The sequence below is a fragment of the Lonchura striata genome, chromosome 13 (assembly GCF_050655825.1).
Source record: "Lonchura striata isolate lonStrDom1 chromosome 13, ASM5065582v1, whole genome shotgun sequence".
Classification (NCBI taxonomy): Eukaryota; Metazoa; Chordata; class Aves; order Passeriformes; family Estrildidae; genus Lonchura; species Lonchura striata.
The window spans coordinates 8426101-8498189 of record NC_140715.1 but is presented as its reverse complement, the minus strand read 5'-3'; positions in this window follow the sequence as shown (position 1 = coordinate 8498189).

Genomic DNA, 72089 nt, shown 5'->3' with positions numbered 1-72089 from the left:
TGCAGGCTTGTAAATCTGATCTCAGCAGCAGAAAATGCATGGAGAGCAATTATGCACACAGAACATTTAGCTATATGTAATTGCTTAAGGGGAGTCAGCATGGATCCTGAAAAAGAAGATTAGGCAAGATAAATGTGCTTGGCAGCTCTGAGTAGGCAGGACAGCCAGAGTGGATATAATTTATCTGGATTATGGGGAGGGAGGGGAAAATTTCTTAATTCTGCATAAACTGAAAGATGACTCATTGTCCAAATCCATAAACATAGCTCAAGAAAAGAAAGCTGGTGGCCAGGGTTATGGCAGGTAGAGACAACAGGCATAAATATCATGTAATGCTTTTACAAAATTCCCCATCTGATTTTCAGAGGCTGCCTCGTGAATCCCTAAGGCTTTGTGTTTCTCTCAATTGCATTTAAGTAACCCCCAGTGGCTCTAGGACTGTCCTAATATAACCTGAGTCAGGGCCGCAGTTTGTGTGGCAGAGGCTTGAGTCTGTACTCACCTGTGAATATCCACTGCCACAGAAGTTGGGGGACAGGAAGGGGTCCAGCCTGGCATCAAGGACCCTGGCAGTATTTAAGTCACACATTTTAAGATGTAGTGGAACCACTTTTAAAACTACATCTTGCATTAACTCAGGGGTGGAAAGTACAGGATCTAGGACAGCTCTCAGGGCCTCCAACTTCATTTTCATTTCCATCTCCAGCAGCCATTCTTATAATTTTGCTTTTAATCTACATGCAGTGTTTTAGAACTTAGAGCAGAGCAAGGACATTTTCACTTTAGAATATACAGCTGAGCTGGAAACTCTTCACAGATTGGACTCCAGTGTGTTTTTCATGTCTCCAGTTGGAATAGTCATAGACACCCATCCATGGCACATTTATGGCCTTACTGCTGCTGGGCCACCACTTCAGAGCACCTATCCAGTGCTCCTCAGGAATCAAAACCAGCTGGAGCTTCAAAACTCAGGTCACTTCAAAAGCATCTATTTTTGTGAGCAGTGAGTTTCAGAACTCCTCACAGGTGTTTTGCATTAAGGGATCATTTACCCAGACTCAGATCAGGTGAGGTTCAGGTCATTATGATGTCGGTACTCCGGTGAACCTGTGAGGGCTCTTAGTGCTTCAGGTGATGTGCATGAAACTGTGCATGAACTGCCAGGTGAAAGCTTCACCCCGGTTCGGGGGATGTTGGGGCTGTGTTCCCGTTTTTAGGCGGTTTTTCCGCGCCCGCGGTGCCGGCTCGGGGGATGCTGGGGCTGTGTTCCCGTTTTTAGGCGGTTTTTCCGCGCCCGCGGTGCCGGTTCGGGGGATGCTGGGGCTGTGTTCCCGTTTTTAGGCGGTTTTTCCGCGCCCGCGGTGCCGGCTCGGGGGATGCTGGGGCTGTGTTCCCGTTTTTAGGCGGTTTTTCCGCGCCCGCGGTGCCGGCTCCGCTCCGCGCCTCCGCCGCTCCCGGCGCGGGTGCAGTTGCGCAGCGCGGCCGCCAGAGGGCGGCGCTGCCCGCGCGTCTCGCTCTCGGGCAGAGCGAGTTCGCGTTCCAAATTTAAATGTTCTTTATTTTATTATTTCTTCCTGTGTTTACATTGATGCAGGCGGCCAAGCAGGGATTTATCTTCATTTGTCAGTTTGATGGATGCGCGCTAATTGCGTGAGTAGGGCGCTCGTTTCCCCGCCGATGCGCGGTTTGTACAACAGGTGATACTTGGTTGCCAGTGCACATCACTCGCTGGATGCTACCTGCCAACCGTGTCATTAAGATTTCAGGTGTGTTTTTATACGGGCAGAGTAAAATGGCTGGAGGCAATAGGATCCTTTTTTGGAGGGGTGTGTGATAATGAGTTTACTTGCTCCTTTTATGCTGGGTGGCTGAGAAGCAATAACAATGCCCAAAGTCTGAAAGTTTGTGTGCTATCAAGCATGATGTTATACTGTAGTTTTCTCGACTGGTAAGAAAATGCTGAACACAATTGGTTTTGGGAATTTTCTTGGGAAAAACTCTACAAGATATAGTTTTGTTTATATAGCTTAAATATAAACAATCTCATTTTCATAATGTGTGAAATTTCTCTGTTTTAAATGGAGTGTTCATCCTGCTTCGTCTGGGAGTGTCAGTTACTCATACATGATGACAGAAGTGCAATAATAAGGCAGTTGGGAACACAATGCCAGGCCCTTCACGTTCTGTCTCTTGACACCCTGGAAATCCTAGTGTTTAGTTTTCACTTACTACAGCAGATTATAAGTATTGAAAAGAAATGCACCTCATCTTGAAATGCACTTTTGGCCCCTTGTCTTTGACCCTGACACATGTTGACATTGGAAATTAAATTTTGGCAGTTTTGCTGTGTTCAGTAAAGGGAGGTTTGCAGAGGCAGACAGGAAATCTATTCCTACTCTGTGGATTTATCACAAAAATGCCGAAAGCAAGCAACAAAGCAAGTTTGCTTTACTGGAAACAAACTCGCACCTTTGCTCCTTCAAAGATCCTGTTTACAAGTTAAAGCCATGGCTCAGACTGTCTTTCTTCTTAAACTACCAATCCATAGGTGCTGCCTGAAGGCACTTGCAAAGGAAAAGATTAGGAGATATCCTGCTGCTATCGTGGTCTAACAGAAGCACTTGATGTTCTGAATTCTGGATGATTGTGTTTCAGTAGTCTGAGAGCCCCAGGAACTGAAGCTGAAATGGAGGCACAGGTGTGCTGTCACCAGCACAATGATTGCTCTGTGTAGCAAAACTCAGCTGAAGTTACCCAGACCAATACAAATCTTTCTGGCACAAAGTGCATTCCCAATAAGCCTATTAATGGGTTATATTGTAAAAAGATTCTAAAAAGGTCAGTTGAGAGGACTCTTGATGTTACCTTCCAAAAAGCTCTGCCCACACTTGGAACAGAGATGTGCTTGAAAGAGGTCTTGAGGCACAGCTTGAGCTCAGGTCTAGCTGTTCCATTAGCAGCCTGGCAAGAGCTTGGATGAAATGTTAGAAACTATATTTTCTTCTCGGAGGAGGAGGGGAAAGTTTTGAATTTTGTTAGAATTATACAAGGTGCTATAAGCACAAGTAGCTTTTTTTTTTTTTAAAAATATTTTTATTTCCTTAATATGACTCGATTTGTGCTAGACATTTTTCTATGTTACCGGTCATGCATGACACAAAATTCATTCTGGATTGCTTCTAAGACTGTTTTCAGCATGGAATTCCTTCTCACAATAGACCCAATCTGTATTTGGAGAGAATGAAATAAAATCATTATAGATTGTGAAACAGGCCTTGCAATGAAAGTGTTATGAGAAAATGACAAGAAATTTCTCCTGTCACATGGTGGTTGTGAAAGTTAATGCACAGAAAAAAGAAAGTGATGAAGGAGTAAAGGTGTAGATTTGTTATGCTGGCGAGAAAATAAATGCAATAAGTTTGTAGTATACTTGGGAAGAAAACCCAAGTATTTTGGTGCCCAGTTCTGTGCTCTGATTGCTGTCAATGACTAATTTGCATTTTGGCACTCTAACAAAGTGGTACATGGAGGTGACTTGATAGGATTGCTGATAACTTGTCAGGCTTCCACTGGGCACTGTTGGTACAGTTTCTGGTGTGAAACTCTATTTAAAATATAGAAACGGATACGTTAAAAAGAAGTAAAAATTCCTCCTTTTCCTTTCTATCCAGGAAATTGCTCTTAACACTTTTTCCAAACTGTTTCCTCCTTCCAGAAGATGTTTTTACAGTCAGTGAAGTAGTCAGGATACCAAACAGAAGAGAAGCTCTAAACTTTCTATCCATGGAAGTTGCTGGCAGCTGCTTTTTACTTTGCATTACCTCTTGCTGGCTGGTTCTGCATCATCACGCCCTGACGTGGGTGTGTTTATTACATTCTCAGTTAGGACATGGCATTATTTACTGGCAGTGAAAGATCACCTACAAATATCATGGAAACGTAAGGGTATTGTTACAATGCCTCACCTAAACATTTGCTCAAGAACAGGTGCCTTATCTTTGAAATCCTCTTGATGGCACTGAAGCCTTAGATATACATACTCAGAGCCTCTTCTTTCGGGTACCAAATCCTATTATCTAGGTTAGCTCATCTGTATTCAAAAGATCAATGTTGCATTATTACAAAGATCCTTTCAAGTGTAAAAAGGATGGCACTTCATTACAGAAAGTAAAAGAAACTAATCAAACTTTCTTGGTGAAATCATTGACTTTTTATAGTAAAGGGCAAATTTAAGAATTTGAAAGTCCGAAATGTAAGAGTCTTACAGTTGAGGCTCTGTGCTGCTCTAACCTAAATCTTCTGTAGCACAGTCCTTGGATTTGCCTATAATCTGGAGAAGAAAGTGGTGTGATGTAACTCTCCTGATGGCTTCTGGCTAAACCCAGTTGCCATTTGCCCTGCTGCAATCTGATATTCTGTGTTGTTTAGGAAGTGTCCAGCGTGCAAAGAGGGTCTTTATATGAGAGAATCTCTTTACTGAGGAAGTTAGGTTGTGTCTTAGCAGATATTCAGTTAACCTGAAATCATAATGTGTTTGAGACCTTGTCTAAGATGTTTTTTAGCTTCGTGCAACTTGTCAGAACAAATAATCAATCAGCTATTTTTTCCCTTTTGGTAATGTCGAATTTGTGAAAGGACAGCAGAGTTGCACAGTTCCCTGGTTTCTTTCTGATAGCCAGATCTCCTGTCTCATGTCTCTCATAGCTTTCCAAATGCTTTGCTACAGAAATGGTTATTACTGCCTTACATTGCCTGAGGATAGATCCAGGACAGAGCTCAGACCACTGAACTTCCACTCCTCAGTGAGCTGGTGCTGATTAGCAGCTCCTCTGTAAACACCTCACTGTCAGTATTGGTAACCACTTTTTTTTTTAACTTTTGATTATTTCCTTGCCTGATTAGGTGACTTTTGTAGCTCACCAGCCATTGGTAGGCCTTGCCATTGAAAATGTTGCTCAGAATTCCCTTTTGTTGACTGAGTGCTCAGTTCATTTTCATGAATAAATCTCTAGCACCTGATCATCCACAGAAATGAATATAAATGGATTATGAATGCAGCCAAATCAAAATTCAGATTTAGTTTGCATGCATATTCACGAATGTTTCTTCTCAGCACCTCTTTTCTCCCTGACAACAGGCAAGAGTGGAATTGCCAAAGGTCAGTGCAGTGGCAGATCTCATCAACACTTAAAGCAGATCAGTCCAGCCAGCTTGTACCAGTTTGCACTTTGAACTCTATTCCTGCTTCTCCATCACATCTCAAACAGTCTTACCCTTCCTTTGTGCAGGGAATACTGGACTGGCTGTTTTGTGGTAAAGGTGAGGTGTTGGAAACTGCAACCCTGAAATAAATTGCAACTAACATGATATCTGATAATCCAACTACTCTGTCCTCAGTAGTTCAAGTTAACGGTGGCTGCTGGAGGAAACCGAGCAGAAAGTAATATTGACCTCAAGGAGAGAAGGAAACGTATTTCCTTATGTGTTAGGATGGGTTCACCTGGGGATTTCTTGAGGTGAGTTCAGTGGGTTGGAGCCTGGTGTTAATGATGCTGAGATCCTGGGCTAAATCCCTGTGTGGGCCATTCACCTGAGCCGAGCTCGAGGATCCCTCTGGGTCCCTCAAACTGAGGGAATATCCTCAGAATATCCTGGCATCTCCTGTGCTCTGGAAACAGCTGGCATTGTTTGCTATCAGAGATGAGGTGCTGGATTAGATGAGCACTTTGTAGTTGTGGTGTTAGGTTTTTTTTCTCTTTCTGGAAATACTGGCAGCAAATGTACTGCATAGGTTGTGCAAGTCTGTCAAAGGGTAGAAATGTGTATTAGGCTGAGGGCTCACATTATTAATTATGCCATTGGGGAAGATTTATAAGAATATATAGAAAACCTAGTTAGTAATTATTAGGTTATTTCTGGGAAATAATGGAAGACCACAATAAACTAATTTATTTTCTTTAGAGGTGATTGTATTTACAGATTGTACTGTGATTTCTAAATCATGTTAGATGTGCTCTTTTCCCCTACCCTTTTTAAAATTATTATTATTGGGGGGTGTTTATATTTTATCTAGTTTGCTGAGGTCATGTAACAGTTCTGTTACAAGTGTCCTTGGTACTGCTGCCCCAGAACAGAATGTACTAAAAATAAGAAATGGAAATATCTTACTTTGCTCCCCCATGGCCTCTATTTGCCATTTCTGTCGCTTATTTTGCAGGTTTAGAGGATGCAGAACTGAAATCCTCTGCCATTTTACTGTGACTCAGGAAAGCTAAAGTAGACTGCACAAAGCTATCAAGCTGGATCACAAGCTCTTTTATGGGGATGTTTTCCTTACATTTCAGCATTTCATTTGCTCAGCAAATGTTCAGGTGTTGATTTCAAGTGAAACACTGTGCTTGATCTAAAAAAGAACACAAATAAATGTGAATTGCATCTGTCCAGTATCAATCAAAATAGTCTTACTAATCTTCTGCAAGATTTTAGAGGAAAGCAAGTTGTTTGGTTTTTTTTATAACCATATGATATTGTTATCCATTCTTTATAGCATAGGATATGGCCCTATTTAAAAAAGTATGAAAAATATTTTCTGTGTTTTAGACATCATTTTATGACTTAGACAAATGACTTGTACAAAACCTAATGAAGACCAAGATAGGCACAGCTGGCAAGTGAATTAATTTCATTTCATAGTAAATAAAGCTGTGATTTTTTTTTTTTACTATTTGTATTATAATATAAGAAATGAATTTTCTATCTAGATTCATACTTCTTAGGCTTATTGTTGATAACTGAAAGTTTGTCCTGGAACTGCATGACTTTTCTTCCTGTGTCTTGATATTTCTGGAGCTGTATCCCATGTGAATTAGAAGAGCCAACTTCTGGCAGTGGTACATGGCACTAGGGCACTCCATCATCAGAGGATTTGTTTGAAAATAGCAGATTGTTTCTGTATCCCAAATACTTAATATTAGCTTTACTGTTGGGAAGGACTATATTTTAATAAAAAAGTTCAAAAAGGTCACTCCTTGGGTTCAAAAGTCACTGCTTGGAGTATTTGTGGCATTATAAAAACTCTGTGCCTGATTGAAAGCATTAAGAGTATGTGAATAGTTCATTTATATTAGATCTTCATTTTGTTCAGCCATGCCCTTTCCTTGGTGTGCTAGCCCTGTGTCAGGGACCAGCTACCCTGGCACACACAACCAGCACAGGCCAATCCCTAACAGCTCAATTTTCAATTCTGTATTCATTGGTGAGGGAGTTTGAGAAAAGAGTCCCAAAATACCTTTAATTCTGGTTAAGACCTATGTCTGACTACAGTTAATTTTCTTCTTCATTATGATTTTGACTCATGTGGCCCTGAGTGCATCTGGGTTCCCTGTTAATCTGTACCAAAAAAGAGTCACACTGGTGCATCCATATATTCCATTAAGCCTGTCTTCCCATCACTTTATCTCATTAACTGCTTGATCAATGTCAAAAAAAGAATAATCTTTCATTAGCTCTCAACTTCAAAAGACTCAGATTTTCAGATCAAACAGTTTCTCAACAGCTGTATAAAAGTCTATAAATCCAAGAGGTTAACTTCAAAGAACACTTTGTGGGTGTTCTGAAACCAGTTGACAAGTAAACAGTAATTTATGACCTAAAATAAGCTCTAATGAAATGCCTTTAAAACCATGGGTAATCTCCTACTCTTCCCCTTTTTATTCTAGTGGGTGGTTCCTAGACTGGCAGCAGTACAAGTGGATGGCTCAATTAGCCATGGAGCAAGCATATTCCATGACCATACTCCAAAGCACCAATTTTCCTTTGGTGCTCTCAGTCAAGCATTTGGAAAGAGGCAGCACTTGCATATGGGGCAGTCTTGCCATAAGGCCCACGTTCTCTTCCCAGCACAACTTGTCCTGCATGTCCTCCCTCAAACCACTTCTGCACATGGAACAGTTAGACCTCCTGAGTCATGGAGGATCAATGGGAAAAACAAACCAAAGTCTTTCTTCTTTACTCTTTCAGACCTATAATATTCTTGATACTTGACCAAGCAGAAGTAACCCATTGTGCTCCATGGTAGCATAGTAAAAATTATTTCAAGCAGTGGTAAGTCAAATATCCTCATTTGTGGAATGAAGAAGGATGCTTGAGGATGACCATGATGAGCAGGGAAAGGTGATCTTACATAAAGGACCCTGTAACCTTGGGTCCCACCCCTGCTGATGTAGAGGCTCTTAATTGTGTTTACAACTAAATAATTAAGTAAATGGTTAAATCCATTTCTAACATAAACGGAATCCAAACACCTCTTAGCTGAACAGTGCATCAGAGATTGTACCTTCTTCAGATTCATCCCTAGGGTTATGTTGTTTAAACTATGTAAAATAAAGCTCCTGGTCTGTGGCATGTGACAATAAAACAAACATCTGTGTTTACGTTTTTCATAATATTGATTTTGAATTGAGTTGAAGGGGTAGCAGGTGAATTGCCTGTGAATAAATTATAATTCAATGTGTTTGTTTTCTGTTCAGAGAGCTGGGTTTGGCCAAGTTAAAATGTTTTAGTCTGAAAAACAAAACAGATACATCAAAGACATGATTTAGGTGACTAAGTTGGATTATATTTTCATAAAAATATGAAACCATTAAAATATGAAACTGTGGATTATTTATTATTTTTAGCAGTTAATATGTATGGCATAGTGGAGAGGGTTGTGGTTTTTTTCTTGTTTTCTGTTTTTTCCTTCTTAATGATACTAGAACTTAAAGATTTTTGCATGAATGCCTGCCATTTGCAGAGTGACTGGTTTTGCTTTTAGAGGTATTTATGCATTGAGTCTCTTTTCAATAATATGAAAAATAATTATATTATCTATTAAGATTTATAAAATTCCTGGTAGTGTCAATAAATATTAGACCTTTCAAAGATTTCCAGATCACTTATCTCTTCTTTCAGGTGGCCACTTCATTATCTAAAGTATGTTTATCTCTTGGGAAAAATTAAAAAAACCTTCTTACACAGTCTTATTACTCTAGAAGACCTCTCTGGCTATTGAAGAGTTGATGTCAGACTATGGATGCAAAGCAAAAGCTTAATGGTCTTATTATAGCAAAACTTGCCTATGTGAAGTTGTTCTGCTCCTGTGTACTGATCAGCTTCAGAGTGGTTTTTGTAGCAGTTTTGGGGCTATTAGGCTATTTTCAAAGTAGAATTTTGAAGCTTTAGCTGACAAATAAATATCCTCAAGAGTGCTCTAATATTTCTTTCTACACTCTTGCTATCAGCAGAACTACCCATGTGCTTTTTGACTATTGGACTTTCCCTCGTGAGCGCCTTTGTGTTAAAAAGGTGCAGACAGAAGTGCAGTGTGAAATCAGGTTGGGTGTCTTTCCTTTACTGCAGAGCCCTTGAAGTGCCCTTCTGTGTCCTGTAGCCTCACAAACTGGTTTTCTCCTGGTCCCCTTTTGGAGCTGGCCATTTGTGTTTTGTGTCCTTCAATGAAAAGCCAAATCCTTGCCAAGTATTTGGTGATGGACCAGGGTTATTTACACATTGAGTAAAAGAGGCAGTGGGCAGGGAAACAACAACATGTCAAGCTTCTTGATCTGTGGGCCATTAGGCCTCCAGATTGTTTTTAGTTAGCAACATTTTACAGTGTAAATGATGACACTGCTGAGGCAGAGAGGTGGGAGAGAGATAAAGTGTCTGAAGTGATTAATTGCTGTTCTAGTGACCATGCTAATTTTGTGTGGTGTTGGACTCCTATGTACATTTCCTTGTCTGATGCAAACAAACACAGACTTATCCTCCTCCCTCTGCCTTCCTTTAATTATGGTCCATAATAACTAATCCCTTTTCCTAGCCTGAGAGCAGCCTCTTCTGAAAGAGAAGTTCTTCTCACTCTTCTCTTGCTCAGGTGCTTTGTGAAAATTGGTGGCCCTTCAGTTAGGGCATGAAGGCCACACTTGCACTATTTCTTGTTCAGAAAAGCACAAAAGCCTCAAGGCAGACAACTGGAAATGCTGATCAAGTTCTTTCAAGGTGGGTGTCAGCGTTAAGACCACATCAAATTGCTTGTCCTGCTGCTCTTGAGCTGCACAAGAAAGGTACATTCAATTCAAAGCCAGCACTGGATCCACAGCACGCAGAGCTGCTGCCAGCACTCAGCAGAGCTCTCAAACTGCTGGTGTTCAGATGATCAAGCAGGCTCTGCTCCTCGGGAAGTTTCCCATCCATTGGGCCATCCAGGCAGGGTGAGGGGGCAGCATTTGAAGGCTGACACCATCCCTGCCTCTGCTGCAGCTCTCTTTTGGATTGCTGGGGAACTTTCGTATTCCCTTTCTGCCGCCTTTTCCCACCACTTCAAAACCAAAACCCTTTCAGAGTGCACTAGTCTCACAGCTCACATGGTTGGGCAGGTCTAGGACTACCCTGCTGTTCAGTGCAGATGTGATGGCACTGTAAGACAGTGTTGCTCAAATGAAGGAAAAGATCATGTCAGTGAACATAAGGGGAACTTGTAGAAGTGTGGTACCCACAGAAGAAGAGAGGGATGTTAAGGGTAAGCCTGGGCTAAGCATTAGTAAGCAGATATTCCAGAAAAAAAGTACTCAAAGGCAGTTGAGAGAAGAATGAGTCAACAGATGGATAAGTGAAAGATATTCAGAGGTTAATTTTGCAAATGTATTTGTATGAAAGCTTATTCATATTTTTTCATTTTCATGAGGAGTTTTGCCTGAATAGGCAAGATTGAGCCTGCAGATGTTGCATTATTATTAGAATTGTTGTTTGCTCTATGTGAGCTGGACATTCAGATCCCTCAGGCAGCTGGGAAAATGTCAGCCTTACCTATGTAATAAATACCATCCCTATTGACCTGCTGCAGGACATTGTTTCCTTTGTTCCTGGACTGCTGAAAGAAACTGCTACTGCCTTCCAGGATAACTCTTCTGATCTCTTAGTTCAGGCAAAAAAAATAATGTAATTGTGTATAACAGTCATAGATTCAATATGCTTTATGTATAAATGTCCAGAAATAAGTTAAATCAAGCAATTTTCTAGTGAATGAGCCAAACCAACAATATCTAGGTAAAGGAAGGAATCTCTTCCTGCTGCATCCAATTTATGATATGCTTATATAAATTTAAATGTCTTTATACTGATGCTCAAGAAATCACTCAAATTAAAAAATAAAAAAAAAGGTAGGCAATTGATGGCCAGAAAATCTGGAAAGTCAGAAAGATCAGTACTTGGGCTGAGCTCAAGAAAACAGTCTGAAAATATATCCAGAGGTTGTTCAGCATACCTTCAGCATTTTCAGAAGTGAAAAAGCTGAGAAATGTCCTGTTGTTGCCTTTGTTTTCTTTTTAAGAGCCGAGAACTTGACACTTCAGTGTTTTTGTCTGTGTATGTGCATGTCTTCTTGTCTGTATTTTGAAAAGACATGTATTGTTTTGTATGGCTGCAATACATAGGCCACAGCTTGAGAACCACCTGTGAGTAACTTGCTCTTTCATTTTTAGCTCGTTTTGTTTTGTGATATGTTGACATGTATTGATTAGATGGGTAGATTTCAAGATGATGAGCTAAAGAAATTGAGCAGCACATGCAGTGAGAATAAAACGGTTTGATGAAGAATTGTATTTTTAATTTCAACTTAGATGCTACTTGCTTTGTGCCATACTCTGTCTTTACCTGTTCACTGTTTAGTTGCTCTGTTGCAATCTTGAGTCTTAAGAAAATCTGAATTTAGTATCATAAAACCACATTTTTCTTGAATTTTTTCTTTTTTTTTATTTTGTTTTTTACTTTCTTACTTTGCTATAATTTTAAATTTAACCTCACTCTTGCACATCTTTCATGGATTTTGATTGTGAAGATTGATCTATATTAATTCCAGCTAAATGATGTGGAACAGGATTGGTAGGATAGTCAAATTCTCTCGGTTTGGGGATGGGGGAGTGAAGGAAAGAAATTACAGGAATATTTAATATTGCAGTGTAATGCAATCATAAATAATTCATGGAAAAATAGGATTTTTTTTCTCACTGCATTTTTTCCTATCACTGAAAAATCTAACTGAATATGAAGAGAAGAACAACACTAAAATATGTCAATAGGACAATTTGCAAAAGACAGAACTACCTTTTCTCAGGAGCATAGTGAACTTCAGGAAAAATACACACCAAATTGAAGATTGCTGCCTATCTTTAGGTTGTTTAGTTTTGTACTATGTTTTACATCTTATCTTTTTTTTTTTTTTTTTTTTTTAATTCTTCCCACTTACTTTTCTGTTGTTATTGTTCCAAAATGAATGAGGTAACTAAAATAATTTGGACTATCAGAGGATTTGCAGGGAATGTACTTGAAAAGGTTGTGAAGGGTGATTATGTTAAATATGATAGTGTCCACCCTGATTTGGATATTTAGGTTTGCTGTTTGACAGGGCTGTTGTCTGGTGCCAGGAACCACGAACAATAAATCAGATTTTTTCCCCTACCATTTTTCTTTCTTGCCAAGTTTCATAGTTAAAGGCTGTGGCTTATGGGGTTGGGGACTCCAATCTTTGTGGCTCCATTTGCTCTGGTGGACATGGAATGACTTCTTGCTTATATAGAATTGATTGAAGTAAAATGAAGGAAGCGAAGGAGAAAAGCACATTAAGTGTTTTGTGTTACACCCTGCCTGAGAGGGAAGGGGGTTACAATAACTTGCACAGCCATAAGTGTTTTAGGAACCACATCTATGAGAGAATGTTCTGGATTGACCAAGTCATTTTTTAATTGATTTTCAGTCCTTGCAGTTGACTTTGCTCAAACTGCTGAACCTGGAGTCCCTGGTACATCTTCTAATTGCAAGGGGATAGTACTGGTTTTATGCACTCTGATATTTTGCATACAGTGCAGCTGTATGTGATTCTGGGGAGCTTTAGCAGAAAGATGAAACACTGGAGTTGGCTGAATTTCTGCCTCATGAAGCACAGCAATTTGGTGATTTCTACCACCAGCCTCTGACCTGCCTTCCCTTAGCTGCTCCTTCTGTGCCAGGGTTCTCTGCCAGCCTTTGAGGGAGGAGAAATGACTGTGGTAAAACCAAAACAGAGGCTGGGTCCATTCTGCATGGTCAGAGGAAAGATGTGTGCTAAAGTCTTTACAAACCATTGGATGGGTGAAGGCGTGGGTGTTAAATGAAAAGTGAAATGGCTCAGAATGTCTCCACTGGCTTTGGGCAGCAGGTTTGTTTTCAGAGCCAGACAAGGCTCTGCACAGGCTGAACTTGGGGGTAAAATAGGGGGTTCAAGGGGGGATATGGGGAAGGCAGCTGGGGAAGGCTGAACCTCCCTAGTGCCTCAGCAATGGGGAAAGGCAGAGGGCACTGTGTGGGTGGGAGCTTGGGATAAAAGGAGGCTGCACCCACTGAAACCCCAAGAGAGAAAACCCTTGTGTGTGTGCTCTCTCACTCTATTCAAATAAAGTTGAAGGACTTCTCTGTCTCCTTTTTGGACATAAACCTATGGCATTTGTGGATTTTCCTGACAATGGCGAGTCTGAATGTTTGAGTGGTGCTTTGAAGAAAATGTTGCTAAGTCTGAAGATGAGTTCTGCAAAGGATAACTGATGTAGTATAAGCTACTTGATGGAATTAGAATTTGAAGGAGCTCTGGTACTGTGTGTGAGCACTTGAAGTGCTCTTGCAAGCTTCTGGAAGCACCACAGGTGCTCCAGCAAAGCCCTGTGCTGAGAGTGGCACATACTCATTCCCCAGGTAGCTGCACATTGCAGATTACCCAAACCAAAAGAGAGCTCCTCTCTGTCAGCTTAGTTGTTTTCTCCTCTAGTCTTGCCATGGTGAAGATTTTAATGAGGTGACAGAAATTTTTGAAATCCTGATTTGCAACATGAAAGGTGCAATGCCAAATCTTGTTTGGCTTTAAAAGTCATATGAGTTGCTTTTTGTGAAAATACCTCTGGTGCTCTGTAGTTCAGTGCAGTAATGTAGCTCTGGTAGCTTTGCTTCAGCTCTGTGCCATGAAGAAAAACCTGAAAATAATGAAGAGAATGACTGTAGGCATAGCACTTCTATTGCAGTTCTGCCATGTGGTATTAGTGACTGCAGCAGGAATTCTACAGCTTTTTACACAGTTACAACTAGATGTAGACAAGACCACACTGAGTTCTCTCCCATCCTCTGCTTTGCAATTTTTTTCTCTTCTATGCTTAAACATCCTTAGGAGACTTGCTCTGTGCAGCTGTCCTGGTTTGTAAAGCAAAACCAGTGAGAGGTTCTAAGTCAGAAATACAATTTAGGAAAAGGGAATAAAGACTTAAATATATACAATAGTACAAAAGAAGAACCACTGACAGAGTTAGAGATACAAGCTGACACTTGCTGGCTGGGGCGGTGGTAGCAGATGTGGTTCTGTCCCAGCAGTGCTCCTGTGGACTGATGGAGTTTCCCTCTGGAGGTCCAGTGCAGAGAAGGTCTCAGCTGTTCCTCTTGGAAGAGGGGATTTATTTCCTGTCTGCACAACCCTGCTTATATCCTTGATGGCATCGTTTGGCTCCTCCCTCTGGGCGCAGCATCTCACAATAGAATGCTGTGATCCTATCAGCCATGTAGCTAAAAGAACAGGTCCTCCTGGAGAGACTTATCTCTGGGTCACGAGATAAGGGAAAAAAAGGAATTGCAGCTCGAGGTGGTAATGGAATACACCCCAATATTATGGAATATTGGTGGTAATGGAATACACCCCAATATTATAACCTAGGACAGCAGCCCATCCCTCCTTAGGCAGTCCTGTCAGCAGGGCACAGAGGCACAAGCACCCACCCTCCAGCAGCCCTCTGCTGCTGATTGCTGCGGGGCTCTATAATCAAGAGCTCATCTCCTGTAAGCATACCTGAGCTTGCTGGAGCTGCCCTTTGTTTCAGTTCAGAGACTGGAAATTACTCCTGTGGGCCAAGCCTTTTACTTTTGTAGTTTGATTGAAACTAGTCATTTATTGAGGTAAAATCCTCAGACTTTCTGCAGTGTTTACAGATAAGCTTTCCATGTGACAGTCATTTAGTCTACCCAGCCATCCATATATTAAAGATACTGCACATTTTCCCTTTCTATGTTCAGACAAATCAGCTGCTGATTTCTGTTTGATTAAATGTCAATTTATAGAGATCATCCTATGAGTTCACTCTCCTAACTTCAGCTTGGAGCAAGAGCACTTTTTATTGTACTTGTGCTAGTGTTGGGCTGTTGCAAATTACTGGTCAAAAGCTCATTAATAAAGTGAACTAAATACCTTTATGTTTACTTTATTGTGAATCCTTTTTTCTTATCAATGCATAAAAGTATATGCCACTACCTCGTGAGGTTTTTCAAATATTATTGGAACCTACTGATATTTGCTTTATCACTTATTCACAAAGTATTAGCTGTGAATTATCTGTTCATTTACAGAAATAGAAATATTTTGTTTATTGACAAGTTTTCCTAGTAACTAAATATTCAAAGTCTGAGAGTGCTTTAGTGTTTATAAAAGGAGAAAAAAGCTGGGGTGGAATTCCTGTGAGCACTTTCCTATAGTGAGATGGTTGTTATGTGTCAGGGGTTAACTGAACCATTTCTGGGATGGGCAGTCTTGGTAATCGAGAGCGTTTGGGTGATTTTGTGTCCTAAGAAATCAAAATGGATGTTTTTGATGTTGCTCATTTAAAATTGGATGAAAGCTAACCATTGATAAGAGTCTTGCTGTGACCTAGAAGTTAAAAAATGTGAAAGGAGAGTTCAATGAGTAGGGATCTTTGGGAACTGTTTTGCTCATCTTGGTGAGCTTTGTGCAGGGAATTACCTATTGTCGCTCCCTCTGCCAACTAGGGTTCTTGCTCCCTTTAAAGAGAGTGCATTCAAAAGACTTTATACCTTTTCAGATTTTCTTTTGCAAAAGAAACAGGCAGTAGTTCAGATTTTGACATTTCAGAACTCTATCCTTTATTATTCAAATAATTCCAAATGATTTGTAGGAGTATCAGTCTTTGTGCCTTGTGGCAGTCAGATAACGTGTGGCTCTGAAGGTTATGGGCCTGACTATTTTGATTGACTACATGTCATCTTCTAGGCTTACCTGGATTAGAATTGCTTAAATCCATAGTTTAAATTCTGTAAATTATGAGTCTATACAGACTTTTTAAGATCATGGGATACATGACATGGAGGCACTGAGGCTTCAGGGTCTTAATGGTACTTTATGTACTTTATGAGCAAGTTGACTTTTTGGGTCAGTTTCTCTGACCTTTGCACAGCAGTTTCTTTAGCAGCATGTTTGGTAGATACCTGAGACGTGGTGCTTCTGCTGGTAGGGCTGGTCTTGAGGGTCATAAGCTTGAGAACACAAACTGGAGAGTTACTTTGATTTAGATTGGCAGTATTTGTTCTTGACATATCTCACTAAGACTCAAATCCTTTGCTTTCTTGACACTTCAGAATCAGGTTTTGTACAGTCCTTGGCTGATGCTTTTTGCTTTTATTGCTGTTGTGCCAGCAGCTACATAACACCCTTTTGTGTTTCTTCATCCTGCTGGATCTTTGTGGGAGTTCTTGCTGCAGTCCCAGGTTTGAAATCTGTGTAGTGATACATTTACACAAGGAGAATCATTTTTGTGACCAGTTTAAAGACTTTTAAATCCATCTTTGCCATTGTCTTTATTGAAACTAAAACACTCCTAGCTTTTTTGCTACTTTGGCTCATATAGGTTTGGGTTAGAACAATAACTAACCTGTTGGGGTTAGGTGACAGTTCATAAACAAATAGATTACTTCTTGAATCCTAGCTTCAGTGATCAGTCCCCCTTTTCTGTGCTATGGAGACATAAGAACTAAGAATTATCAAAAGGACATGATAGGAGGTGCAGTGGGAATTTGAACTACAGGTTGTTCCTTCTGCCATTAGTTGTGTCTAGTTTGTTTTGGTTGGTGTTGTTTTGTTTCCATTTTTTTTTCTGTTTCAATTTTATGCCCAGTGCTTATTGTGTATGATTGCAGGGGATTCCTAAACCCTGTTCACTCTCAGCCAAAACTGGCCCTTTCCTTGGTAAGGACTTGGCCTATGAAACTATTGGTTTGTCAGAATTTTGCATTATCAAACCAATTGTTAAAGAGTGGGATCTTTTTCAGGCAGCATTCAACATTGAAGATAACTCAAAAACCAATATCAAGTTGTAAATTTTACAGCAACATTTTAAAAACCAAACAAGCCCACCAAACCACCTATTTATCTCAGACTTTTGGGGTTGTCTTTGATAAAGCTGACAGATTTGTGTGCTCTTGTGTGCACTGGCTTTACATGGAATGAAGTGTGGACTAATAGCATAATTCTGCATCAGAAAGTAGGCTTGAAGCATATCTGAGGAGGAAAAAGTGTTTGGAACAAAAAATCCATATGTAGTCTATATACATTTAGATTAATAGATAATCCCAACTCAATATGTGAAAATTCAGGGCATTAAAATGAACCACATCTGGTCTGGAAGAAAAAATTAAATAAAATGAATCAGGAACATGGTGAACCTTAAATTATTTAAGCTCCTCCAGTAGTACTGTTCCATAATTGCTTTCCTTTTCTGTGAATGTTTCACAGCTGTGAAGTTTCCAAGTGAAGAGCTAAAGTGCTGGCTATTGTACAAAAATTAGGGCCAATTTCTGCCTGCCTTGATCTCTGGTAAAATCTCATCAGGTCTGCGTGTCCCTATCTTGTGCTCTCTGCAGTCAATTACACCTGTGCCAAGTGGCTGTGAATTGCTATTATTTATGAGCTGATGGAGCTCTATCTTACATTGTGCCCAGTATACACGACCACAAAGAGCAGAACATAGTCCAGGACTGAGCCCACTTTTACAGCCTAAGGACATGTACTTGAAAACAAAGACCCATCAAAAAATACATGAAAACAGCAAGAACCTGGGGCAGCTGTTTAAAAGACTCGACCTCTGAAAAGGCCTGGGGGAAGTGAAGCCAGCTGCAGGTTGCTTTGCTTTCACTGGGCACTTGTGGGATGCAGCGTGGACCAGCCTGTTTGGAGGTGGCTTGGTCAGCCAGGCTCTGCAGGGAGCTGAACTCCTTCCCTTACAGGACTTGAGTGTAACTGGGCTCCTTTCATATGTCTCTGGAGTGTTGAGTATAGGAAATCTTAGTTTTTGTTTCATTCATTTTCACTAAGTGGTCTGGAATGTCAGTAGTAGCTTTCTCCTACTTTGTTTAAGAGTGGGATTTCTTTCAACCAGCATTCACAATGAAGATAACCCAAAAGGCACTTTTATTCTGATTGTGTGTGGACAGCCAACATTTTGAGAAGTGAAAGATTATTTGGATCCTTAATGAAATTAGAAGAAATGTATGATCTGTCTGATTTTCCTTATGCCTCTAAGTTTTTCAGCATTTCATCTAAGCATGGAAAAGTTCCAGGATTTCTGCTTCCCCCTGTCTGTGCACCCTCAGGCCACATTTTGAACCAGTCTGACCCAAGCAGTGTCCAGTGTTCCCTGTGGGATGGCAGCAGTGCTCACAACACTTGTATTGGGTATCATGAGTTTGCCAAGGAGGTGATTGATGTAGAGAGAAATTCCAGGTGTTGTGAGAGAGATGGAAAAGTCCATCACTTAGAGAAAGCAAGATGGGAGGAAGAGACATCTTTCTTCCTGGCCTCAAGAACACAAAATTGTGTCTGCTTTTGGGAGAGGCATGTTATAATACTTGCATGAGGATTTTTTTTTAGTTTCACTCTTTCAGCTAATATAGATTTACATTTTTCTGAGGGGATGACTCTAGAGGATGTGTGTCACTAGGGGCTGGTTACACGTCAGCTGTAAGCAGCATGGATTTTGTAGGAATTACTCAAATGTGTATGTAAATATATGTAAAACTGTGCTGATCAAAGCAGGATCTGCCACAAAATGTGACATAAAGATTGGCTTTGCATAGCTCATACCACTGTGGTGATAAGTGGCATTTGACTATTTGTATTTGTGCTGTGTGTTCTTTTACTTACCCTCATCATTTCTTTAAATTTGTGGGTGGTTTTTTTTTTTTTTTTTTTTTTTATTTTGTGGTGGTTTGTTCATTTGGTCTGGGGGTTTTTTGAAAGGTGAATAGATGCTGTTGTTCATGATTTTGAATGTTCTGAGTTGCTTGTCCCTTTGATTTTTGAAATACTGCATTTACTCTGGTGCCAGTTTAGACTGAGTAAGCTGTAGAAAAATCCAACCTAACAACTGTATGGAGAACTTAAAATACTATTGAACTGTTTAAGTACTTTAAACAGCTTTATTTTTTCTTCAAATGCATCTCATTGGTGCTACAAATAAAATTGAATTAGTTGTAATTTGCCACCTCTGCCCTATGCTAGAATGAGCTAAAAAGCTTTATATAATCAAGTAATTTGGAATTTAACTAACTTGTTTATTTAAACAGAGTGTATTTTTCAGAGAAATCCATAGTCTACTTTGTACATTCTTTTCAGATCTTTTTATTTTTATTGACTTTGATTAGCCAGCTAATTTGTACTAAATCAATAAGTGTGATTCTGATAGCTCATTTTGAACCCTTAGCAAGGAAGGCTGAAACAAAGAAGGGATTAGTGAAGTGTTTTGCTGACATTCCAATCTATTTTAAGTGAATGCAAGCTTTCTAATAAATATTTAATGGATAGTTGTTTGTGGTTTAATAGAATTAGATAATTCTATTAGAATCCTGTTTGGAGATTTACATGTACCATACATCACTGCCGAGGACACGGTTAATAATTTAGGCTAAGTGACTAGTAATTAGAAACACAGAGTAAGCAGGGGTGTTTTTCTGACATCCAGGGATTTAGGTGGGTGTTTACTTTGCAACTGCAACTCAATTCTTAGGTTCTCTTTCATACAGGAGAACTCATTTGGCAAGTTTGGGACAAGCCTCAAATGTGATAACAAAGCATGAGGCCCCTGGGTTTATTTAATATCTTATCCTCTGAGTTAATGAGTTGGAAAATAGTTCACTGTTTATCTACAGTAGATTGAGCAGATGTTGCCAATTCAATTTTATGGAACGTAATCTCTGAGAGATTGTCTTCTGCCCATTGCTTTTTCATGGTTTGAATCTCTGCTGTCCTTGGCTTCAAGAGAACATTTCCCACACTGGTCATGGAGTTGTCAAAATGTTAGTGCAGCAGAACTTGGTAAAAGCTAATTAGTGTGGGGAGGCTTTGCAAAGAGAGGCTTTAGAAATTCTATGAGAATTCATGAAATTTAAGTTGTAAATTGAATGGAAAAAACATTTGAAAAAACACTGAGGAAAGTTAGAATTAAATATTAAATACTGCCACTTACATCAGCTAAGGTTTTCAGGTGAAGTTTTAGAAATTGTTATACAGGAGCCTCTGTGGACCCTTAATTCTGGGTTAGTACAAAAAGCTGTTCATAGCTGCAGCAGGAGGCTGCTTGCTGCTTAGACCTGCTCTCAGGGAGTGGGGTCTGACAGGAAAGATGTTCCCATCTCCTGCAGCAGTCTTGGCACGTGAGGACAATTGGAATGCATAGCTGAGTGCAGGGCCATGGCCAGCAAGCTCTGCACCCCAGCCACCCCTTGGTCAGTGAGATGAGGGTGTTGTTACTCATCTGCACATTGCAGGAGCTGAGCTCTTGGTCTGTCCTCTGGTTATTCACATTGTAGTATCACCTTTGTGCATCTCCTGGACTGCAGAGTAGTCAGGGACATCTGTCCAAGTAGTGTGGGAGATGCTGACCATATTCCCCAAGGCAATTGTTCTCACATCCATGTGAGTCAGTGAATGCTGGAGAGCCAGAACTGGTGTTTCCAAGTTGACCCAGCATTTCAGCTCCAGTGCTGTTTACTTCATTCAGTGTAGCTTCTAAATGGTGTAGAGCAGCAGGAGCACTGCTGTGCTTGTTAGGAGTTTTGTCTCTAAAGCCTGGGTTACTTAAAGATTCACTTTTGTAAGCAGGAGAGTTCAAGAGGCCATAGTACTGCAGAGTCAGCTTGCTGCCACTTCCCTTTTGTTCTTACCAGCTGTAAGATGTGTGTTACATACCTGATAGACATAATTAGCAGAATTCTTCTTTGAAGAACATTGATTTTGTGAGGCTGTGTAGTTAGGATTGTAGAGAGACAGAGTTTCATAAAGGCTAAAAAGTCATCCTTCCAAGAAATGTCATCCTTCCAAAATTCAGTTCTCTTTTTAATTGATGGTGAACTAGTTGATGACTGTGACTAAGTATGCAGATTTGAGGAGTACCATGTCATTGTTATACAGTAGTGTCAGGAACTGTGCAAAGAGGAGAATTTCACAGGAATCTTCAACTTAGACATGACTGGAAAATGATAAAGGAATGGAGAGGTATGAAGTAATGTGAGTATTTTTTGTTTGTTTATTTGATTTTTTTTTTTGCCTCATCATCCTTTTCACTTCTCAAAAGTTACTCCATAGCTCAGTTAATACTGCTGTGTAGTAAAACTGGCTTGAACTGAAGCTGGGCTCTGCTCTGGACACTGCCAGGCTCAGAACTGGACCTCTTGGGGTTTGAAGATGATTTCATTCTTGAAAATTGCAGTGTCAGTTCTATGGAATTCCTGTCATTCCTTGAGTTAAATCTGCTGAAGCTGAGGCATAATGTGGCCTTTAATTTTAGTGTATGCATGTGTGTGTGTGTGCATGTGTTTAAGGAAACCTTCCTAAAGGGCTCTGGGCAGGTTCTGAGGTTTTGCTGCTAACGCTGAACTCGCTGTACAGCGAGGTTAATAGGCACTGCACTGGCATGAAAGGTAGGATTAAAACTCTTTTTTGAGATGCCTTTTCTTAAGCTTCTCTTAGATTTTTTTTAGTCCTAGCATGGATAAAAGAATAGCTTCACCCTGGTCCCTGTGCTCATTTGAAGTTTGCTCTGTTCCAGTTCTATCTCTTATGAGGTAGTGATACATATTGTGTTCTCCAGAGAGCAGTTCCATTACTGTGAGCTGTTAGTTCCACTCAATATTCACTCCTTGGAAACAATGGTTTGATGGGCTGGGACATGGATTGTTATATTAAGCAAGAAAATAACTTGAACTTCTCCTGTAATTACTCTGCATGCAGTCAGTCTCGGGATTTCTGGCAAGCTCACCTTCATTTCTACAAATATAATGTTACGGTACTTAGCATTTCTGTAATATGGCATTACACCTTCAAATTGTTTTCTAGTTATTAACTAATTAATCTCATAACACCCCTGTAAGGTATAACTGTTTGTTTCTGCTTGGGTGACTGTGTGGAGGATAATAATATGTGGCTTGAATATTAACAGAGTAGTGTATTGCATTTGTAGTTGGTGCTTTGTTTTGAGGTTTTGTTTAACCCTGGCTGGCAGCCACTCTCTTGCTATCCCTCAGCAGGATGGAGGAGAGAATCAGAAAGGTAAGAGTGAGAGAGCTTGTAGCTTGAGATAAAGACAGTTTAATAAAGCAAAACTGAACAAACTAGAAAGTAAAATAGAGAATTAATTCTTTGCTTCCCATGGGAAGGCAAGTGTTGAAAGCAGGGCCGTGTCTCATGTAAAGGTGACATGAAGAAGACAAGTGTCACAAAACTGAATGTCATTCCCCTTCCTCCTTTGCCCTGGTTTTCTTGCTGGGTCTGATGCTGTGTGGTCTGGACCACGGCTGGGGCCAGCAGTCCCAGCTGTGCACCCCGGGCTGCTCCCTGCTGGGGCACTGAGTGAGCACAGCTCCACAGCAGCTAAAATACCCCCTGTCAATGCTGTTACAGCACAAATCCAAAACACAGCACCAGAACAGCTACCATGAAGAACATTTATTCTTTCCTCACCAAAACCAGTACAGGCTTGGAATTCAGTTACGTTTTCCCCCTCTCAGCATCCTTGCCTCCAATATGGAATATTGACTTGCCTGTCCCTAAAGGCTGAACAGAAATGTGCTGTCACACAAGTGGGTAGTCCTGCAGGAGTCAGACTGCCTCAGCTGCGAAAGGAAATACTTTTCAAGAAAACAGAACTCTCACAAAATCTCCTCTTCCTCAAAGGAAGAAAAACAAAGAAACCAAAAATCAAGCCAAACGGAAACCTGACCAATTAAAACATAAAAAATATGACTCCCCAAATACCATACCAACAATCCCACCCTCCCAAATGACAATGTACTCAGCCTTTGAATGTAGAACTTTACTTTGTGGGTGTGTCACGTTCTTCTGTATGTTTAGCAGGAATCTGATGTTTCTCTGATCCCACTCCTAAAATCAGATAGTAGTTTTTCAGCTTTGTCCAATTTGGGTGTTTTCAAAATCTGATTCTTTGCCTTCTGTATGCTTGTGCCTTGTGCAGTAAAAAGATAATTTCAGATAGGCATTTGGGTTGTTGTTATAAGAACCTGATGAAAACAGTGTGGTGTTTTTTTGTTTTCTTTTTTGTATGAAGCAGCACCATTTTTCCTGTCACTGAAATAAGAAAACAGAGGCACTTGGTGGAGCTATAAAGAATTATATATTAGCCATGGAAGACAAACAGGGAAGAGGAAGAGTAGGGTGCCCTGGCAGCTGTGTTGATTATCAAAGAATACCTGTTTTGGCAGATATGCTGCTAGTAGAGTTGCCAGGTTTGAGACATGATAAGCATCATTAGACAGTTCTCTCCAAGGTTTTGGCTAGGTCACTGACTAACTGTGAATTTGGGTCAAGGACCTGACTGGGTAAAGTAGCCTCATTTATCAGCTGCCACGGCTGAGATAACAGTCATCAGTCCATTTGACTAGCTGAGGAGGGAACAACTTATTTTGGTTTAGTAATGATTTGAGAGCCTCATCAATAAAATCACCAATACTCCTCAGTGCTGTAATCTGTCCATGTCTCAGTGGCCAGCATGATTTCTTGGCAGCAGACAGAAGGGGAAACCAAGTGGACAAGCTGGTTGTGTTTCCTCTCATTTCCTCTGAGATTGCACCTTGGAATCTCAGGACTAATTCACCAAGGTTATCCAAGTTGGGATTCTCTTATTCTACAAAGCAGCTCTATCTTACTGCATAGGAATAGCTGAAACCTATATAAAGCAGAAATATTCTCTGTTTTTCTGCATAAATTGTTCCTAGAAATTGTTTCTAGAGAGTGATTGTGCTCTTCCTCCTTATTTGGCTTAATTATAAACAAAATAGCTTTCTTTGAAGTATTCCCAGTTCATTATGACAGAGGCAAGCATTTATGTAGGCCAGATCAGCAGGCAGGGTGTTTTGCTGCACAGTTGTGGAACTCTCAAACCAGGTAACATCTGGCCACCTTGGAGGGTAGGCAGAGCAAATCTGCATTTCCTTGTGTGCAATTTGCCATTGTAGCCTGCCTGCAGCCCTGTTGAGCTGCAACTGCAGACAGAGAAACACTTGGGTTGATTTGAGCTAATTGAGTTGATCAAGTGTTGACGATTAGCTCAATTTGCACAGTCCCACTTGTCTTTACTCAGAGCAGCAGCAGTGCTGGCAAATGAATTACCTCATCAGAGCTCTTGTCACCTATAGACATGAGGCATGCATTGTTTCTGTAGTGTGAGACTGATTGACAATCTTTTGAAAAAAGCTGGTTCTTTTCAAAATTTGATTGACCCTGAGAAATGATTTATTTCTCACTTACTGCAGAGTTTTCTCTTCTGTAAGCTGCTATTGCCCCAGATGTGGAATTTATACAGCAGTAGCTGAGTAGCTGCTGTACACTGTTTGTTTGGAGTTCAGCCTATGTTAATTTTAGATTTTGATCTGTGTTAATTCTACATCAATGCATTTTCTTTCATTTATGACCCACTTGTCACTCTTGAATGAAATCAGTAAAAAAAGTCTTAATATTTGCAGGGTGATTTTTGCTCTTCTCAGCTGACACACAGTAAGGAAGTGAGAGCACTTCACAGATGTTATAAGCTGTACAACACCCCAAACTGTAGGTGTTGGGAGAGTTGTGACAAAGAAAGGTTAAGTGTTTTGCTTTACAGTATGCAGAAAGATGAAGTTTGGAAAGGAAATAGGAAGAAGTTAGATTTTACAGTGAGTGTTGGGGAGTTGGCCTTCAACCATTCATTTCCTAACTGAGACTACTGTGTTTCTATGTCTGTCTTAATACATACAAGGCATTCCTAACATAGTTTTGGGTAACTAAAAAGACCAAAATTTAAATGACATTAATATAATTTTGGATTTAAATTACTATTTAATGTAATTAAATAGAATACTTCTACTTATTAACACTAGAGAAAAGGAGGTTTTCTAAACTCTAGTAGGTCAAACCCAGAAATGACAAAATACCAGAGAAATTTTCTTCCAAAACTCCTGCTTGTTAGCTCTGTTGCATTCATCTGAAAAGAATGCTGCAAGAGTGTTTGCTTGTACCAAGTGCAGGGCCTTGGGCTGCCTTGGAGCAAGCAGGTGCTCACTCTATCCTCTTCTCCCTTGGCTAACTTGGTATTAAAAGGGCTTGGAATGCAGCTGTAAGAGTGCAGAGACACATACTCTCAAGTGATTTTATTTTTGTCTAGGTCTTTTTCATGTGGATTATGGCTGTTGATGTCAATACAAGCTTGATTACAATATCTGGAACTTGAGGGTTGTCTTGCAGTCAGCACCAATGGAACAAGGATTCTTTTCCCAAGGCTCCTTTGAATGCCCTTCCTTGAGGATTCATAACATTTTTGCAGTGCAAGTGTTTCAAGTCATCATTGTTGCATATACCTTGAGGTTTGGTCTATATAAAACTGAAGAGATTTTTTTTATTTTGTATCTATAAATGGAACAGATACTGAAATATTTTTTTAAAAATTAAGTAAAATTACTTGGTAAGTTCTGATAATGTGCACAAGGCTACATTTTGTGCTCTGTATTTATGATGGAAAGTATTTTGATGCCTTGATCTATACTTTTTCCACATTTTAGAGGGCAGCAAATCTTGTATGTATATGGGAGCAAATGTTGCCTTTATGCAGATCAAAACTGCAAAACTTTTACCTTTTCCTGTAAGAGTTGAAATTTTTAAGGAAGAGTTCTAGAACTCAGCTTAAAATCCATGATCTGAAGTTTAACATTTGGCCCCAAAAATTGCTTTCTGTGAAAACTGTCAGAAAAGCAAAACCGTTTGTCAAGTGACCTGTTTCACATATTTCTTTATAACAAGGAAGAAGAAAAGGAAAAGCTTTCTCTCCCTTTTCTCCAAATGCTTCTATGGAAAATAAAATTATTTTGAAGTCTCATGAGAGCTGACATTTTGTTGATTCACATCTCCCTTCTGCTAACTGCTCCCATGTTGCAAATATTTAAACACCTTTTGCATTGTGAGAGAAATAATCTGTACATTTTAATTTGTCAGCTAAATATTTTGCTTCTTCCCCAGTTATCCACCTCCAAAGAGGATAAAAATGCCCAAAATCATAATTCCCCATTGCCTACTACTGCTTTTCCTCTTCTGTCTGTGATCTCCAAACTCGTTCTACCTCAACAAGTGAGTAATACGCTTCCTTAATCTTTTCAAGTTCATTGTATCTGGAAAACATTTTCCTTATTTCTTTCACTTTTTGCATTTGACAGCGTTCAGTGCAAAGGCAGTACAGCCATTTATTTCTCCTTTATGTCAGTGAGCTTTTTGTGGTTTTCTCTACATATCTTTGATGTGCTGGCTTAGGATACAGAAATATTTAGAAAAAATAGAAAGCAGTGATTTTGAAAATGAGGAACCCCTGTCAGGAGGACTCAAGGGTGAATGTAGTACAGAAAAGTACCTCTAACTCTACTTTAAAAAATGAATGAATAAATAAAAAATGTCCAGCCAACTGGCAAAACTACCAATTGTCTCTGTCCTTTTAAAGCAAATGTAAACTCCCTCTGAAAGGAGCAGATGGCTTTGCTTTCTATGGAGATTTTTATTTTCTTACTAGTATGTGCAGCTGTTTCTCGAAAGATGTGGTTTCCTTTAATGAAGCAGCACTTCAGAGGTAGAGTGAGATGCAGTGCATGTGAAAGTTTGGGGTAATTAATTATTTGCAATTTATGTGTCTGTTGGGTATTTGCAGATCTATTTCTCTAAGAAGAGTCAGCCCCGAGCTGAATCGCAGATTTGCAGTGACTCCGTTGTGCTCTGGCACATCAAGAGGAGAGGGGACGAGAGGAGCAGGGGCGGCTGTGCTCGCTCTGAGGAGGTGGGGGAAGCATCAAGGGTTGGCCTGGCCTGTTGGACTCCTCAGGAGAGAGGGAGGAGGAGAGGTGTCCCAGTGAGCCCTGCTGTTGCATTCTGCTCAGGCCATGTTTTCCCTTTCCCCGGGACCCCTGAGACTCTGATCAGATCATCCTGGTCTCCTCCTTCATGCCCAACAGGGTTGGTGGAGAGCCAAGAAGCCCTCCCTGTCCAGAGCCCAGATAAACCCCTGACCCTTCCTGTCGCCCTTTTTCCCCCCGCTCTCCCCTCGGATCTCATGGAACAAAGAGCTGGAAAGCCACATCGGGGTGAGAGCCTCTCTTGAATCTTTGCCCATCTCCTGATGTTCGTCCCCTCAAGGCTGCGTATCTCGGCTAGGCTGATACTTTAGGGGCTGAGAGAGGGGGAAACGTCACCCTGCTTCATGCTGTAACCCTGAAGGGCAGCACTGATGAGCATCTTATGGGGTGCTGGTTCAGGAGCGGGATCTGGGGTCTTATTTCTGATGTTTATTTTGCTTTTAGAACATCCAGGTTCTGGCTGCCATGGTTATGCTGGAAGTGGACAAGTTGGGAAACAGCTCAGGCTTGTGAGAGGAAATTGGGAGTACATTTTTCTCTGGATTGAGCTCTGCTGCAGGACTTTGTTGTGGGTCTCAGATTCAGCCAAAGAAAGAAACTGAGAGTTTCTAGCAAGGCAAAAAGCCTGGGAAAGTGCTGGGAAAGAATGTAAATAATCCTTTATCTCTCTTGTTTTTCACATTGTTTATAGTTAAGTTCTATCACTGTGTGTCAAGCACTTTGCACCAATACTGTGGGTTGCTTTCACTTCAGAACCAATGGATTTGGTCCTTGCAAAGCTCTGCATAAAAGAGCAGTGTATTTTGAATAAATCGGAGTTTTACTCTCAGCAGCCTTATAAGTCAAGAGTCTTCTCATTCCCGTCCTGCCTCGACAGTGACACTTTGTGCCTACAAAATGGGTCATCCCAGCTGTCCTGCTCTTGTGACATGTACCTGGTCACTCTGTGCAGGAATAAATGAAGAAGGCATTCAAAACAGGCAGAAAGCTTTGCACAGATGATGGTCATCTATTTCTGGGATCTTTTTTTGGGAAATTCTGTATTGCCTTCTTGTGGTGCTTGTGCAACACTCCAGAGAGCTCAAGCACAGAGCGCTTCCAGAAAAGAGGAAAAAAGTACCATTTTGTGTTTAGTAAATAAACACTGATTCTTATGAATAGTATTTATTATTAAATAACCACATAATATTTCACCTAAATTTAATCTTTTTATGCCTTAGAGGTGGTAATCTCTTTTCATGTTTGTTATTTTTTTTTTTTTTTTGTTACTGTGGAACAAACATATGTTAATGTGGAACAAACAAACAAGGCTTTAGCAGCATGGAGCTGTCTGCTCTGGGAGGAGTACTGGCTTGCATTATGCCTGTGCCCAGTCAATACTCTATTATTGCACATTAAGTGGTTTGCTATAGTATCCTGTGTGTAGGGCATTAGAAAGGATCTCATCTAATTTCCTAAGCAATAATGGTATAAACAGTATGCATTTTTTATTATTAAAAAACAAACTGTTGCCTCTGCTGAGTTAATGTTTCTTTTATATACAGTTAGCACCCAGGAGTCTGACTCATAAATCAGTAAAATTAAATGGAAAATACAAAGTTTTGGAAAACTAGAATTTATTATAGACCCAGAGTCTTTGACTCTACCTGCAGATTAACTTTAACTTGCTTGATGTAGGCACAGAGTTTGTGGTGACTGGGATGGGGCTGGCCTCAGCCTGATCCCCAGTGGGCAGAGCTGGGATGTTCAGGTGAATGATATTGAAGTAACGAGCCATGGAGTGCCCAGGGGCACTGACAACCACCAAAGGGAGCAGAGGCACACAGGTGCTGTGCATCAACGGGAGGGGATAAAAGGCTGGGCTGAAGGACAAGAAGGCCAGACCCTTGCAGCCTTCTGAAGTGACCTGGGGTTACTCTGTATGGGCAGGTGCCTGAAGCCTCCTGAAGTGGTAAGGGTTACTGTGTATGGGCTGAAGCCTTCTGGAATGGTGTGGTGATACTCTGTGCACTGTGGCTGCCTCAGCTGCAATGTATGCTGCAACAGCTTAATAGTATTTTTATTTGGCTGCTTGTTCTTCAGTGATTCTCGCTGATGAGAAAGAAGTCCAACCCCAAACCTTATTAACCTGTGAAAAATAGGAACATTAAAATGGAGTGAGATGAAAATAAAGTACCTATTTTTATCTTGAGGGTTTTCTGTTGCTTTGAATGTTGCTTCCATTTCTATTCAGATGGCCCATAAAGTCACCTTTTTGATAGGTTTCTCGTGCTCTAGAGTTTTTGTTTATGGGAGTAGTGCATATTACTTTAAAACTCATATTTATAAAGTTGTTTTACTACTCCTTTCCAATATAAGGACATACAAATGAAATATATTTTTCAGGGTATTTTTATTAATTCAGCTGAAGTATGTGTTTTGTTCTGTGCAGCTAGTGTTTCACGTCAGAGGAATCAGGAGATGTGAATGTTAAGTTGTTAATGTCAACACAGGTGTTTCTTAGATTTTTTATCAGGGACCCAGGTAAAGGACTCCCAGTCTTCCAAACCTCAAGTTTTCTAACACCTTACCTTGTAGCTGAGGTTAAATGTTTTTGTTTTTTCTTCACTTTGTGTTATTGTACCGAAGTTCATTCAACATTACTGCTAGAAGTGGGGAGGAACTTGGAGCTTTTTGCAGTTGTCTTTTTTGTGACAAACCATGGTTAAGTTTTAGGTGAGTCTGAGTTAAATAATGGATTTGCAGTGAAAATCACATTTGTGTTTACATTATGGAAACAATATGTGTTGCTAACTTGCAAGTAAAATAATAAAAACTTGCTTTTGATGTGCAGTTTTTGGAACTAAGTAATTATCATGTCAAAAATGCCCTTAGTAAGCTGATGTAAAACACACCTTCACTTTTCAGAGCAGTAATTTGGTTTGAAAGGATGTGTGGGTCTGCAAGACAAGTGAAGGTAAGCTGCTGAGTTTTACAGGATTTTGTTCTTCTTGGTTTACAAGTGGGATGCACAGTTCAATCCAGCCTTTATGCTTTAATAGTAAAAGCAAATAGAAAAAAAGCTAAATATATATGAGAATCAAGGGCTTTTTGGTACCTCAAAGAAATGCCAGTAGAGGCTGCAGAAATGTCATAAATCAAACCTACAAAACAAAGGCTGACCTTAGCTCGGGATATCTTAAGTTGGCATCCTTTTCCTGGAAAAATACAGAGAACTTGGTATTAAAAGAAGATTTTTTATCACATCTACCTTTATGGCAAAAGGCTTTAGTCCATTGAAAACCTGGACTCGTTCTCTAATGAGTTCCTGGAGGCTAATCCTAAAGCCATTCCAGATGAGTAAGTGTCATGCTGACAAGGTCCCAGGGAAGGGCTGTCTGTGTGCAGCACCAGAATGTGCAGAGGTTTTCTGCCAGAGCCTTCTGCAACTCCAAATGCATCCGTGTGGGATGCAGGCCTGCCCAATGCAGCCTCTTCAACCTAAAACAAAAGAACCCGCAAACCAAAGCCAAACAAAACACTCAACCTCAGAAAATTCTGCAAAGCTATGGTAAATGTCTTGTTTTAAAAGTGCACCAAGCCAAAGGTTTCAAATAATGAGAGCTGTGTTCAGCAGAAAGGAAGGAGCTGCAGCCAGCTGTGTTTGTCAGCTCAGGAGTGCGTGGTTACCACGGCCCGCAGGACAGGGTGCAATGCTCAGGTAGTCACTGCACAAAATGTGTGCTCAGGTAATCACTGCACAAAATGTGTGCTCAGGTAATCACTGCACAAAATGTGTGCTCAGGTAATCACTGCACAAAATGTGTGCTCAGGTAATCACTGCACAAAATGCCTTAGCTTTTGCCAGCCTGCAGACCTGGAGCAGGGTCTTGGGCAAACAGGATCCAGGCAACTGGGCTGAGATTCCGAGGGTGGGTGGCCAGAAGGCAAATCCTGTGCTGAAAGGCCATTGCTCACTTGAGTGCACAATATGTTAACTACATCTGGATTTAGCATAATCATCCTTGACTAATATGGAGAGAAGGGAAAGGGTTTAAATGCTGAATAAATAAATCACTTAATTTTATGTTATCAGAGAGGAACAGATGGTCAGTTTAGTGTGTTTTCTGACTGCTTATGTTTTCAGGACATCAACACTGGTTCTTGTACAGAAGGTTTCCCAGTGTCAGTAATTCATATGTGTGTGCATCAAGTAACTTTTTGCTCTTATCTTTGAGGTGCGCCTTGCTAATACTCTTTTAGGCAACTAAAGGGTCTCAACATCTTCAGAAATTAGTCTTTTATATCAGTTTCCCTTTTCCTTGTGTATTTATTGTAGTGCTAGTTATTACTAAAGGTAAGAAATGGCTCAGGATACCGTACCAGAAGAGCTGGATGACTGCATGTCCTGTCATATGGGTATTGTACCGTATAAAATATTTCCATATCTCTTCATTTTTGCTCTTTGGAAGTGCCCTGTAATTTTCTGCCAGCCTCAGAAAAATGCTTTCTTTAAAAGTTATCTCAGATCCAAAGTTCAGTGCCTGCAGCACTGGTGTTAGCTGGCCTGGCCTGCTGTTGCTGTAGCTCTTGCCATGAGGTATTGTATGTGGAAATTAGGTGTAGGAGTGTTTCAGTTTATTTTAATGATCGTTGCCTAAATGCAGGGAAGAGGAGCAAACTCCTTCTGTAGTATTTAATTTATTAAGAGAACATAAACAACACAAGGGCAAGTCTCCATTCTGAAACCACACTGACAGAAAGCATGTTTGTCACTGTCTTCTCAGTAGTGACAAATACTTCTCTGTTACCTATAATTTCTTAAAAGTAACACCTTTAGTACTTCCCTGTGTGTATGCAATAAAAGAAAATGCATCAAGGAATGCTTGAACCCTATTAATAAGGCATGTCCAAACTCTAAATTTGGGATCCATTTATATAATGAAGTTAATTTCTAAATTTCTGTTTTATTCAGGTAACCCTTTATTTCTCTGTCATATCTTGGTTAAAACAAAAATAAAATCCTCTTTTGATGATGTCTTGTGGGCAGGAATGAGGGCTACTATCATGTAGTCAACTACTAGTCAGCATCCTTAATTTCCACATTCCTGCACTCTGGATTTGTAACCTTGGCACTGAAGGTCAGGGTCTTGCTATTCAGGGCTGCTGGTCTTTATATGAAAGTGATGGTTAGAGGAGATTTCTGTTTTCTGTTGTGCCTGGTGTTTGGAGACAATAGCAGAAGCAGGAGAGTATCAATTTCTGTCATGTAATTGGATTAGTGATCAGTTTACATGACAGAGCAGGCTCTTCATTGAGTTAACTTGAAAAGGGATTATATCAATAAGTAGCAGGAAGAGGAAGGCCATGTTAGCCACTATTTGTTACAAATACTTCTTCAACGTCTTGTTCAGTATTTTTATTCTTTAAGGAGGGTCAGACAATTACTGTCCACAATTAAGTCAGGTTTGCTATAAGTTTTTATTGTAAGAAGTAGCTGACTTCTGGATTGTATCCAAATGGCAGGAGAGGGGAATGCTGTGGTGGTGGTTGGCTTTTTCCCCCTTTAAATCTTCTGTATAACTGGCAGCTTTGAATCTGCTCACTTGCAAAGCACCAAAACAGGGAAAAAACCCTGCACAACACACAAGCTGCTGCTTTGAGTTGCACGATGATTTTTGAAAGGGGAAAGACAGGTGAGTAGTCTGTGTTTTGATGGGAATGTGTTGGAAGGGGCCCTGCTGAATAAGAGCTAATACCTCAATGAATCCACAAGGACCTGAAGTGACTGAACACCTCAGTGGAAGATGTCACTCCCATGAAAAGGATAGACCTCTGTGGGATTTACATTTCTCCTTGCTTTGGAAAGGAGCTTTCCTGAAGGTAGAAGAATCACAGTTGCCAAAAATACATTTACGAAGCATTTGCAACATTCTGGACTCTTTCAGGACTCTCCCCAAATCTTTTTCTAATAAATTCAATTTTGCCTGAAAATCTGCATGCAATTTGAGTGAGATTGAATACGTTTCAGGGCTCAAGCAGCATGTCTTCCATCCAAGGCAAGGGGGAGATGAATTTCAATTAGATGTTCCCATTATAATCTGTCTCCACCTGTAGTTTTCATCAAAATTGTTGGGAAGTACAATATAATGTATGGTCAGGACTTGCCCACTAGCAGCAGTGTGCACATTATCTTAGTTTAAAAAAAGATGTGCAAGTGTGCACTATGAGAAGATGGCTTCTCATAGTGAATTACTTGATTGTGACAGGTAGTTTGTATGGGGTTTGAAAGTAGCTCTATGTATTTTGTGCATGTAATGAATACAGTGGTTTATGTTCTTTCATTGCCATGATGACACAGGTTACTAACTAGACTGATAAAGCTGATGGTTCCAGAGATGTATTGTGATGTTGGCAGAGTAGAGTCAGTAGTTGCTTTAAAATATGTTTCATAGGGGTGTTTTGTTCTGAATTTGATTTCTATGGGGTTTTTTTTGTGCCTGCCCACAAGGCCAGTACGAGAGTAGTGGTACTAATTCAGTCCATCCATGGGTCAGCAGCAGCCCCCTGCCAGCCCCCTGAAACTCTCCTGCCTTACTGTAGCTGCTGCAATGCAGATGTTGTGAGGCCCTGAAATGAGTTTCCCTCCTGCCCCTTAATACACATTATTCCTGCAATGGGAGGGTGTCTACTCTGCACAGCTGGTGAAAAGTTTAAATATCCATCTTTCCTCACTGATTCATGCAAAGAAGTTGTCATGCATACATGAATAGTTCTTTTTCTCAAGCACAAACTTACACTTGTGTTTTAGGCAATACCAATTTCAAAGCCATGTTAAAATTACTTGGTGCCTTGGCTTCTTAGGATGACAGTTTTTTTCTTTTTTTCTTTGTGACAGTACTATGAAGTTTAAAAACTCTAATTATACTTGGAGTGGTTACTTGTGTGCATGTTTTTCCCCTGAGAACAATTTTAGGGGTGTAGCTTACCCTATCGAGTTGGTTTAGGAGTATATAGTGTATTAATATTGTTCGTCTGCTGTATCATGTGGTTTAGACAGTTTTAGGTGTGTTACTTCTTTGTATTACAAGGGACAGAGCACTTCCACAAGGGAGAAGTGAATTCTGAGTACTGTGGTGCTGCTGATCAGGCTGGTGTATCCAGATTAGCTGTAATACTGAAAAAACAAATGTGAGTGTAGCTGTGGTTCAGTGCTGAAAAGAGGAGGATAAAATATGGAGTTGAACAGTAAGCATGGGAAGGGAGGTGTTTTGATGAGGTTAACCAAGTGTTCCCTGTTCATAGAGACTTGACAAAGCTCCCTGGAGTTTGGTCATTTCTGATTTCTTTTTAGAGAGATGGGGAGAATTAAATGGAAGATGCAAATCCTTGTACTTCAAATGAGAATCTGTGTGTCTTTGGAGTGTCATATGAAATCTGTGTGTGAGACTGAATCAAATCACTAATATGTGAGTGAGTGCTTGGCTTTTGGTGTGATTTAGTTTTGATGTACCGTAAACGTGTGAAGATGGAATTGGTCCTTTGCTGCTGAACAACTTGGCATCTGCTCATTTAAATCATCTTCAGTGCTTTCATTGTGAGTCTCAAGAAAGCTGCACATCTCTGTATTTGTTATTGCAGTTTGAATAATAAAGTGTTTGTTCTGAGCTGCTGCTGTGAGGACGGCAGCCTTTCTCTTTGCTCCTCCTTGCCCTGATAAACGCAGCAGCCCCTCTGATGGGTCATTTCAGTGACAGCCACTGTTATCTAGCTGGAGGTGCACGTTGCAGGCTGGAGCTCGCTCTGGAGCTCTGGTGTCTCATAGCTTTGCCAGATGCTGACACATGCTGATAATGGACTCCTTGTGAAGCAGCAACTTCAATGGAAAAAGCAGGTGAACTTGGGTAAGCCTGCCTGTCTGAGGCTGCAGTGATTCAAATTCACCTGAGGGCTTGTGGGTGAAATAAGCAAAATTCACATTTCTCTATATGCATGATGAACTCTGAGATAGCAGAAGCCTCACTACCAACAAGACGGAGCAGATAAGGAATTCCTCTGAACTTTGCTATCTAGAATATAAACATTAGGATTATCATCTTCTTCCTGTCTTCATTGAGATAAATGTTGCAAGGGAAACCCAGCCCAAAACAAAGAATCCAAATCAATAATAAGGAATGGTGTGAAGTCAAATGCCCCAGGACAGTACTGGTGGCACGTTGTGATGGCTTTGAGCCTCCCTCACCAGAGTGCTGTATAAGAAGTGTGGAACACAATGGTCTGAGGGGGGCAAAACATTGCTACAGAAGCAATGAGCAACAGGATTGACTGGGGCCAAGCAGCAGGGCACCAGGGAAAGCAGGCTGGGCAGGACCATCCAGAGTTACCAGGGAATGTAATGGAAGAGTCAATGGGAAAGGATCATTGTCCCTGGGCCTTCATTAGGGTTTGGGAGGAAGCTTGATATCATTTTCTCCTTTGAGAATTCTTCACCTTCACACTGGTTATACTGGCCTGTGATGAAATGAAAATATGGGATTAAGACAACTGTGCATGTAACTGGATTTGCCCACTTTCATTCTTACCACTAGATGGAACATTTTAGGCTTTGGTGTATTTTACCAATCAATGCATATTTTCTTTTCCCTTGGCAAGTCAAGACAGCAGCTAAGACATCCAGGGAAAATTCTGGCTTTTTCACTTTATTTGACAATAAATGTTATGTGTAAACATCATGAAGTATATATGCCCTTAAACCAGTAGAAGAGTTGTGAACTCGGTGGCAGCAAATAACAGGGAAAAAGTTGAGTATTGGCAACAAAATTGAGACTCCTAAACATTAAGAATACTCAAGTAAATATGGGGTTAGACCAAAGTGCTCAAGGTAAAAATACAGGTCTTGAATTATTTCAAGTGACCTAGTAGCCCTTAACAGGAATTATTTGTTGAACAGGTTCACTGTCTCACAGAGCTGAAAGCAAACCCCCCTTAGCAATTAATCACCTGAGACACAGTAGGAGGGAGGGCACGTTGGTGTTGGGGGCCAGCATTTCAGCATTGTGCTTTTACTTTGTTTTTGTTTGGCTTTTTTTTTTTTTTTCCGTTTTATAAGCATTTGGTTCTTGCTTAGGTAGAAATAGCTATATTAGTGTTTCCTAAAGGTCTTGCTCTGCCTTTTTCACAGGATGGAAAGGGTGATGTTTTGTCAGGGTGAAATGCAAAGCAATTAAAAGTAGTGTGCAAAGAGTAGATTCAGATGAATAATAAGTACTAATATCTAATGATAACTTTGAGTTGACACATCATCAGTCTTTGCAGAAATGATTTCTCAATGAAAACTTCACAGCTGCTGACGTAAAAGAGGCAGTGGACAAGTGTTTTGACAGTTTCTTTTGTTTTCCAAAGCTTCTGCTAGAGATGTTCATGATGCTCTCAAGTGTTCAGAAAGATCTTTAGCAAGGGAGTAAATTACTCTCTTGATAAATGGACATGGACAGTCTTATGTTCTGTTGTAATAAATGTCACTCTTAGCAGCTTGAGGAATATCAATTACTAGTTATAAGTTTATATTTCTAATTTATAAAATAAACCACTGGAATTAAGTATACTGCTATTGAAATCTTCATACCAAGATTTTGTTTAACTTTATTCCTTTTTGTTGCTGGTGAAAAGAAAACAAATGATTTAGAGGAAAAAGTCAGACAATGAAACCCACAAATAGAAAATATTTTTTTCCCTCACTATTGAAAAGTAAAAGCTTCATAGAAGTAATTTCAACAATCCAATTTTTAATTAATGGTTTCTATCTGAATGAGTTTTGAGTAACAACAAGTTCTGGAATAAAACAAAGGTCTTTATTAAAAAAAAAAAAATTCTCAAGCTACATCTTGCCTAGCTGTATTTCAGTCCTCCTGCTACTGCTCAGACTGCTGCATGCAAAAGAAAAACCAAGACTTTTTTTTCCCTTAAGTGGTTCAAAAAGGCTATTCCTTGGTGCTTTCTGTCCTGCATAGCAAACACAGGTCTGTTTAGAAATTCGTTATGGGTCCTGACTCTATATTGCCTCTCCAGGTCCCTCAGTTGTTTTTAAATCCTCTAACCTGAGCTATTCTGCAGGGTTTATTTTGGTTTGTGGTTGTTCTGAAACAAGGAGTTTATTTTAACTGGGCAGCTCCAACAGTTAATGCAGCATCTCTGAAACTGCCAGGGAGCCTAAATTAGGCTGTCAGAGTCAACACAGCGATCTAGCGAGCCTATTAAAATCTTAATAACTTTTAAAATTGGACTGTGGGTAACAAAACATTGTCCCTGTGCATTAGATTTTCAGTAGATAAATCCATTAAAGTGCATCTCCTCACCTTCTCTCTCTGTTAGATATAGCCCAAAGAAGAATTTTTAGAGATCCAGGGAGTACCTTTAATAGTGAAACTGCATAGATCAGTTATCGTTGGGCTTCATTCAGTTCATCCAAATCAATTTCAATGTTATGAAAATTCTCTGCTTTTCTTTGGGTCTTATTGGTGGTGGTTGGAGGAAGGTTTGTTGTTTTAATGAGGCAAAAGCAGAGGGAAGATAACTATAGATTGTTGCTTGTTTGTTGCCTGTTATTTCTTAGCCCATAGTCTCTGCTGATTTTAGTGAAGCAGCTGTCAGTTAGATTTAAAATCAGACTTCTGATCTCTCAGCTTCAGTTCTGGGCATGAGAACGTGCTTTCAGTCCAGTAAAGTTCTATTGCTTTCTTCATCTCCCTTCGGTAAAGTGACAGATTACTATATGTGGCAATATCTATAAGGTATTGCCATAAATTGGAATTTCCTCCTTTATTTACTCAGAATTGGAAGGAAAATTCTTCTTCTGCCATGATCCTCACGTATCACTTAAGTTCTCCTTCATTAATAGATGTGAGTGGGAGGTCGAAATTGAACTTGTTAATGTGAACAAAGTTGAAGCCTTAATTATGGAGGAAATTGTAGATTACTCATAATAATCAACTGAAGTTTGAATTTTAAGTTTGACTGGCAGAAAAACATCTGTCACTATTATTATTATGTATGAGACCAAATCCATTTGCAGACAAGTAGCAAGTGATTAGACAGAGCTAGGAGAAGTAGATGGACTTTTATGAGAAACTCATTATAATTCTTTTCTTTCAAGAAGGATAATTAGTAGCCTTTTAGATATTTCAGCTAGTTGTAATGTCCTCTGAAAGCAAATTAAATAAAACCAAGCATGGTCATATATGACAGCAATAACTGAAATGACCCCTTCTGCTCTGTTATCCTTTAGTCTTTGCATTGTGTAGCTCTGTGCAAAGTGGTTATTAGCAAAAATGAAGAGGTTTTTTCCTCAGCAATTAGCTAAAGGATGTGTAAAAGGTGAGTTATGTATAGCACATGTAACATGGATAATTTTTCATAGTAAGCAATATCTTGGAATGCAGTTGTCAATTCCACTGTGGTGGTGTCAGAATGTGTACTGTAAACTTGGAATAAAACCATAACATGGGAATTGAGGAAGGTAGACAAAAATATGACAAAATAGGTATGCCTGACCTGAAAGAGAGTCATCATCACAGACAGTGAAGTCAATATTACCAGCTGCAGTCAGAAATGCTGCTAAACCCACTGAGGGATTTACAGTTGATTTTTCTCCCTTAGTGCAAAAGGGTAAAGTTGGCTTGAGGTCTCTTGAGCAAACAGAAGTTTTATCTGCCAAGCAATCCAAATGGCAGCATTTGGTTATCATTAAAACCTAATTGTCAAGAAATCTGTATTCAGAGGCTCTTCATGACAATGTATTTTGTTATTTAGACAAAAAAAAAACTCCACTAGAAACTTGTGTGAAAGAGCAAGTGATAAAGATAATTAACTCTAAGTGTAGTCTGTGGTACCTTATCTATGGATTTTCTCCTTACATGGTTAAATATTCCCTCTGCAATTTATGTTTCATCCAACAAAGAAGATTTGATTTTGGATAATTCTTCTTTTAAAAAAGTAGTTGGTACTTTAGTCAGCTATTCATCCATATCCACTTATCCCAGAATAAACACTCATTCATGAAAGAATTCAAAATATAGCACAATATGCAACTTCTCATTTACAATAAATTGGTAGGTAGTATTTTTTATTCTCAAACACTTCCCTACCAGTGGCTAAAGCTCCAAGGAGATGAGTGCTATTGTAAAATACTATATGAGTTTCCACTTCCCCAAGGGAAGCACAGCTATCCTTGTTCAGCTTAAAAAAGGAATGCATACTAACCTCGGGAGACACTAGGATTTCTTTGTTTTGTTTTTCCCTTCATTTTTTATTATGACCATAAAAGAAGCAACCAAGGCAGCTGTGTCTTTACAGACAACACAGTCCTGTTATCTTGTTCCTTTTAAAGCTCTCATAAAAAATAGAAATTAGCAGGAACTGTTGTTCCTTAGATTGGGAGGCTGTTGTGCTTGGTACAAATACACTACATGAAGCTCATAATTTACGTCTAAAGTTTTTATAGTCTAAGTACAAAACTTGTCAACACTGAAATTGGACAGATGGATGGAGTTGGGGAAGATGGGGAAGGGATGAAGGAAGGGCCCTCAGAATGGCTCCAAGTCATGACTATCCAGCTTTTAGAAGGGTTTGAGTTTGGGTGGAGGAACCTGTTTGGTCTGGGATGGGAAGTGAAGCTGGTGATGTCCCCGACTCAACAAATCTCAGTGAAGCTTGCTTTTAGGCATGAGAGAATGAAATGAGGTGTGATGAATCTCAAAAAAAAGTAAACTGTGCAACACTGTGAGAAATACAGGCTGCAAACATTGCACAGCAGTTAGAAGAATAAAAAAAACACCACAAACAGGACCCCAAAGCAAACAAATCCCCCCCCTCACTGGAGAATCTCCAAGCAGCTTGCAAATATCCATTAATTACCTCTCTGTGGGAAATGATACAAAGATCATTTCTCTTGTTTTGGAATTGGAAATCAGTTGCTGTTAATGTGTAGATCAACATTGCTGCCATCTGTTAAAAGTAAGTAAGAAAGCTGAGCTTATGGACAAAGCATTAATTTGCAGTTGGGATGTTCACACACAGAATGTAACCACCTGACCCTGAATTTAAATTTCAAAAAGCAGGAAAAGACATTTAGTGATTTTGTGTAGCAGAAATCTTCGTAGCTCACATTTTGCATCATCTTGTTTGAAGTGAAGATTGAGCATTGCTTCCTGGGCTGCAAAACCACCTGATTATGCTGTTAATGTGATCATGTTAATGTTTCTGACAGCCTGTGCAACTGAAGGGGGTCAAAAGCTCCAAAACTTTCCTGACTGTTTGAATCTCAGAGCTTCTGTTGTTTTTTATACTACTTAAGTGACATATCACCCCAGCTGCACTCTTAGGCTGTCACCTTTGCATTAGTGGTATATTATAAACCTGCTCATGGCTACTGGGATGCATCAGGTGCAACAAAGACCTGTTTTAATAGGGCTTAACTTTTCAGCTCCTCACTCCACCAAAACTTGTTTTTCTGTAGATATTGAAATAACTTGTAAATTACTTAACTGGCCTTATCTGTGTTTTTTATTATTATTATACATACCTCTTATTCATATCTTTTTAAGGATTTGGTCACAATAGTAATCACATTTTATATTTCCAAATTTGTGAGCATATTCATTCAGTTTTAGGTTTAGTTACTATTCCCATGATAATGACTCTTCTATCCTGAGCATATCAGTTAAACCAAGCAAAAAGTGAAATTGCCTTTCATTACTTGAAAAACTGGGCCAAAGTAGCCAACAGATGTTTAACATCAAATACTTTCTTCCATGTGAATGAACACTTTTATCAGTTGCCTGGGTAAATAATAGCTCCTATTAGGTGTTAGTACAAATGCATGATGAAAACAATCTCTCATTTTCTATAGAAATAATGCACTGATGCCCTTGAAATAGCTGTAGGGTATTTTTTATTGAGAAGAACAGCATGGGAATGGGGGGTGGGGAGATGTTTGTGTTTTACTAGTTTTTGGTTTGGGTTTTTTTAAGCTTTTATTCACAGAACTACTCACCTGTCTTCTGTTCCTTGGGTTTGATTACAAGTCTGGTGTATTTTGGGGAGAAGAGTGAGATGAAGTCTATGGTTACTATTGCTGAGCAGAGGGCAATACTATTTTCCTGGCATGATCTTTGAAGGCACACAGTGTCCTTGGTGTGGACTGTTTTGTGCCTTGGTGTTTTTGGTTGCTTGACTTTTTGGTTTGGGGTTTTTTTTTTTGTTGTTTTTTGTTTGTTCTTTTGTTTCTGAGGTGATATGAGAAGTGACAGCATACAGGACATTTAAAAAATGGGGTGGCTTGCATGTCGTATATGGTAGAAAGGAGACAAATAAATACAAAGGTGCTGCTTTTAAAATTGCATTGCAGAGATGCAATGGCTCTAGTGTGGAGGATAGGGTAGCCTTGAGTGTGAGGAGTCAAATGGTCAGATCAAGATTAATCTGATCTGATTAATGAAAATTAGGATATCTTAGTTCACTTCCTACTCATTCACTTCCTCCTGACATTCAGATGCTTTTTGTCTAACTAGTAATTCTGAACTTTATTAGCTTAGGAGTCCTCTGTTGGAAGTTCTACTCTTGTTACTTTGTGTGTGTGTGTGGATTAAGGATTTCTCAAAAACCTGGGCTCCCCACTAAAAGTAAGCTGCCAAACCATCTTAACTTGTGTCAAGTGTGGCTTGTAGTGTGATTGAAAAAATACACGTATTAAGACCCAAATTCATCCTCTCACCACTTGGTGCCACTCTAGCTTTGTGAACTGCAATTTCTCTAAAATAACAGATTTTTCTTCCTTTATGTTTGCCAAGTGCTGTCTGAAATATGACACTGAGATCCATCTTTGAGCTATGCTGGTCTGAGGCAGAGGACACTGGCTGATGGACAGCTTTCTGACATTGCTCAGGAGGGGAAGGAGGTGGGGGGATTTAAACTGAATATGTGGCTAAGATAGCACTGTAGATTTTTGTTTTCTGATACTGCTGTAAGTTCAAACCTGAAACAGGACAAAACCATTTCAGTGACTGCTTTGAGACTAGTTTTCCTGAAGAGGGACAACCATTGAGTGTTCTTGCAGGTATTTCTATAAAAATTAGACAGAACTATATCATGTGTTACTTGCTACTTTTATTTAAGTACTTCTTATGTACTTAGGCTCTAGGATCTTGCTCTAAGAAGTGTTGTGCAGCAAATGCCATTCCTCCATAGGAAACCCCATCATCACAGTTTTGTTTCCCAATATGAGCAGTTGTACCAAAGGAGACACATGGCCTTTTCCAAAGGGCAGTGAGGAGTTTTAAACTGTGTTGATACTGAGATCATATCCTTTCCCTGCAAACTTCTATAAATAATGATGGCAAAACCAGAGATGATTTGCAAGGTAAATGTTCCTATTTGCACATTGAAGGCAGGTTTGCACCTTCTGAATGGATAAAGGCCAAACAGGGGCAGTAGATGATGAGAACTGATAAGGCTGGCTGGACAAAAAGCTTTGTGCCAGTGAGTTGGTACAAGCTGGCAGTGGCTGGTGCACTGGGGTAGTCCACCCAAGAAGGTGTAAGGCTTTTGAGAGTCCAGAGTTAACTAAAAAGATGTCATGAGCTCAGCTTGTGTGGTGGGCCAGACAGAGGAGTGCAGTTCTGCAGGAGGCCAGTGCTCAGGGCGGGCTGCAGCTTGATGCCAGATGGACAAACATCTCCTATGCACAGGGTCCTTATTATCCTTTGAAGTCCTCACATACTTTTACCACTTTCTTTTGCCCTTTCAGCCTTGTGATCTTGATGCAGGCCTTATCTTGGCTGATCTTAGAGGTCTCAGTCATATCCTGATTAATGCTACTGTATGTTGTTGTTGTTGTGCATCTCATATGCCTTTTTCTGTCTCTTGGGTTTGCATTCATCTGCTCATAAACATACTACAAGAAAAAAACCAAAGCTACCTAATACAGAGAGTTTCATGTCTGCAGTTCTCTGACATGATAAAAAAGTCAGACAAAGCTTCTGTCTTGAACCTAAAGTTGGTGTAATTTTGCCAGATTTGGAAGCAGCTGACACCATTTTGTGCTACCTTTGAATTTATCCTAGAGACAATCTGATATGTCAACACCATGGTGTCACCTTTTTTCAGTGGTTCTTACTTTCCTTCTGCATATACCCAGGTTACTTCCAAAGAAGCTGAACTAAAATTCAACATGCCTAAACTTTAATATATTAAAGAATTGCCAATACTGTCTAAAAGATTGTTTCCCTCCCCATGTCCTTCAGCTAAAGGGAATGGAAATAAATGCCGTTTTTCTCAAAAGAAAGCTTCATTTATTTCTTTACATTTTCAAGGCTTTTAATGTTTTCCTTTCCCCCCACATCTTTAACAAAAGTGACAAAGACTTCTAAGGGTAGATGTTGCCATGATACTAAAGAGGCAGAAATCTTTGTGTTGTAAAACCAGGAGTCTGGTCTTAGTGCTTAATATTGTATAGTTACAGGGTCATATTGGCATGTCTTACTTTTTTGGGCCTTTTTTAAACATGAAAAGTAAGGTAACAATTCTTGGGAATGGAAGGTGTTGTAGTAATGGGTAAAATGTGCTATATGTACTGTCCCCCTTTGTAAATATATTTTTTTCGGTGGGTCTCAGACATAACCTATGACAGAGAGACAAGCAAAATGTGTATTTATATACTGCACCTAAACAAACAAGATTAGCTGAGTACTGGAAGTAATTTTTTAAAGACATCACTCCAGAAGTTTCTATTATAGGCTCATTTATCCTTCACTACCATCTTGCTATGGCTTAACTGCTTTCCTGCACCAACTGCTTTGCTTAAATCCAATGTGGATTTCTGTACACTAAATTCAAGTTAGATGTATGGACACACCAGAAAATCTGATCCTTCCCTTCTTTTTGTCTGTGACCTTTAGCACAAAGCAAGGTACAGGCTGGATGGAGGGTGTGCCCAGGCTGACACATGTGCAGATTAGTTTTCAGGCAAGATGAGCAGAAGGCTCAGGTTCTAAACTACCTTAATTTATCAGTGTAACTCTGCTGCAGTCATCCCACCCATGTGCATGCCTAGTGCCCTGTGAAATCCTTGCTTTAGTTTTAACAATAAGACTATGATAGTATTTTTCAAACCACTTGTGAAATGGCAGCTCTGAAAATTGCAAACTTTCAGGACAAAAAATGAAAAATGTTATGCATAGCTATATAAAGCAGCATATGCTTTTGATGATGAAAGACAAAATTCCAAAGGAACTCATGAAATCTGTCTGACTTTTCAAGGCTGTGGTGATGAGACGCATAAAACAGTAGATCTTAACAATTGAAAAATAACCTTAAAATGTTCTCGTAGGTGTAAACAAGAAGACAGAAATCTACCGTTTGAAAAACTTCTGCTACTAAATAGTTACAGTAACTTGTCAGCAAAGGTGGATTTGAGAAAATGTGCCTAGATTCAAAAGAAAACTGAGTGATGATCTGTGAAAAAGCAGACTAACACCTAAAGATGCAATTGTTTTGTTTATTAGTAAGTTGTGTAATCACAAAAAGTACCAGCTGTTTATATTCCTGGGAACCTTGTTCTGGCAAGCAGTGAGATCAACAAGCACTTTAAATGTAGGGCATTTGATGGTGCAGTCTTAGGTGAACATCAGTTAATAATATTGAGGTGAACTTTTTGCTGGTAGTTGTTTGGTTTTTCCTTTTTTAATCTGAAGGAACTATTGGAACACTGCTTTCCTGATGGAAAAATCTCAATCAGAGCTGCCTGTCCCATCAGGCTCCCTCTGCTGCAGCAGCCCTGGTGGCAGTGGCCATCCACGTTCTGAGCTGCTGCAGCATCACTCAAGTGAGAATTAATGAGTGCCTTTGGAGCAGGCTGGGGGAAGGCACAAAGCTCAAAATGTGCCATGGCTCTGATCCTGCTGCACTCCTGTGTTCGTTGTGAGCATCTCTGGGTGCTGACCTGCACTGGCTCCAGCACTGCTGGGCAGGCTCTTAAACAAATAGCCAAGCATTTGCTTTCATTGTAATAAGGGTATCAATGTTTGCTCACCATGAAAAATATATTAATAATCTGTAGATTTATTGGGTAATGGGAAATATGTGATTTTGAATGTTGAAGAATGATGCTGCCATATTGACTTCAAGTATCACCCCACAAAGGTCAGGAAGGGATGTTATTACTGTACCATATATGGGATAGTTCCTCAGGATTTAACTGAGTATGTTCTAGGGGAAGAAAATTGATTTGATAAATGAAAGCTAATCAGCCAGCATTCCATTTATACCATGTGCTTTTTCAAGCAACATTGCCTGTAGCTGTCTTAGTGTTGAAAAAGAATTGTTGGACCAATACACATTTTTCTGGACAGGCCGAGTGCTTAGGAGTTTACACTGGGGATTAGCAAGGAACAGCAATTGCAGTTCTCAAACCAAGATTCATTCTGTTTAGCTCAAGTGCTTAAGGATATGTGTGGATTTGTGAAAGACTGAAACTGTGTTTCTATCCCAGAAAGTAATTATGTAGGCTATATTGAAATATCTGGTTTTAATATGACTTTAAAGCATATTGCACTTGTCCAAAGGGAAAGCTAAAATGGTACATATGGACTCAGAGTTATTGGGAGAGCAATATTTTGATCACTAATAAAGAAAATTAAACACAGTGGTAAACAGTAATAAATAGTGTGAGTTATTAGTTTCACAGGCCAGAGAAACTCAGAAAAGCAGTAGGATGAATAGGGATAGGAATAGCCAGTGAAGGAAAATACTGGAACATCAGCTGTCATGTCTGGGAGAGTATGGTGTTGATTATATTGTAATCAATAAACCTTCACTGAATTGTACCGTGCATTGGGAATAAGTAATCAACTGTACAGCCCAAGGACTGTATGAGGAGACAGAAATCCAGGTACAATCTAAGGATGATTATTGTGCAAGTGCTTGAGGGAGCTAATCCTTACCCCTTCAGTATCTCTTCCTTCTCTCCTTTAGATCTTCTGTGGCACTTGGTGCTGCATTTGCCCTTCAGAGGTCAGTAGGGCTGGAAACTCTGGTGTTCTGAGTTGGGTCTCAAACAGCAGGAGGTGAAATGTGCTTCCAAAGAGACTGGTTTTCACTGCAAATCCCAAAGTGTTTCCTAACAGATGCCCATCACTTTCCTCTTGTAAATTTAGAAAATGTACTGATATAATTTGTTTTCCTTAGACATATTGTGTTTATTTAGTCAGTATGACCTTCTGGCAATCTGGAGTGAAACTCCATCTAAATGAACCCAGATTTTTTTTCTTTGAGGGAATGTTTCTAGGTCAGTCCTGCAGCAAGTTTCTCTAAGTCCATAGTTGTAAGGATATTATTTGTCAGTCTAAAGAAGTAGAAAATTTTAGATTGTTTTGAGAACTGGTTCCACATGGAATTTTCAAGAATCCTCTAGAACCTCATGCTGTAATACTGAGTATGTTGACCATGTTACATATTAACATAGTTGGTAGAAATCTCATTTAGCTCCAACTACCCATTATGTCAAATTGACCAAGATTTGTTTACAGACTTGCACTACATTTCTTTAGCTGGTTGTAATTAAGCGTATAGGTAGTAATTAATTACCATCAAGTTAATAGAGAAATAGACTGTAAAGCCAGAACTTTAACACAATGGCTCAATAGCTTCTACCTACTGTTTACCCTGCCCACAGGAGTGGGAGGTGCATGTATCAGTGAGAAACAGGATCCAGTCAAGTGCTGTGTTACAGTTCCCTTTGAGAACAAAACCATCTCTATATTTTTTGGTCATCCTTTATGTCTTTAATGTGAAAGACATGTACTATATAGACAAGATATTTATTACTCTGTTTATTGATTTTCTTTGCTCTTTTTACTGTAAACCTCATCAGCCTTAGCCTCTGGCTGTTAGAATAACTTAAAGTTGTGTTTCAGACCTTACAACATCTGTAGGCTTTGGTTGAGATCAGCAGCAATTTTTGTTCATTGTTTACTTCCTCTTGAAGATATAGTTTTAAATAGCATGTGGATACTTAGGCAAGGATTTATTGCATGAAATATAAGTATCACTGCAGATTTTTTGTGGGAGAAAATGGGTGGAGATAGCCATTTTGCTGCTCTGCCTTTTGCTCCACAGTCTAGGCTACATTCAGTTGAAATATTTTTAAACTGCTAGTGAAAAAAGATAGTTCAGGAGTGAACAGAAGTTCCTGTTCCCTGTCAAGCTCATGATATTCCATTTCTCTAAGAAAGTCATAATGGTAGGCATTTTACAGAATTTCTAGCTGGGGCACTGCTGGTATCTCCAGAGAGTTAGACTCCTTGTAAGAAAAAATGCATCTGTCTGCTGGTAGGGTAGAGTCAAGTGAGGAGAATACGTCACCAGAGAGCTGAAGCAACTAGTTCTAGATTTTATAAGAGAAATACACTATTACATTATTTATACAATCTGTAATAACTGCAACAAATATTAATAATCCCAGTTGCAAAATGTCTCTTCTATAACAGAGATGAGGGTGTGGGGGTTGGATACAGTAATAAGGGGAATTTTCTTTGGGAAAAGACAATTAGAAAAATGAGTTTGTCTTTCCTTTTAGTAGTTAGTTAAAGGGTTGTGCTGGTTTCCTTTATTTCAAAATATGAAAAAATAAATATTCTACTTTGCATTGAAGATCAAATTGTGTATTTCACATTGAATAGATGAGATAAAGATTGCCCCCTTGAAAATGGAATTGATCTTTTTTTCTGGTGCGTTTTTGTTCGTTTTAGCTGTTAAGCAAATGTCATCCTTAATTGCAAATATTCTTAAAGAAGTTGTTGTGTGCCAGGTATGCAAATAAAAACATTCAGTGTTGTCTTCTGATTTCTATTCTTATTCATTGTGCAGCATTCTCCTGAGCAGAATAACTGCCTCAGGTCTTTGGCCCTTACCCTTCTGCTGGCTCAGGCAGTTCAGAGCAGTTAATTGTAACGGCTGTGTTTGTCTTCCCTGGGTTAGAGTTTACTCTGTGATATCATGATGTCCTTAATGCAATACTTCAGGATTGTTTCCATTAGGATCAACTGAATGCAATTGTTTAAGTGCCTTTAAGCTGATCTAAGCTTAAAATTGATATTCAAACCACAACAACTTTGGAAAAAAAACCCCAACACCTCAGAGTAATGATCTGGTTATCAATCAGCTGTCATTGAGCAAGGGCTGAGTCACTTGCTCTGGCATCTTTAGGACTGGTGTGAACAATAAAGTAATACATGAAGAACAGTGGAGAGATTAAATTCTGTGTAGCTCCCACAAGGAAAAATCTCCATCTCTGCATGTCTGGTAGCAGAGATTTGCCAAGAGTCATTTCTTTATTATAGTGACCATGTGAAATACAGTAAGGAGTAGTTGCAGTAATTAGAGAAGGTGTTAGGCTGTCAGGAATTTGTTTTGTTGTTCTAGTGGGGCTTGTTCCTTCTAGAGCAGATGTGTTTTTACAATGGGAAAGATAAGGAGGGAGTTTGGTTCATGTCCTGCCTTAGGTGTGAAACAAGGCTCCCTACACCCAGTGACCTCTCATGTTGAGGTTCAAAACTGTGCACAACCCCAGTGAGATACACCCATGCCATCACTCAGGGAAAGCCAAGACAAGGATTAGATTTCTGAGTTCTTGAGTTACAGACACAGTTCTAGGACTAAACCCAAGTTTCTCTTAACTGCATCTTGATTTTTTTTGGCCCTTACAAATAGTGTTTCCAGGGTGGTAAACAGAAGTGTTAGTATTATGCTCTACTTTGCAAAAATGGAACAACAGAACTCAAGTAGTAGGAGAGATATCTAGAAAGACACATATAAAATACCATGAGAACCAAGTGCACAGTTATGGTCTCAATTGCCTCAAAATTATAAATTATTTTTATTGATCCAAGACACTCTTTCTCTTGATCTTAATGATTGCGGAATAGGAATAAAATTTTTTTAAGACACATGACTTCAACTTTGTGCTTTCTTTTAGGATTTATGGATGTTGAAAACATCTTTTTAGCTGCTTCAGAGGATCCCTCTCTACTGAGGGTTTTATGTTAATGCAAAAATAGGTGCTGAAGTTTTCTAGCTCTAAGTGTGGTTCTTAAATGTTTTCAAGGAAGCTGGACCTGGTGTGATTAATTCTAGGACATTTACAGAATTGGCTGTGTAGGAAAGAAAGTGGTATCTGGGGAAAAGCAAATATAGTATTTCAGGAGGGGACAGGGAAAGGATGAGCTGGTAATTAAAGACCAGTCAGTTTGGCTTAGATCTAGCAAGAAATAATTGGATAGACATTTTATAAGCCCATGCCAGTTAGCAAGATCTGTTACCAAGTAAACAGATTTCTCAAGGGTAAATCATGACAAACCCATTTAATTTCTTTGTACAGCAGTGTTACAGGTCAGGGGGTGAGGAGAGAAGCATTAGATATAATATACCTTGATTGGCTCAAGTTTCTTGCACTGTATTCATGTAATGTTTTCTTGATTCAGATGAGCAAAAGTGGTCTAGAGGTGTCTGCTGCCTGTGGATATAGAATGGGTCAGAAAAGAAAAATTAAAAAATATGTATAATGAGCCAGCTGTGAGAACATGATATTATACCAAGGAGGGTCTGTCGATATTCTATGCCTCATATTAATCAGTATTTTTATTAATGACCTGGAGAGTAGAATGCAGAGGATTTTCTGAGTCTGTCAAGCCTGGCAGAGCAGATGGAACACAATACACAGGGAAACAGGTACAGAACTCAAAATTATCTGGGGGACCATAGCACTTCAACAGAATGAATTAGCTGCATGAATCCCATACAGAAACATTTGGCTAAATGATATTCCTGTGTAAAGTGATTTAGGATCTTTAGAGAATAAAAATTAATAGTTAGGAGTTGTGACTGTTGAAGACTGAGCTGTGCTGGAAGGAGAAATTTTCTTTGCAGTATTGAATGAAGAATTTTTCAATTACATTTAAACATCCTCATACACTTCCTGGCTCAGGACATGACTCGTTTTGATTCATCCAGATTGAATCTTAAAATTGTGCAGTAAATATCATCTGTTTCCTCCTGCTCTCTCTTCTTTCTCAAACCCAGCTCCAAAAAAAACTATGTGAAGACTTGTCGGGTTAATGTTGTAAGCCAGTAAAGGTTAAGTTAAAAAAACAGCTGATGAGAACTGTAATGACTGAAGGGAGAGAATACCAATTTCTTCCTATTTATAGTTAGAAAAATTCTTTCTCTTTAGAAACTAATCAGCAGTCCCTGGATTCCATCAAAAAGCAAGGCTTGTGTGCTTAGTTTTAAAAAGTTCTTACACCTTTTGCTAGAAGGAAATTTATTTCATAAATAAATTCTGCATCAAGACGTGTTTTTCTCCTTTTGCTTGTAATAAAAAGCAGGGAACAGGGATACAAATGTGTATTTTGTAAGAAAGCAAAATGTACAAAGGTAGCCTGGTATAAGGTATCCTTAGTAAGGCTGCACTGACAAAATCATGGTCAGAAGATCTAAATTAGTGTTAGCTGCCTTCCAGCTGACAGTCTGTCTTCCTACTCTTGGAGAAGGAAAGATGTATGATGTAAGGTGGATTGGGAAAAATCTATGTGGTTAAAGCTAACCTTTACTCTTCTCTTCAGCCCTCCATCACCTTCAGCTTTGTTTCAGCATGTTCCATCCCTTGTGTCTCGCTGCATTGGGCCAACATTTGCACCAGGACAAGTGAGTGAGAGAGACAGGAACAGAAACAAAATGGATGGAAAAGGGGAAGAATTGCCTCATGCAGTAGCACTGCTGGCTCAGACTGTCATGAAAGGCACTTGAAACTTGGCTTTCAATTAAATACCCAAACTATCAACTTGTGGCAGCTTTGGCCCAGCTCCTCAGACTCCCTGCATGCCTTTTTTCCAGTCCACACAGGTTTATTAAAGTACCTGCAGCTTGCAGAAGTAAAACATATATTTTTAGGCTTCTTTGGGCTAAAAGGTTATTTAAGTGGAGAACTAAGACAGGTATTATGAAATATTGAGCGAGTATATCTTCATGCTTGCACTGCTGTGGGTTGTGTGTCAGAATCCAGCTCCACTGTGCCTGCCCACGCTGCCCAGCAGACACACCAGGTGCTGCTTTGATGTCAGTGGGCTTCTGGCACACGCTGCTGTTCAGTGCAAGGCTTGTAGGAACAGTCCCTAGGATATGGCTAGAAGCTCCAATCAACAAAAAGTTCTAATCACTTTTGATTTGACATTGTGACAGGCTCTCAACTTCTTGTATTTTTCTTGTAAAAATGATTTCTGGAGATTTAGCTTAGACCAGAGACTTGGGATTCTGAAGCTTATATTGATTCTTTGTCCTAAAGAATAGAATGTAGAATTGTTAGTTTCTTTTGGATTATGGACTTTGTTGTTTTTTCTCCTAGAGGTGCTTTACTACAGAGCCAGAGGTATTGCATAACAGCTCAAGGTTCAGAGTTCATTTTAAAAGCAGTTTTAGCCTTGCTAAATTGGTCACTGGGTATGCAGCATCCATACAGCAAAGCCATGGTGAAGAAGGTTCACCTAAATATGAACTCTGGAAAATATATCTACATATGTTTTATACCTAAACTGTCAGTTTCTTATAATGTAATTCCCTTCCTAAGCACAGGAGGGGTGACAAATGTGGTGATGCAGCCTGAAGGGAGAGAATTCTGTAGTGCCCTGGGCACAGCAGTCAAGCAGGTGAAGCCAATTGCAGGCACTGTGTTGAGTGCAATTGTTGGTATTCTTTGCTTTGTCTTTTATTGCTGGTCAGCACCTCTCCTGCTCCAGTGGTGGTTATCTTTCAGATAGTTTTCATACCCAGACATGTTTCACATGTGCTTAGAGGAAGTTATTTTGTCCCTTACAATTTCTTCCTTTGTTTTTATTATTTTTGTTTGTGTGAGTTTTTAACAATAGGCTGGAAGATACAAAGGTAGGTTTTTAATAAGTGTATGAGCACAAACAACCTCAGAGTAACAAAGAGGAGAAGTGGATAAAATAAGCTTAATGTTAACTTTTTCCCTTTCATGGTCTTCTACCATAAGCAGATTGGACAGCTGGGGAGATTGGTGTCAGGATGGTACACTGTGATTTGAAAGAAATGCATGTTCCAGTGCTTGATGAAACAGTGGCCCTTTCAGCCTTGCATTGTCTGTATGATAATAGCTCTTACCACTCAGAGATTAGTCAGAAAATTTTATTCTGCTTTTCCCCTGTCCCTCAAAGTTGAGGTCAAACTAATTAGGATAAAATGCTCATTTCTTGTTATTTAAATCCTCAGTTTAACTATCTCATCTTTTGACAAACAGGTGTAATTAGTTCTCTTGTATAATTTATTAACTTCCATATTAAGTGGTGTACAGATTAGTGAGGCATCAGGCATGCTAGCAAAAAAGGCTTCCAATTAGAAGGTGATAGATGGGTTTGTTATATTTGATAAACAGGCTTTGTCATATTTTCAAATGAAACTGGAAGAAGCTGTTTTTGTTTAAATCCTGTTATATCATGAGTCTGACTAGTATTGAACTAGATTCTGTTTTGTGCTTTGCCATGATAGCTTTGCAACAAAAAGAGATTTCAAGATAGTAATAGCATATAAAAAGAGAATTTTGACATTGCCTGAGAAGGGTATAAAAAAGGATTAGAAAAGAAGCAAAAAGTGAAAATTTCATCCTTGTCTTGTACAGTTTGCTGACACAAGAACTTGTGTCTAACTGTGCACCTGAAAATGCCCCAGAAAGTGTTCTCTGAGGGCATGAACATGACCCAGCCTGTGGCAGGATCTGTGCTGGGGCTGCTCTTGGGCTTTGCTGGGCACAGGTGGGCACAGAGGTTTATTGGAACAGAGCTGCAGGCTGGCAGCAGTGTTACTGCCCTCGTGGGCAAACCCTCCCAGCAGATGGCAGGGCTCCTGAAATTTCCATGGAGAACATTTTGATGAACACTCAAATGGGACAAAAATGTCCTGTCCACTGGGCAGGACATACCCAGAGGATCTCCAGTGGGATGAATCTGGCTATATATGTAAACATATGTATTCTTTTATATAAGTATATACTATATTTATATAATATATATGTAAATATATGTAACAGGAAATGGAGATTAGTCAGAGTTAAAAAAGCAAGTCCCCTGATCCTGTTCTCTAGCTCTATTTCTTTTGGAGTGTTTTTTTTTTTTCTATGTACAACTTTACATACAAAATAACATTTTACATACAAAATAATTACTATAATGATAAAATGGGACTCACATTAATATACACTGTTATTAAATAATTTCCTTAGCAATTTGTGTTTATAATTGTCAATGTTGTGTAACATCACAGAAACAGAGATTTCTAGTGTTTATATTCCTCACCATCAGCACACTCCTGTGCTACTGCTCTTTCTTAAATGAGCTATTTCCTTTCAAACTGATGATAACTGATCCATATACTGCACTCAGCTAAACATCATGAATCCAGATCTATTCCATCAAAAGAAATGCATTTTGATTTTAGAGAGCTGACCTAGTGGCTCTCTTCCATCAGTGCTTGTGCAGACCTTTCTTATTCTGCTCCTTTTTGGACATGTTTTTTTATTTTTCAAGTGGGATCTTTATCTGCTGTGCCAGTCTGAAATGAATGTCTCCAACACCCTCTCACAAGTATTATAATTTTAAATGGTTAGAGAATTATTAGTTTAAATTATGAAAGTTGTAGTTTCCTCTAAAGTTGTTTTGGTTTGTCTTCTAGGTAGTTTTTTGTTGTTGCTCTTTGTGTGTTTGGTTTTGAGGGAGAAGCCACAGTTGTTGAATCAGACTTTCATACATTTTTTAAAAAAGTCTATTAAAACCTGCTATGGTTCTCAATTTTTTTTTTTTTTGTCCTCCTACTGACGTATTGCACAGGAGTGAATCTGGCTTCCTGAGATAGTTTATCTTTCTGCTATTTCCCCTGACTCTGTAACTTTGTCATTTCCCTTCAAGGCTTTTATTTACTTTGGAGGTGTTTATACAGTAGGCAACTTTTTCTTGCTTTCATTCATATCCAGCAGATCGGTTTTCACTGAGCTTACGAAAAGTTTTCCTTTGACCCTAAGGATGAAAGGTTACCATTTCAGCCAGCATTTCTGGTACAGCTTCTTCCCTTAGGAATTTTCTAAAGGAATAAGCTTGCAATATGACTGCCAACATTAAATATCCAACCTGGAAGTACTACTTGAAAGTAAAAGACCCTTGGCTTCTACCTCTCTTTCTCTCCCTCTCTTCAAAAGGAGAGGTAATAAAAGTTCTGCCTGTTGGACTATCTGCAGAAAGCTAAAATATCTGGGTGATCTGAGGTGCAAAAACCTGGAGCAACTAATGAGCTGGGCGTGGAAGAGACTTGAGGTGATGCAGGTTGTGATGTCTTAGTAAGACTACCAGTGCCTTTTCTCAGAAGAAAATGATGCTTCATAAAAGCACAAAATGCTGCCTGTAGAACTTGTCAGACTTCTTAGAGAGAGAGAAAAAAAATGTAGAGAGTGTAAAAATTAGATCTTGATTTTCCACATGACATATACTAGAAATAAATAGAGATTTTACAAGACATACCTGATTTTTGGAGTGGGAGTTAGTGTAGCACTAAAATACCAATAGAAGTGAGCTGGTTTTGCTCCTATACAGAATCTGTTATAGGCCCAAGGAGAGATTTTTGTCAAATGGGATACAGCAATACCTTTTGACCAGTCTGTCTTAAGAGCTCAGACTTCTTTTTTCCTTCTCCATTCACACTGTGCCTTCATTCCCAAACTTGAACATGACGTCCCTTGTACCATGGATGTTCCTGAAGGAGCTGCCCACCAGGTGATGTCAGTCCTGTGTCTGCATGTCATCACCTTGCTCATAGATAAGGACAGGACTGCTTTTCTAGTCTAGCATAGCCCAAACCCTATTTGGGTTGCAGTTTCTCTCATTTCTCCTGTAATGTCTCAGAGGCTCTTTCTAGCACATATGCTTTCTAGCATATGCTGCTGGGTTGTCATGGTAACAAATATCTATCTACTTGATTGTTCTGTTGCTGTTTTGACTTCTATTTTCTTATACCTTGCCCATCACCATTGTGTTCACTCCCTTTAACAGCAAAGAACTGATTTATTCCAGCATCAGACTTTTTCTCACAGCACCTGGAAGCTCAGCTTTACTGTTGTTGTCACAGGATCCAGCCTGGGCTGTTGATCACACAGAAAGAGGAGTCACTAAGTCCTGTCCTTTATCAACAGGCTTTTGCTTTTTACTGGCAGATATCTGATAGAAGTTTATTCTCCAAATACTTTTTGTGAAATATTGTGTCTTTTTTTCCCTTAAAGAGACCATGGGTTCAGGGCCTTGATCTTGCTGGTTGAAAGCTCCTTTGAACCTTTCTTGTGAGGTAGCCCCTAGTTAAAAGTGGGCACGAGAGCACTGCCCTGTGCTGGAGCTCTACACTGCTGAGATAATACAGACTGCCTAAGTAGCATAAATAACTAACTTGCTACAAATTATGGCATGGGGAGTTCCTACAGCAAAGCTTTGGCATAGAGCTATTTGTAGGGATGTAATTTTTTTTTTGACAGAGAAAAATATTCAATGTTTTTGAGAATGGATGACAGAACTAATTTGCCAAAATGGCCAAATATTTTTCAGTTATGAACATAAACTTGCCCAGTTCTTAGAGAGTTTTCATTTGGGTGACTTTAACACAGTCTATTAATGATCCTGGAAACTAATTCCAGTCACTTAATTAACTTTTTCGATGCAGCTTCTAAAGGGGAAGGTAATTCAGCTAGAATGAAGCTAGCAGGAACATGGCTATTGCCTTCTTTATAACATTACAGGGGATTTCTGATTATTCTTAGCCAAATGTATTTAGAAGTTGTGTTGCAGAAGTTAAAAATTTACAATACATATAAAAAATGATACATTGCATATATACATTCATCAAACACAGCTGTTAAAGGAAAGAGCAAGTGACATCCTTGTCTCCCAAAGTAGCTCAGCCTCTTTTTGACTGTTGGGGTTCCTGCAATAGAAGCACATGAGGCACTTGTGTGTTGTGTTCTTCCTGCTGCTCGGGGACAATAGTTCAGAATATCCTCTCAGAGCTTTTGATGGTTCTCATTCTAGTGGAGAAATTGTCCTATCTTAGTAAGTAGTGCACACAAAAAAAAGGATGGGAGACTTTGTTCTGGTTTTTGGAGACAAAAAGTAATTAATCTCTTAGTTTAGCAACTGAATTTGGAACAAATTGGAAAAGAGACAGATGTGAATTTCTCTACTATTAAGTCTGGAATGTTTAGTTTAGAAAACTTTGTTCTTCATATAATCAGATACCCTTACTTCACTGTGATTTCACAGAGAAATACTTTAGAGTCTGTGCAAGTTCTTGTGTTGTAATGGTGATAACAATGTATATATAAATATGAATTACAAGATAAAGAAGAGAAGCAAATTACAAGGGAAAGAAGATATCCAACCTTCAGTCTCCATTTTAAATGTGAAAACATCCTTCACTGGCTCCTAGCAAGAACTGCAGTATCTTTCAGAGATGACTGATTTAAGCTTGAGGTTTTTTGTGGGTAATAACAGACTGTTTGGTGTTTTATGTATTAGTGATCTTGGGATATAAAATATTCAGCCATTAAGGTGAGATTTTAGGAAAATTTGAACATCCCTTAAATGTGGTGCCAACTACTGCAGTATGCCTCTGTAGCTTTTTTTTTTTTTTTATTACTGCTGGTATTTTTTGGTTACTTCTCTATTTATTTATTTATTAATTTAGGTGTGCCTTCTTTTCCACTGCTCCAGGCCAGCCTGACATGCTCTGAATCATTAACCCTGCGCTTCAGGGAACTTAGTCTCATTGCAGCATCTTTGATATTAGGTTGGATCCCTTCCGGCCAAAATTTAATTGACTGGATTTCTAGGGAGATGGTTCCCTCAGTGTCACTGCTCCAGCATCATTGTCTCAGCAGCTGATTTAGAAGCCAAGTTGAGCTGTTGTGATAGTGGAGGGAGAGCAGGCAGTGAATCAGAGGGTACAGGCTGTGCTTTGAAGCATAAGATGATATGTTTCTTGATTTGGGGATGTATTTGCTCTAAGTGTGCTGGCACTCTATAAGTATTCATACCAATTAACACAGCATGAGATGGATGAATACAGTTTTATAGCACTTGATTATAGATTACAGGGAAACCTGTAATTCTGTCCATGGTTATTCAGGGAGACAATCACTGTAACAATAATGTAATAAGGTGATGTATCTTACCTGAAGCTTGATTTATATGATTGGGGTTGTGATTGTTGGCAGGTTCAACCTCTAGGACAAGTTGGTGAAGAAACAGAGGATATTGATGTGGTTTTTTGCATTAGTCATGGCTTCTTACAGAAGTGGGCCCCCTGAAGACAATAGAGCTGTTGATAGCTATTAGCTTATTCAGGCACTGCATTGTCAATGAATTCTTCCAGGATCATCAAAGTTGTTTTTGATTAAAATACAGAGCAGTGGTGAGGAGAGCAGTGGTTATGGTTATCCACACACAGCTTCCATGAAAACTGGGGTGTAGTACCTTTAGTTCGTAGTAACCAAACCCAAGTGCTCCCTCTCCTGTAAGTGTTCCAGGATAAAGCAAAACTTAAAGAAAAACCCGAGAGACAGAAAGTTCACTGTCAGATTAGTTAAATCAGGTGTAAAAGGAAAGTGAACCCCAGATTTTGCCTTTGTATTTCAGGCTGTTTTCCTGTCTCCCTGTGTTTAGCTGTGTCACAGCCATAGCTCAGGAAGCCTCTGGGTGTCTGACATATTCAGGATTAGTTTTGTAGGTATTCAGTGTTTTCACTGTGTGTATAATGTACAGGACAAGACTGATTTTGTAGCAGTATGGAGCCAGTACTGGAAGGGCTGATAGAAATGGCATATTGTCTGCACTGCCCTTTTGGAAGACGTTGTAAATTTTGAGATATAGATGGCTCTAGCAGTGTTCTTAAACTTAAAGAGAATAATAAGGACAGCATAACCCAGCAAACCCTTTTCTCTGTGTTTAGATGGATTAGACACCTTCCTTTCCTATCTAAAACTGAGGTAGTTCTGCTGTTATCTAAGAGCAGTTTTCATTAGAGGAAAAAATGTACATCCAAATAAAATGTGAAGTTGAAAGGCAGAGTTGAGATAGAACTGGTTGCATCACTTGATCTCTATCTGAATGCTACTGGTGTGATTATCACAGTGCACTGGCTCAGTGGGGAGGGAGGATGTGCAGGCAGGAATTTGCTGGGGGAAAAAGTGAAAAAATTTCACAGTTGTTGCTATGGGTTTTTCCATTTTGCAAATGAAATACTACAAACCTTTTTTGGTAGTTTGCTTTCAGGAAAAGGAGAATGCATGGAGAAGGGACTATGTGGGGATAAAAATGAGGCAGTAATCTGCAAATTTCTCTGTCAAAGCAGTTTGAGTTGTGGGGAAGCATAGAAATACAAAACTGTGTTTCTTGTTACTCCCTGTGCCACAGATTTTGGGAAAGGTGAAAGAAGAATCTCAATCCCATAGTCTCTAATTTCTTTTCATGTTCTGTCACTGGGGTGGGTGGCACACAGTGAGGAAACTGGAGCAGCCAGGGAGCCTTTGTTCTGCAAAGAGAAATTCAAGTTAATGAAAGAGCAAACAATAGTAATCAGAGCAACTGTGGGGGATTAAAAGAAGAGTAAAAGTGCAGAAAAGACCAATAAAAAAGAACCAAATAAACAAAATAATCACCCCCAAAAACCAACAGAAAATCACCCTCCTATCTGAAAAAGTCCATCTTGGAGATACTGCTTTGTCCCAGGCTCTCACTGTGTGCAGGTTCTGCTTTCCTCTGCCTTCTCTCTTTGTTTCTCCTTCTCTATCCATTTCTCATGGACTGACCACAGTCCTGCTCTTTGCAATCCTTGTTCTGTCCAGATGTGCCTTGTCCTGGGAAAGTAAAATGGGCAAAGTGTCATTAGGCAGCAGAGAAGGACTTCAGAACTTGCTGCAAGGGCACTTGCTGGCACTGCAATACAAATAACATTCTCAGCAGCTTGCAGGTGAGAGGGCTAAAACTGCTGTCTTATTTACTGAGCTCTTCAGAGAACTCTCTTGGGACAAATGAAGCTCTTCAGCCAGCAAAGGTCTTGAATGTTTTCTGAAAAGCCTTCAGATATTTTTCCCAAATAACTCCCATGTCAGGACTTAACTGCTGTGCTGCTTCCCTCCTGGATAACACAACCATATCGAGTTCTTTGGGGCTATCACCATAAGGTCTGCACCCCCAAATTTCCTGAAAGCTTCTAAATTAGAGGTTTCATGCCTCTCATAACTTGTGTCAAAGCCCCATCATTTTACACTAACTCCCATTTCTTTGCTTCCTTCCTTTTACCACAGCAGCTGTGATATTTGCAGCAAGGAAGGGTGTCACATACTACATCAGCTAAGTGAGGTATTGAATATTTTATGAATTTAGGTCTTCAGTGTTCATTTCTCTTGCTTTTATATTTTCATTTAGGAAAACAAATGGTGTCATTCATGTTGCCTAATGTTTTACAGCAGCAACATCTGTTATCTTTTCTCTTTTCTGTTTCTGAGGATATAGACATATCACATGTGGCACTTAAAGCTGCATTTAACGTAAATTACTACTGATACACAATTTGTATTTCTCTGCCTGACTTTTTAAATAATTCTTAGAGATTAATCTATGTTCACAAGGATTTTTTTTCCTCAGTAGAGTTTTCTTCTTTGCTCCAGTAGAGTTTTTATTTTATGCTTATGTTTTGCCTCTGATATGGGGTAAAATCAGCAGCATTTGAATAAAACAAGAAATATGCTACATTCAAAATTGGGCAGTATAAGCTTCTATACCCTTTCCCATTCTTTACCACTAGGACTTTTAACCAGCCTCTCATAACTTACCATCTGGATTACTGCAGCATCCTTACAAGCAAAGCTATATCCCCCTTTTCCACTGTATATGAAAATGCTGCATCTCTGAACATCCTGCCTATGATGCCTCCCCCTAAATGAACACTCTCTTTATGCTTCATTAGATTCTCATTTTGTTTTATCCTGTTTGCATCTTCTGCTACTGGGTTTCTTTTCTTGTATAATCTTTTATTGCATTGTTCACATTCTTTCTACTTTATTAATGGTCATAACCCCTTTCTTCAATTTTCTTTTGTGCTAGTTAACTGTAGCTTTCTGCCATATTACTCTGGAAGTTTTCTGTGCAGCATATCAGTGTTACTTATTCAAAATCCATGCTGAGAACCAGCTCTTCAAGGATATTCCTCTGTAATGTTGGTTTCAACCAAGATAATAGTGCAAAACATTTAACTTCCCTGGATAATAATTTAATATTACTGTATTCTCAGGAATCTTCCCCTTTGATCTTCTGAAATTGTCTTTTGTTTGTTGACACTTTGAATCACCTCTGTGATCCTGTTGTGGTTCTGAGCTTGCTGCAGGTTTGAACTCTGTGTTCATGTGGAGTCAAATTGACACTAATGGCCTTAGTCATAGTTTGCAGGTGTGTCTTTATGGGCTCTTCATAATATGAATTATGCATCTTTGCATTATGCTCTTCAGCACTGAAACTAATAATAGAACTGAAACTAACAGAGAATAATTATGTTTTAGTAAAAATCAAGTTAAACTCATGAGATGGTAATACTTTTGGATCTGAAATGCTTTAATGTACAAATATGATTTGTAATTGTCTCTGCTTCCAGGACTGATTCCAGATTTTGTAGCATGCTGTTGAAATACACAGTTGAAGCTCTTGATAAGGTATGAATGAAACCTGAATTTTCTGTGACACTGAAAAATAACATCAGGAAAGGTTTATTATTTGCAAAATCGACAGTCTTATTTTTGTGGCCTCTTAAAGACACTGCCTATGAAATTTTCATTGGTGCTGCCCAGGACTGACCTCAGCTAACACTCATCAGTGAACTTCACAGCTCCACTGTGCTGCTCTGGTACTGCTGCTACTGCCAGTGCTGTTGAGTTGGAATTCATTGTGAAATGAAGTGAGCAGGAGAGCTTCCAGCTTATGGCATCTCCAAATTCAATAAGTGCCCCTTATGCCATGGAAGTCCATTGCAATATCTGAAGAGGAGAAAAGGAAATCCTGCATTCCTCTCTTGTTTGTACTTCTTACTATTTTCCTAGAGCCCTGCTCTGAATTTAAACTGTGTTCATTGCAAGTGTCATGTATCAGCAGATGTTAAAAGCAGGATTGTTTGTGGTTTAACCCCAGCTGGTGATTAAGCCCCACACAGCCACTGGCTCCTTCACCCTCTCAGCCTGAAACAATTGCTCCTCACTAACCAAATGATGCCCAGACAGTCCCAGAGCAGCAGCCCCTGGACAGCTTTATTGCTGAGCATGATGCCATGGTCTGGAATATCCCTTTGGCCATTTGGGATCAGCTGTCCCAGCTGTCTCCCCTCCCAGCTCCTTGTGCATCCTCATCTTCCTCACTGGTGGGGTAGAGTGAGGAGCAATCAAGTCTTTGACTGTACAAGCCCTGCTCAGCAGTAACTAAAATAACCCTGTGTTATCAGTGCTGTTCCCAGCCCAAATTGAAAGCGCAGCCCATACCAGCTACTATGAGGAAAATTAACTCTACCCAGCCCTAAACAGCACAATTATGAAGAAATAAGCATTTATCAGATGGCCTTTTGAGAAGTTGAATAATTTAGCTAGAAACATTCTAAGAATAACTAAGGCATGCTGCCGACTGACAATTTATTTCATCCCGTTGAGATGCAAGGAGTTGTTGCATGCTGAGTGAATATTGATCTGCTCTATACAGATAAACGAAATTCCACTTAAAATTCTTCAGTTGCTCACTTGTCACCAATTAAAACTGAAGAGCATGGTCATGCACCAAAAATATTAATTAGCTCTCTTCAGAGAACTGCTGGTTAGGTTATCTGCTGACCCAAGGGGCTGGGAGCTGGCTTGTTGGATCCAGCTGTGTTTGGCCTTCACTCTGGGCAGGAGCTCTTCTCTGGCTCATGTCATTCCCTTTCCATTACCCTTTGTGATGATGATGGGACTAGTAGGGTGTAGACAGTTAATTTCTTGTTCCTCCCTTCCCTTACCTCCTTTCAGTTTTATCTAATCATTAGTCATTATCTTTTTGGTTATATTCTAGTCATTCTTTCTCACTACTACCTGTGGAGTCAGTGGTCATAATTTAAAAGCTCTGTCTTTACTGGATGTGCAACCATGTAATAAGGTATGAAGTGATAAAAAAACCCAAAAAACAGCTGTACTAGAGTCAAAAATGAACTTCTAAGTAAATTGATTTTTCCCTGGATAATGAGGTTTCAGAAAGTCACAGGACCCCAACCAGGAATACAACTGATTGCCAGAAAGTGGGCCAGTCTTACAGGAAGAGGAGAAAACAAACAACAGAGTGAAAGTTGGGGAATAAGATCAAAAGGAGCAGTGAGTTTGCTGGGAGGAGTGTCTGGCCAGCAGACCAGCTGGGGCTCCTCTGCTGATGTTCCTCCCGTTGCTGCAGCAGAGCTGTAACACCTGCAAGCAGGTTGGTCAGTCCAGCATTAAGAAGCAATAATGGCTCTCCTAATAGGACTCAGGCCTCTGATTTCTTACCTTTCCTCACAATCAGGGGTTGCAAAAATGCCTTCAGAGAAAAGGCAGAAATAAATAAGATGACGAGGCTGTATTTTGAGCAATTTCTTTTGTAAATCTTGAGTGATTCTGCTGACATGTTGTTATACAGGTGTAATGGAGATCATGATCTAGACCTTCATCTGAAAATGACATTTCAGTGTTTTGGCAGCTCTAAAAGTGCTGGTATTTCTAGTAGTAGGAGACCATGAAAATATTGATTCAGCAACAGAATTGCTTTGTAAAGCAGTCATGGCTGAATGGAAGCATGTTACTCCAGGTTCTATAGTACATTGCTTTCGAGAAAGGAGTAAGGCCATTGAAAACCAAATATTTGTAGGTGCGGATTGCTTAAGAAATCTAAGCTAAGCTGCACCTTTCTGACTATACATCCCATTGTCACATAACTTGGAAAAAAAGAAATTGTGTTGAGAAAACCAGACTTGCCCTATAATTTAACATACTCTAAGGCAGGGGAGGGGTCCCTAGATTCCTCTTCCTTAGGGAATCTTTTAAATAAGCCCATTGGAAGGTAAAATATTAAAAAGTCCACAGCATTTGGATAAATTAAAATGAGAAAATACCACTGGACAGAGAAAGCTTGCTTGTCACTGTCAAAATTTACATGAACCTGAAACATACAAAACAGAGCAGAAGCACTTACTAGTATTTACAGTATGTGGGCAATATAGTTATTTTTTAATTAAGAGAGCAGTAAGGAGAAGAAAAATCAACAAACCTTGAGGAAAAAGTGTACTTTATGAAAATTGTTTTCTTCAGAAAAATCTTATTCAACAACCCCTGCCATGCTCTAGCAAATACTGAAGTAGATCAATGCAGTAGAGTAAGAACATTTTGGGAGCTGGTGAGCCTTGGAGTCTGCGTGTGTCAGAGTAACAGAGGCCAGCCCAGCCCTGAAACAGGCAAGTTTTTCTCTTGTGATGGTGGCCAAAGAAATGACAGAGATGAGGGTGAGGAAGGAATCCCTCTATTGTGCTGTTGTCATGCTGTTGTAACAAGAATTAGTGTTAACGCTTATCATGTTCTCTCTTATTTCATAGACTTCACTGCATTTACTGTTTCCTAAGCATTTCTCCTCTCTCCAAAACCTTTTGCCCATTCTGCTCCCATCCTGTCCTCTGGTTCATGCCTGTTTCATCACCAAAGGAAAAAAAAAATGCCTACTTTTTGTTTTTGTTCTTTTTTTTAAATTTGTGTGTCTAGAAGGATTGCAAGCCTTCTAATTCAAAGGAACCAAAATGATCCTTCATTTGTGGATTCATTTACATAGAAGACAAAGTTTGAAGGGCCAGAGTCTTTGTTCTCATCTGTCTTCCCTGCAGCTGGCAATTTCAGAGAAGGGAGAGTGTTCAGGATCATGGCAGTACAATTTTGATGGGGAATTCACTTCAAAACCACCTAAAGAGGAAATCTTAGACCAAGTCTAACACCAACCAATGCTATTGTATTGGAGCCTTATCAGCAGAGCAATTGTGTGACTCTGTTATTTGAAGTCTGGTATTAGCAGGGCTCTGCAGGTTTTTTGTCCAAACCATGAGCATTGGAAATATCTGTAGTGTGAGGGAAGGGCAGGAGAGACAGGAGAGTGAGATTCAGCTCTAGTTCCTATGGTAATAGCTAATCCTCCTGGTATGTGGACAACATGATTGCTCCCAAATCAGTAATTTAAAGCTTGATGAGCCATCAATGAAACTGCCTTACAACTAGCACACAAATCAGAAGCCAAGCCAATGATTCTAACAATCATTTCTTTCCCTCCTAAAAGTTTCTTGTGTTTTAGGGACAGGACGCTGCTGCTGCTGCATCACTCTACTACTTCCCCTGTAGTTGCATACAAGGAACTTACTACTTTTGATTTATCCCTTATTTGATTTAAACTCAAAAGCAAAAATATAATTCCATTTCCTTCAAAGCAAGTGTAATGTTACAACATCAGTGAGGGAGGTGGTGTAAGTTGAATTTAAGGGAAATCATCTGGATGGCCTCTAAAGCTGAAAAATTTACAGTATTATGCCAGTAATCGAGTACTGGCAGTGGGCTGGCTGTGTAGGGGAATCTGGAGAGCTCCTCCAATATTTCTTCCAGTTCTATATATCAACAAACTTTTACTTCTTCAGCTCAAACCTACTAATGCTCTCACGAATAGCATATTCCAATTTGAGTTTTGATTGTTCATCTAAGAATATACTGACCACATCAGGCATTTCAGCTGGAAACCTTGGAAAAAGAAATTCCTAGGAAGCTGCAGAAAACTGAGATCCCAAAGGCTGTTCTCTGTCAGTGGGGCTGCTTTCTGGTTTGCACCCATATGGATGAGAGGAGGCTCTTGATACCTTTTCCTGGCCCTAGAATGATGAGCCAGACACAGTTAAGGGACAGAAGGTTTTTGCCTTGGTAGTTAATAAGGATCCTGCAACAATTTGTCAAGGTGGAAAAGGCCAAAATGCACACCTGGTATATTGTGTATAGACCTTGCAAAATAGCATGTCTGACAAAGATTCCCTAAGGAGAAGTTTAAATGCATGGTGTGACATATCCCTAAAGTGTTACCCCCAGATGGGGCTTAATCCTGGACCACAAAGCCTGTTCTAGAGAGAACCTTGATTTCTCAAGACAGTGTAAGGCTTTCTGGCCTCCAGCTGCGAGGTCTTTACAGTGTTTGCTCTTCTTGCCTAGCAGAACAGCAAGACTATACCAAAATATGCAGCTTCAAGAATTACAAGTATGTATGCTAAGAATTCAGGCAAAAATTCATCATGGCATCACTCCAGTCTTGTACCATCTTGGCGTCTGCTGCACTTGGGATTGGAAACTCAGCACTCTCTTTTTCTTAAGAGAACTTTGGATACTAGATTTTTCAGTTAAAATTTTACTCAAAAAGGCAGGAAGAAAAGCCCTTTCAGAAAAAATAACTGCATTTTCCCCAAGATGCCAAGGAAGTGGGTTCAGAAACATGCCATGAAATTGAAATTTCTCAAAGTGCCTCTTAAATCTTTGCTGCAATTACTGTAATTCACAATAATAGATTCAGTGCTATTTTTAAAAGCTTTTGAAAGTTGCAAGTAGCATCCATAAATTGTGGGTTGTGGGCAAGCTATGAAACCATAGGTTTCCAGGGCTTTTATTTAAATGAGAACGAGAGAGAAAGATGTAATAAAAGTACTTGTGAAAAAACATGAAAGTTTGCAGTGTGATGAACAGTAACTAAAAATAAGGCAAGGAATGCTTTAGCCTTTGTAAAGGTTGTCTTCAGGTTGGGCATCATCTTGTAGAGCTGGGAATAAGCCTCTTTTATTCTAAGAGTTGCTTTTTTAGCAAAGACTGGTTAAAATGGTAGCTCACTGGGCAAAAACCTGTAACAGTTTGAGAGAATATGAATGTACATCTACAACAGCCAGAGGAGTCTGTTTAGGCTGCTCTCTGTTGGCACAGACTTTGGTATTCAGGTGAGGTAGGTGGATGAATTGTGGGGATGGGAGCAAGGTCAGAGTGGAATATTGGCAAGAAGAAAGGGAAAGAAGGGAAATGGCCACCAAAAGAGTATTAACATGGGCAATATTCACAAAGGGCCCAATTCCCAAATGGTAAATAACAGCAGGAACTACTGATAAGAGAGCTATTTTTTCACTTGAAAAGGAGCGTATGAGAAAGCAATGTGTTTTCAAGAGACTTAAATGAAAATTAGTTTTATCTGTAGGGCAGAAAACTGCTCTGGGAAGATTTCAAACTCAGAGTTGAAGGACTTGCCTGAATATTAGTTTCATCAGCCTGTCTCTGGAATCATAAGAAATTAATGTTTCAAAAAGAAGAATAGTACTAATAATAAAGACTGCTTGATGAGAATACAGTGGCTATTAAAAGATACACAATTTAGGAATGGTATTGAATTCTTGGAGGTAGTCCACAGAACAAACTCAAATACATATTATACTGAGGGATTCAAGGATTGCAGTCCACTGTCTTTATCAAAGAGAACTGGAGAGGCATTTAATCAGTGTGTACATAAGGTTAGTCTATATGACTGTTGTCTGATGAACCAACTGTCTGAAAAAGCAGGAAATTACATGTATTGGTGTCAGTGGCAAATGTGTGAGAATGGGTTTTGTGAGTTATATGACTGCAACATCTTGTCAAGACAAACCCCAACAAAATGCATCACCCCAAGCTGAGAAGGAATAATAGCTATGTACAGTGCTGTGGTACTGTCCATGATTGTGCTTCAAACAGTTCCAGTTCAAACAGTGCCATGTGACTCCTTGTTAGGAGGATGTACGAGTCAGTGTGACCTCCCAAGATGTATGTGAAGGAGCTGTGCAGCCTTCAGCGAGGACAACCTACAGAACAAAAACTACAGAAATGCTGTCCTGACAGCAGGCTTCTGACAGCAGCATCTCTCTATCCACCTGGGCTGATGCATTGTGCTAGGGTTTGTCTTGACATGATGCTGCAGTCACACAGCAAGGTATGAAAGGGATGTCACATAACTCAGTTGTTAATGAAGCAGCTTCTCGTTGAATGCTACAACTCATCATGTGTCTTCTCTGACATGCCATGAAAGAAGGGGCTTTATTTGAGAAAGAAGAGGTGGCAGTGAGAAATGGAAAAGAAAGAAGCTGTTCAGTAAAATGCATATTCTTCAGCGTTGCTTGTTCTGCTGTACCAAAGCATTGCAGGTAATTAGGTGACTCATTTAAAACAGAGCCCCCACCTCCTCAGATGTTTTGGTAGGTGGGTGATTGCTCCTGGGCTTGTAGGTGAATGAATTTCTCATCAGCGGTTTGGCATCCCAGGCGGTGATGTAGATCTTCTGACAACAAAATCAATTGCATTGCTAAGTTTCACAATTTGATTACTTTATAAAAAGTCTCCAGAGCAGCTCTCTGTGTGATTATGTAGACTTCTGAACTGCAGGCTTAGTCCCACATGCTTCACAGGTCTAAACAATTTGTAGTAATTATTTTGATTAGACATGTACTGAAATGCGACTGCAATAACAAACAAGGCTATGTGCAAATTATAGACAAGAATATGCATAAAAGCCTTAAAGATAAATATAATAAGGCTAAATGCAGCTCTGGAATTACTGCATGAATTCCTGAGGTTTGTTATGTTTTTGAGTTCAAATCCCTTGTCAACTTGGATGTCTTTGCAACAAGAGTAGTTTTGCAGATTAAATCTTCCACTTCCCTCATTTCTGATCTGTTTGGAGTGATTAAGTATTAAAAATAATATACATACATAAGAAATGGTAAATTGGGTTACTGTTAGTGATGAGCCTATTACAGCAAAAAAGCTGTAGATATTTAAACTCACTAAAAAGAAAATATTGACTATATCACAGGCAAGTCATCCAGCCATCTGAATCTCTTAGACTGTTTAATATTGTGCTCAATATTAAAATATGGTTAAAATAACAGAAATTAGCCAAATTAACTGCAGAGCTTTGTTAGTCTGAACATATTTTTGGCCTGAAGGTCAGGCCCTCTGTAAAACCATCACTTCTTATTAATAAGAAGGTTTTTGAATGTCATTTTTAGAGATACTCAAAATTACTTGAGTAAGATCCTAAGTAACTGAGGTAATTGGACTAGTTTTCAGCAGGGGAGTGGGTTAGAGAACTCCAAACTTCCCTTCCAAACTAAACTTACCATTCTAGGGTTAACCGATAAGATTTCTTGTGTGATAAGAAGAATGAGAAGTACTTGCCTACAATAAAATAAGTTTATTTTAATTAAGTGGGAAAAGAAAAATACAGATGAATTAATAGTTTGCATATAGTGCGTTTGGGGTTTTTTACTTCTTTCTTAGAGCCCCTATATAATCCGTTCTCTCACTTGAGATGTACATATCTCCCTTTAATGAAAAAATTCACAAACTGATTTTAAATAGTGTCTAACTCTTGTATTGAAAAATGTCAGCAGAAATGGCAGGAATTAAGGGGAGGAGAATATTTCTTTTGAAGGCTCACTTTGTTTAAGAAATGGGATTTAATGACTACTTTTTGTCCAATTCTATTTATTTCTCAGCAAAGATATGAAATTCACAGTACCAGAAAATATGAGCCTTGAAAGTAGGATGAGAAGTGAGACTATGCAGTGTGGGCTTTCCACTGAATTGAGGGTGGAATGGATTTTCAGAAACCAGTGGGGGAGCATTAGTTCCTATTTTAGGTGACAACAGTGTTGGATAATTAAGGTCCTATTTTCTCAGCACTGTGGGAGAGTGTGGATATTACAATGCCTGCACATTTTCTGTATCCTTTGCTTGAAGGTTGCACTCAACCTTTATTTTATGTGTAAGAGAATGAGCCTAGTTTGAATTTATGACAAGTTCTTTCTCCATAATAGTCTGGCATAAGGTATAATTTTTGCCTTCTCTGCACAAAATTCTGTGTATAGCTTCTATTTTACTTTTTCTTTGCACTGCTTTGTAAGAAAGAGAGCGACCACTATTCTTTGCATAGAGGAAAAGTTCAAATAGCTTTCATATTTAACGGTGACATCAGTGGCAGTGCTAAGTGATTTGGGAGTGAATTAGAGTGATGACATTGACTGTCACAGCAAAGATTTGTGAACTGTTTCTTATAATTCTTTCTTGACAATTTTCCTGGGATGTAAGGTGTGTTAATTTTTTTTTTAATGAATTCTTTTTATTTATTTTTAAATTTTAGGACACAAGTCAGGTGGGGCCAAACATGTTCATCCTGTGCTGATAGAGAATGTTCCTGTTGTTCATTGTTAGGTAATGACAACTGTGTTTTCACTGAGTATCTTTAGGATGCATTTACCTCCCTTAAGAAAGAGCTAAACTCTTTAATCCTGGAGCAGGATCTGCATGGAAGCTCTGTAGCTGTACTACAGAAATGGCACTTCAGTCCTTCTATATATAATTTTACACTACCCCTTTACCATGTGGCACATTGCTTTTGGCACTGAGATATATTAAAACTAATTTTGGTGACAATAAAAACCAAAATTAACTTTCAAGTGGCAACATGAAAATTGTCAGGATGGATCCAGGAAGAGATCCATTGGGTCTGGAGCAGCATCCTGCAAGAATGCATCATTGTGTAAAAGCCAAGGAAAGAAATACAGAAAAGGAGACTAATCTGGTTAAAAAAAACAAATGGCAAAAAGATGCATTAACATGTTCAGATCGGATTAGCATTTATCAGTGTTTTCCCATCCTGTTGGTGTTTTTTTTCAGATAGGTCAACTCCTAAAATCGCAGTCACAGTTCTATTTGACTTGTAATTTGACAGCATCAGTAGTGGCACGCTTACCCTAAAATCTCATGGCAGAAATGGGAACATTGAGACAGTAGATGCTAAATTGAGGAGTGTAAAACAAATATGATCTTTTGAGTTCCTTGCTTCCAGTTATGAGGTCTGTTCACTTTTCTTCCATTTCACCACAGTTGTGTCAGGCAAGGAAGGAGTTAAGGAGCTTGGCAGGGTATGGAAAGGACTGGGCCCTACACCATTGTGTGCCTGTAAAGCATGTTGTACATCCACTAACAAGCCTGCCATTCATTTTTTCAATAAATCCTGCACAGAGGTATTAGGGTCTGTGAACTGACAATTGATTTGCTGCCTGGAAAATTATTCTTTATTGATTTATATTACACAGCAGCAACCACAAATCTATAGCAGCCTTAATCAGAGAGAAAATGCTAAAGTTAGTGTCATTCTTACTTAGTCAGGCAATTACAAGTAGGAGAATTGGTTTAGTACCTCTAGGTGACATCTACATATTATTCAATTATGAATCTCAGTAATCCATGAATTACAATACATAAAAGTGTGTGAGATCTGGTTAATTAATTTTTTGTAATATGAACAGTGCCCTTTGTGCAAGAAGGTGTTTTAAATGTCAACCTAGCATTTAAAGTGAAATTTGGCACCAGAAACTAAGTATGATTTTTAATGAAGATTCTTGAGATCTTTACTATGACTGAAATTTTTCTCATATTTTTTGTGAACTGGACAAAATGAATCTGAGACTTACAGAGTTTGTGTATGTGATAGTTTTTAAATTAGTAGTTATTCCATTTTTTTATTCTGAGCTCAAAATGGATTGTGTGTGACAGGATGGAGCCATCCATAGACACAGGAGCTGTGATTCTGGGCTGGATGCTCTTGAACTGTCTTGGCAATAGACTGAAATCAAACAGCAGAGGCCCAGAGCTCATTCTGGACTGAATTTTCCAGCCTTACCTTCCAATAACTCTGTAATCTGTCTCAGATCCAGCTCTGTAGACATGGCTGTCATTGCAAACCCTTCAGTTCTGTGGGTTGGAAATTGGGGCTGCTGGACAGGCACACGTGCTAAAAGGATTTGCAGAGGATGGGGCTGGAAATGAAGATCTGGATGGAAAAAACTTCTTGATGATGGGGCTGGGATCTCTGGAGTTTGACTGCAAGGCTTTGGGAACACACCTGAGATTTAGCCCTTTCATTTTTCTCAGAAAAGTATGTAAAAATAAATGTACATCACTCTATTGGTAAAAGAGAGATGGAGCTGTGTGAGTTTAGAGATGGGTTATTCAAAGAGCATTTTCCTTCTCAGGGAAGAAAGTCTGGGGATTAGAAAGGGAAAACAGACTGTGTTGTATTATGTATTGCTACAGTTTTTAAAGTTATTTCTTCTGCAAAAGTAGAATGGAACTTTCAATGGATTTTGTATTTATTTAGTAGGTAAAGGATATTTTTCTGTTTTGCAGGCAGTGGTATCTGGTATGGCCCCAAGTTTTCTGTGGACCTGGTCCTGATGGACATGGCATCTTAATTGAAATAGTTTATAAAAAAAAATACTGGTTTAAGGGAGAGAATTTGCTGTTTCTGTGGCTCATTATAGTGAGGTGTTTTTCCAGGCAGTGTGAAAGTGCACCTTCTTCTGGATCTATTTCTATTAAGTATTTAAGACCCTTATAAGTTTGTCTACTTTGTTACTGACTGACATAATTGGGAATCTTGAATAAATTCCAGAGCCAAGTTACTTCATCCTCCTGGTCACTGTTAAGTCCCTGACCCAGAAAGCAGAAATGGTGAAATATGAGCCAGGTGTGTGCTGTGTGAGGCTTTGTCAGTAGCCAAGCAGGAGAAACACAA